This window comes from Schistocerca serialis, chromosome 1, assembly GCF_023864345.2.
Source record: "Schistocerca serialis cubense isolate TAMUIC-IGC-003099 chromosome 1, iqSchSeri2.2, whole genome shotgun sequence".
Lineage (NCBI taxonomy): Eukaryota > Metazoa > Arthropoda > Insecta > Orthoptera > Acrididae > Schistocerca > Schistocerca serialis.
Window position 1 is genome coordinate 258,288,542 of NC_064638.1, and position 72,089 is coordinate 258,360,630.

Sequence of the window (72,089 nt, forward strand, 5' to 3'; positions counted from 1 at the left end):
ATAAATCACCTCGCCGAGTGTGATTTTAGAATGCGCTTGCGGTGCGCGAAACGGGACGAATCAACAAGTGACGGTTGAACTCGTATGCGGACGCTGACCTGTGGCAATCGACAGGAGCGGCGCTCCTCGGTCTCGGCAGGAGAGGAAACCGGAGGAACAAAAAGCGAGGGCGAGGGCAGATGCCGTCCGCGGTAACGAGCTGTCATTAGCACCAGGTGGCCGCGGCGCAGTCATATTTCCGTGAGGTAAATAACGCCGCGCAGCTGACAGCGACTGATTCCCCGGCGGGCCCTCAAAGGAGCCCACCGAACCCCGCGCACTAAATATTAATGTTAACGACAGCCGCGCCGTGTAAAGCACTTACTCCCAATTATGTATGTGCTTTGCGTGCCGGCGGTCGCATGTTATTAAACATGCTCCGTTGTCCAGATACTGCCGCGCCGCACCGCCAAACTCCCTTCAAAGCTCTGCTCATCGTCGCCGGCGCTGTCCGACCAGATGGCTGTCAGGCCGCGCTGTAATTGTTGTTTAAACACAGGCCAGACAGTATTCCTCACTGAAAGCACAGACGTAAAAAACGACTGCGCGCCGCGACGTGCGACAGAGGCACGTATTAACTCCGGCAATAAAGCGCCGGCCGAGCTTCGTCGTTCCTCCAGTGCGCCAACGTCAACAACAGCTCTGGCAAAAGCACGCTTCTTTGCACGGCCCCCGCGAAACGAAACTGCATTCTGCATGTAACATCAAATGAATGGAGGAGCACTTACCGACACAGAGAAGCTCTATCAGAGGTGTACCCTTATCTTCTCCTATTTCAGACGAGGTTCATCCCGTTAGTCAAAGGAGAACTTATCATGCAATGAAGCGCCAAAGAATACATGCGTATTCAAAAACGGAGAAAGAAACAGGCAGAATACGGCGCTGCGATCGGCAACGCGTATATAATACAAAGTCTGGCACAGTTGTTAGAGAGCCGGCCGAAGTGGCCGTGCGGTTAAAGGCGCTGCAGTTTGGAACCGCAAGACCGCTACGGTCGCAGGTTCGAATCCTGCCTCGGGCATGGATGTTTGTGATGTCCTTAGGTTAGTTAGGTTTAACTAGTTCTAAGTTCTAGGGGACTAATGACCTCAGCAGTTGAGTCCCATAGTGCTCAGAGCCATTTGAACCATCTGAACAGTTGTTAGATCGGCTACTGCTGCTACAATGGCATGTTATCAAGAGTTAAGTGAGTTTGAACGTGGTGTTACAGTCGGCGCACGAACGATACAACGCAGCATCTCTGAGGTAGCGATGAAGTGGGGATTTTCCCATACGATCATTTCACGAGTGTATCGTGAATAACAGGAATCCGGTAAAACCGTTTCACAAGTATACCGTGAATCTCAGGAATACGGTAAAACGTCAAATCTACGACATCGCTGCAACCGGAAAAAGATCCTGCAAGAACGGGACCAACGACGACTGAAGAGAATGGTTCAACGTGATAGAAGTGCAACCCTTCGCAAATTGCTGCAGATTTCAAGGCTGGGCCATCAACAAGGGTCAGCGTGCGAACTATACAACGAAACATCATCAATATGGGTTTTTGGAGCCGAAGACGTGTACTCTTGATGACAGCACGACACAAAGCTATACGCCTCGCCTGGGCCCGCCAACACCAACACTGTACTGTTAATGGCTGGAAACATGTTGTCTGGTCGGACGAGACTTGCTTCAAGTTGTATCGAGCGGATGGACGTGTACGGATATGTAGACAACCTCATGAATCTATGGAACCTGCATATCAGCAGGGGACTCTTCAAGCTGGTGGAGGCTCTGGAGTGGTGTGGGGCGTGTGCAGTTGGAGTTAAATGGGACCCCTGATACGTCCAGATGCGACTCTGACAAGTGACACGTACGTAAGCATTCTGTCTGATCACCTGAACCATTCATGTGCACTTGGGCAATTCGAGCAGGACAATGCGACACCCAAACGTCCAGTATTGCTACAGAGTGGCTCCAGGAACGCTCTGAGTTTAAACACTTTCGCTGGTCGCCAAACTTCCCAGACATGAACACTATTGAGCAAATCTGGGAGGCCTTGCAACGTGCTGTTCAGAAGAGATTTCCATCCCATCCTAATCTTTCGAATTTATGGACAGCCCTGCAGGGCTCATGGTGCCAGTTCCCTGCAGCACTACTTCAGACATTAATCGAGTCCATGCCATATCCTGTTGCGGAACTTCTTCGTGCTCGCGGGGGCCCTACACGATATTAGGCAGATGTACCAGTTTCTTTGGCTCTTCGGTGTACGACGTGGAACCCAAGGCACGGTGCAACTTACGTGCTTTCTTTCTTTTTTTCTGTGAACAAAAAGAACTGCGAGAGCTGAAAGTCACGTCAAAAGCCACAAAATATCTGAAACTGTGACTCTAGAAGTCACTCATTCCACTTAAATCCAATAAGTACCTACATACAGAGTTAATGTAGTTAAATTTCTTATTGGGGTATGTTTTCGCTGGAGGCCATGGTGTTTAAGGGTCACTTTTGTAACTTTTTCTTAAATAATTCGAGAAATATGGCCTCTAGCAAAAACTTATCCCAGTACAAAATTTAACTATATTAAATTTCCTTCAAAAAGGCTTGTTCATTTGTTCTATAGGACCAACAGTTTTCACGCAGCGAGCGATAGAAGATGAAAATCTTGCACGTGGTATTTGAAAGCGTTGCAAGTTGTATAGAACCCACAGGTAAGAGTAGCTGAATCATCATGGTATTGCAGGGTAGGTTGTGCTGAGAAATAATTGTCAAGATTCGATACGCTGCGTCGTTTTCAACTTAATTAGCATTGAAATTAGCCAGTCAGATAGTCGCGCGCGTAAATTCAAGCGGCCCGCCAGAGACGGTGTCGCCAAACGTGTCCTCGGTTTGGTTTCCTAAAACCGAGAAAGAGAGCTGTGGTGTCACCGCCAGACACCACACTTGCTAGGTGGTAGTTTTAAATCGGCCGCGGTCCTTTAGTACATGTCGGACCCGCGTGTCGCCACTGTGTGATCGCAGACCGAGCGCCACCACAAGGCAGGTCTCGAGATACGGACTAGCACTCGCCCCAGTTGTACGGACGACATTTCTAGCGACTACACTGACGAAGCATCGCTCATTAGCCGAGCAGATAGTTAGAACAGCCTTCAGCTAAGTCCATGGCTACGACCTAGCAAGGCGCCATTAGCCTTATATAGCAATTGATAATTATCGTCTAAAGCATGTCTCAACAAGAACGATGTATACAACAAGGATGGATTAAAGTTAAGTATTCCAAAAGCAACGTACTTTTCTTTATAGCATTCATTGAGCGTCCTGTTTCAGACTTCCCGATATTCTGCGTGAGCTTATAGCGTGCATATCGGCCCTCTCAAAATAACACTGTGTCGGCACTTCTGTCGACACATCAAGAGCGATACAGAAATTAGGTGTGGGTCGGTGGTAAGGATAGAGCCCGAGAAACGAGCTACGGTCTAGTATCCGGGCTCCGATTCCCCGTCTGTTGAGTCGTTGAATTCCGACGGTGCCTTAGTACTGCCAGTGCTGGTTCCCATGCCTTGCTTAGCTGAAGTCCCGTGTCTACGTCTCCCTGTAGTTCTTGCTGTGTCTCGTGTCAAGACAGTGTCCAGCCACAGCAGAATTTTCTGGCTGACCCAGTCTGGCGTGAAGTCTTTGTTCAGCGCATCTATCCTTAACAAGGCGACACGTCTGGCCAGAGTATGTCTTCCTACAATGGCATATGACTTTAGGTACTTTATTTATCAATCATTTCCTTAGAACTACGTTGTCTGTAACAGAACCCAGCATCGTTTGCGCCCGCGCTAGATGGCGGAAGACACATTTTATGTGATGTTTCTTGAGCAGCCTGCCGATCTTGAAGGACACGCTACCAACATAGTTGTTCGCAAGCACACTTCGCCGCTGTTAATACATGATAGCCGCAACATGTAACCCACGTAAATCCACATGACTACGCATGAATAGTCTCGAATTGTAACTCGGTAAGTTGCAGAAAATAACATTAAAGAAAGCAGTGGTAACAGTTTATCAGATCTCGAAAACTTTCCAGTATCCCCTCACATCTCAAGTAAAATTTGGACAAGATTACACTTGGAAGTTCATCGCTTTTGGAGCGAAGTAACTGTTTGATTTGTTTGTTCATTCGGAAGAATGAAGGAAAAGGAAGCGCTTCAATTATTGTCTCTCACTAACTGAATAGCACTGGAATAAGGGTTATAAATCAAATCACCCCCTAGTTAACAATGTTATATCCAAAATACGAAAAAGGAAACAGAAATGTCATACATGAGAACTTGCAGGAAATGAAAGGCAAACCCTATCGGCAATGCAGCGCACAGAAACGTTTTGGGTCACTTATAAACTCACCTGTAAGAGAGAATGATAAATAGTGGCAATACCACATCCACAATTTTCGCAGGTAAACCAGCATCTTAAAAAAACTGCGAAACTGGTCCATCAATTAACAGCGAGATATGGTATTATATCAGCAGAGGAAGGTAACAACGTTATGTGTCTGCCACTTTTCACCCAGCTGACAGCCATATGGCAGGCAAACGCGAAATGGTGCCATATGTTACTTTGCTGACGTACGGGTGAGACGTCATCCTTCAGAATCTTGCTTTATTTGTCGGTGGTAATGCGAGCCTCCTTGTTTTCCTCTTATTCCAGCATAGCACAATTTTCAGGAAGCCTACGTCATATGTTGCAGTCTTTACAATTATGTTATTCTCCTAATGCTTTCATCGGTTATTTTTCCAACACCGACTAACAGGGGTCGATCAGGACGACGCTTGATTTTGGAACCGATACGATTTTTTCACCAAAATAACAAAAAAATACAAAACTCACTTACTGCGTTTATCGTACACCCTTAATATTGTATTATGTATTTTTAAATAAAAACCTTGCACCCACAGCACATTACACGACACCGACGGAAGGCATTCGGAGAATGCGAGGGCGGTTGGTGTGGGTATTGAATATCTGTGGATTTATTTAACGATTGTCATTTTTTATTTGTAGTTCACTGTTGCAGCTTGATTTACATATTGTCATTTGGAGATAGTGAGTGGAGCTGTGGACACTAGAAAATGTAGTGTCAAATGAAGAAATCGGAACACTTCCGACATGTTCTTCTGTTCGAGTTCAATAGAGGGATGACAGCCAGAAACATTTGTGCTGTGTATGGGGGAAATGCCATTGGACACTATCACGAGATTGGTTTTCTCGTTTTAAGGAGGGTCTTTTAACATTAGTGACGCTCCACATTCGGGAATACCTTCGGGGTACGATGAAGATCGCTTAAACGCATTAATCCACAATATCACGTCAGTGTACGCGAGAACTGTCAAATGTGATGAACTGTGGTCGTCCCATCAACGCGTGGCAATGAGGAAGATTCAGAAGTTGGATGTATGGCTACCGAATGCTCTAAGCAAAATCACAAAACTCGGCTGGTGGTCATATGTGTGCTTGCTCGTCATCAATTGGATCGTGAACAACACCGATCATTCCTACCATGTATCGTTACTGACGACGAAGAATAGTGTCTTTATGTTAGAAGAAAAGGAAAGTTTGAGCTCAAACGAAGCAGCACACCCACAAAAGATAATGCTACGCATCTGGTGGAACAGCGACGGTGTCGTGTAATATGAACTGGTTCCCCGAGGAGTACCTATCACTGCTCACATTCATTGTCAACAACTGAAACGTCTTGCAGACACAGTCCAAGAACAACGCCCACTATGATCGTGTGACCTGACGCTATTCCACGATAATATCCGCCGCATTCTGCTAGACTGACAAAAACTATATGCAGGAGTTGGGTTGGAAAGCGATAGACCCCTAGATCTTCACCTTTTCCGGTCTCTGTAAACAACTTTGAAGGGATTTTAGATGGTTCAGATGGTTCTGAGCACTATGCCACTTAACATCTGAGGTCATCAGTCCCCTAGAACTTAGAACTACTTAAACCTAACTAACCTAGGGACAACACACACATCCATGCCCGACGCAGGATTCGAACCTGCGACCGTAGCGGTCGCGCGGTTCCAGACTGAAGTGCCTAGAACCGCTCGGTCACACCGGCCGGCTTCAAGGGATTTCCTTTCCGGATGAAAATGTGCTCCAAACATGGCTTCGCCTCAGAACCACGTGATTTGTGCTGTGGTGGAATGGAAAAGTTGCTCCAGCGTAGGCAGACTGTTGTAAATAGTGAAGGAGAATATGTTATTGACGACTAACGTCTCTCTTACGCGTATCTGTTGTGTCTGTTAAACATACGGAAAAAAAGCCATGACCTTACGCATCAATCCAAGGATGGTAACGTGCTAAGTTGCTGCAAGAGAGAGAACCAGAATGAAGTGATAAAGCGAATCATGCCCCTCTTATTTACAAATGACTGTCGTAATTCACATCAGCGATTGCTGTATTAATTTGGTAGCAACATCTTAGGTTCACTTTGATAACAAAATTCGAAATATTTACTTACAGTGAGCTCGAGAGCATTACGGAAAATGCAGATCAAAAGACAGACGTAACAAGAGACGCGTTGTGCATCACGGAGAGGTTTGTCGTTAAGATTCCGAGTGCGTGCCTTCCAAGAAGCGACAGGAGACTAATCCTCGGGTATAGATTCCCCGAAATGGCCACGACGGGAGAATTAGCGCTTTTTTTACTGCCGTCTTTTCAAGTAATAATCGTGAATGGATCAGGATTCGTGGTGGGGTGTTGAACAGAGGGGGGGGGGGGGGGGGGGGGGCAAAAGTACCCTCCGCCACACACCGTAACGAGGTTTGCGGATTGCAGCCAGCGCTAGTGGATCTGATGTTTGACGGAGCTCCTTGGCGCGGTGTGGGTGTGTGGAGTGAGCAGCAGAGAGGCCGTCGCGGTCCGCAGTTAACGTAGCAGCCTCAGAGGTCAGCGGCGATGCGGCGATAGCCTTCGGGGTCAGACCGGCCGGTCCCAAACCGCCGGCGGTCGCCGCGTTCCCACCTGTTCCCTCCAAGTCTCGCGCACGCTCTATGCAGACACTGCGGCAACCCTTTCGGATCCACTAGCTTCCTCTAGCCGTTGCGGTGTGCAAGTAAGAAGGCACGTGAAACTTCCTGGCAGATTAAAACTGTGTGCCGGACCGAGACTCGAACTCGGGATCTTTGCCTTTCGCGGGCAAGTGCTCTACGATCTGAGCTACCCAAGCACGACTCACGCCCAGTCCTCACAGCAAAGGTCCCGAGTTTGAGTCTCGGTCCGGCACACAGTTTTAATCTGCCAGGAAGTTTCATATCAGCGCACACTCCGCTGCAGAGTGGAAATCTCATCCTGGAAACATCCCCTACGCTGTGGCTAAGCCATGTCTCCGCAATATCCTTTCTTTCAGGAGTGCTAGTTCTGCAACGTTCGCAGGAGAGCTTCTGTAAAGTTCGGAAGGTAGGAGACGAGGTACTGGCAGAAGTAAAGCTGTGAAGTCGGGGCGTGAGTCGTGCTTGGGTAGCTCAGATGGTAGAGCACTTGCCCGCGAAAGGAAAAGGTCCCGAGTTCGAGTTTCGGTCCGGCACACAGTTTTAATCTGCCAGGAAGTTTCATATCAGCGCACACTCCAGAGTGGAAATCTCATTCAAGAAGGCACGTGCTTGATGCGTTCTACGTAGACGGGCGGAACACACTTTGCAGCGTTAACAGTCCCCTCAGTCTCCGCCCCACGCCACGCGCTCCAGCCTTCGACTACACTGGCATAGCTGGGCAACGTTATCAAAAAGTTAACTCCACTAATCATTAATCCGCTACTAAAAAAGACAACTTCGTTAAACGTCAAAGCGCTACTTCACAGATTTATCGGAAGTTAACCATCAATCTTTAACTCGTTTTCTACTCGTTGGTCCGCACTAGCTTGAGACGCGGCGCTGCCAATTGCTGCAATGCCGAAAGATTCCCCAATGATTCTCTGTTGTATTCTTTCAACCCGACTGTTGCTACAGGCTCCACTGTCGATATCTGAGTGCCCAAGATTGATTTTTCCTTTGCCGGCCTTGTGACCAAGCGGTTCTAGGCGCTTTAGTCCGGAACCGCGCGACTGCTACGGTCGCAGGTTCGAATCCTGCCTCGGGTATGGATGTGTGTGATGTCCTTAGGTTAGGTAGGTTTAAATAGTTGTAAGTTCTATGGGACTGATGACCTCAGATGTTAAGTGCCATAGTGCTCAGAGCCATTTGAAACATTTTTGATTTTTTCTTTTGACTATCCTTGACCAGTCCCTGGCTTCAATGTTTCTTCACTGTTTCTTTCTCCGCGATTCAAGTGCAGTCCTTACGCTTTGTTTCAAATTGTTAAGGCTCGAGGTGTGAGCTTTAATTGTTGAACTTTTTTTGCAAGCACAGTTTGCTATCGAAAAGTATTTGTTCTCCCGATATGAATACAAAATTAACTAGTTACTTAATGCGGCCACAGATTTTCGTCGGTTGTAGAGTCCGAATAAACGATTTAGTTTCCACAGTCAACAAACAAAAACTAGTACTCAACGCGAACGCAGTTAACAAGTGACAATAAACAGACGACACCTTCTTATTCTCGCTCGCACTCGATTATTTATGTCAATCGTACATTCCCCGGTGTAGCCACACACCTACTTTACTTGAACTTGTCCGAAAACTATTTCTGCGGGCGACAAGGAGTCATTTTTGTCATAAATAATAGGTAACTAATTTACGATTAATGGGTCGTACGATTAACGGACTAACAGTCTTGTGTCCAGATATCTTCACTGGTAACCGGCAGCGCTGGTAAGTGCTACGTCCGACCACTGTTTCTGGTTCTGACTCTCTCTAGAACTACTTACGTGCTTGCAAAACTATCGCTGTCGCCTCTTCTACATCTGCACTTCGCAATCCACCTTACGGTACATGGCGGAGGGTACTTTCTGTACCATTGTCAATTTCCCCCCTTCTCTGTACCAGTCTGATTGGTTCGAGGGAAGAAAGATTGTTGGAGCTAATTCGAATTCTCTGATTTTATTTCCATGGATATCCCCCGAGATATACGCAGGAAGAAGCAATATAGCGACGTGAGCTCTCGGAACTTCAGCACTAAACCACACTGCAATGCAATAATCAAGTACGAGGTATGTTCAGAAAGTAAGTGTACTAGATTTTTATATTTTTCAGGCAAAAATGTACACACATCAACAACCGTTTTGCATCAGCCCGGTTCCCAGAACTCCTGAAGACAGACGTTGACTGTGGACGTCATATCACAGACACAGTCCCTTTGACTGTTCGCAGATGGGTCCGACGGCCGATCAGTTCCAGTCATTCGGCCAGGAAGGAGGTTCACGGCTCGTGTTGCCTGTAGTTCAACCATGCCTAGACGGTCAATACCGCGGTTCGATCGCGGCCGCATTGTTACTTTGTGTCAGGAAGGCTAGCACAGGGTTACATTGATGTTTTAAGCACCTTCTTGCTTCCCACAGTTGAAGAGCAATTCGGGGATGGCGATTGCATCTTTCAACAAGATCGAGCAGCTGTTCATAATGCACGGCCTTTGCTGGAGTGGTCACACGACAATAGCATCCCTTTAATGGACTGGCCTGCACAGAGTCCTGACCTGAATCCTAACTGTGGGATGTTTTGGAACGCCAACCTCGTGCCAGGCCTCACCGACCGACATCGATACCTCTTCTCAGTGCAGCACTCCGCGAAGAATGGGCTGCCATTCTCCACGAAACCTTCCAGCACCTGATTGAACGTATCGCTGCGAGAGTGGAAGCTGTTATAAAGGCTAAGGGTGGGCCAACACCATACTGAATTCCAGCATTACTGATGGAGGGCGCCACGAACTTGTAAGTCATTTTCAGCCACGTGTCCGGATACTGTTGGTCACATAGTGTATTTTATTGTTATTAATTTTAAATCATAGGCAACTGTGCTACGTCGAAAGTAAAAGTGGCAGCAAATTATGTTTGCTGGAGAGGGGAGGGGAGAAAGAAACTGTGAGCCCTACCCAGAACCCAACCCTGTATCCGAGCCTATAATAAGCGACAGCAAGGAACAGTGCATAATGTGCCGCTGCTGCCAATAGAGGCATTTAGCGTTGATCTTCACTTAGTGTTGGTATGGCGAGGGTAATTATCCATTGCAGTGTTTATGGGGACATGAAATGAGCACAAGTATTATGTTAAGACAATGTGTTCCTTCACTTCCAGAAGACGTTCGATACAGTCCCGCACTGCTGTCTAACGAACAAAATACGAGCGTAGGTAAAGTCAGGCCAGCTGTGTCACTGGACGCAAGAGTTCCTAGAAACCAGAACATAGCGCGTCATTCTCAATGGAGAGAAATATTCACACGCAACAAGGGAGTATTATAGGACCATGTACTTTACACCAAACACGTATACATCCCTAATGGTTACTCGTCAGGCGAATAATTGTATAACTCCACTGAGGTAACTACTACATCTGAAGTTTAACCAAAGTTGTCGGCACATCCACACGTGCTGCCGTTTCTAGAATCTTTGCGTCACCACGATTGGCAGAGCTAGCTGCCGGTCGAACCCCACCGCATAAACGCAATCTAACGACCCACCGGTGGGCGGTACTACAGAATGGTTATGAAAACTCGGACCGTGATAGCGACTGCGCTAAACGGGGTGCCTAGCTCTAGGCTGAGGCGGCACTGCCATTGCTGCTAAGACCGAAACTGCCTTGCCACGGATTGATCGAATAGCCAGGTCGAACATACTGAAGTCTTTGGACTGAAGGCGCATGTGAAACTGTCGTCGGACCAGTTGAGAGACTTTCTATTTTATGCACAGCATCGAAAAAAACTTATTTTTACGAGGATTCCGTGAAGTTCTTGCTGATAACTGGCTGACAAAGCAAGTTTAGCTTCCATTGCCCACGGAAACATAAACAAAAAAAGAAAACAACATAGTATAAAATATTTTCTGCGTGACGTTCCTTGCTGTCAACAAAAATGAATGTATCTTGAATGAGCTCACGTTATAGTTGCATCAATATGTTATTTATCAAGAATCGCCTATGTTTCGTTATGAAATCAATATCAGCAACCAGACACGGAAACATCCAGGGTCAACCAGTTTCTGCATAAGACGTCATGGTTCGTCTCAGCCATATTACAACGAAAAGCAGAACACCTGTCAAGTAAGTACGCTCAGTCATTAGCTTGGTACGAATTACCGAACACACGGAACAAATTAGAAATGATTAATTTTAATGAAAGTTAAGGCTTCGGCGTGTATAAGCAGCGTAATAATAACAGCGGGAGAAATTAATACTTTATTTTCCCTCCTTTTCTACGCTTTCTTAACATTTTACTGCTCTCATATTTGTTAATCGTCTAAAAGTGAAATTAAAAAAAAAACGTTTATGCACCTGTAGACTTCCAACAATGGTTTTTTTAGTCAAAATGCTGTTAAGTGAAAAAATCGACTTAAAACTCGTAACGCGAGAACTAGTATTATTTCCTTTTACGCACGGAATCAGACGATTATCACAAAAAATCTTTAAAAAATTCAAAGAAAGCTCATTTACTAAAAACCAGAAAAAGCTTAAAAATACTGAATAATAAAAAGTTAAATACTTAAACATTTTCAATTAGTTAAATGGTGTGACCCGAGAAAAAAACTATTTCAAATATGTTTTCTATGTAGTCACAGAATATAACACAATTTTCCTAATACCTAAATAGTTCGGTTAAGGTTTGGATACCTTCAGACTGTTACTGATTACGACAAGCTATAAAGCAACAACAAAAATATTAGCTCTTGTATTGTTGTTCAGGAGGCTGTATATAGACGATGGTTTAGTTTCTTACAGAATAACAATCGCTACCACTAGTTTCATTTTTCTTTATTTTTTGCACGAAGCGTTCCGGAAAATAATTCCTATTATCAAGTGTGTTCACCGTGTACTACGACAACGTTAAGCGTGATGTTTGCAATGCGAGCGGCTGCTTTATTCTGGTAACATTACTGTATTGTGAAAACGCGAAATTTTGTAAATGCTGTGGCCGTGCGGTTAAAGGCGCTGCAGTCTGGAACCGCAAGACCGCTACGGTCGCAGGTTCGAATCCTGCCTCGGGCATGGATGTTTGTGATGTTCTTAGGTTAGTTAGGTTTAACTAGTTCTAAGTTCTAGGGGACTAATGACCTCAGCAGTTGAGTCCCATAGTGCTCAGAGCCATTTGAACCATTTTTTTGTAAATGCTAATATATAGTTAACGGCGAATTACGCAATAATTTCTGGTTCCGGATTGTTTGTCGTCTTCTTATGTAGAAGCACACACACACATCCTGCACTATTTACGCAAACGACAGGTTCTACACAAAGGGACAGCAAGAAATACGTAAGTAAGATTTAGTATCAAACTTGTACAGAAGGATACATCAGTAATCACAAAATTACGAGTGTTTCTGTTACGGTAAAGTCATCAGAATAACGCAGCAGCTCAGAACACACACTTAAGGCCACAAGGGGCATTATATATGGAAAACGCACTTGATAATGGGAATTATTTCCCGAAACGCGTCGTGCAGAAAACAATGGAAAATCGGACCTGACAGTTGCAAATGTTATTTTATAAGAAACAAAACCATTTTTACAGCCGCAAGCTTTCGCTACAATTTCTAATATAGAATATATTACAGATTAGAGGCATTCTCTGAAATACGATTAGAGTCCAGATTTGTTAGTTCCAGTACTTGAAAAAGGTTATAAATGTACACCAGTAACAGATAATAAACAAATGAGATAGATGACCATTTTTAAACATAACATTTTCAGTGAAAAGTTATTAAAAAGGGTATTAACTATTTACCAACAGATCTTGGTAGTTGTTCCTACCAGTTGAGAATTCTGCAAATAGGTACAGCAAACTCATAATAAGAAACTATAGAAAGACTTTTAAAAATTCTACTTCAGCCAAGCCCGAATTATCGGTTCGTTATTTGAAACATAAACTGCGTTACAAGAAGAAGCAGATTTTAGTTTTGGAAGCAGAATTCTTCGCAGATCTCCCGGGAGAAGGTGAAGTGTCGAGTGCTATCGTTAGAGACCCGCGGACGGTCGTAAAACGGCCAAAGTATTTCCGCGAACCGGTTGCCGCGCACACGGCACACGGTAAGGCGAGGTATGCCGATGAGCGGAGGGGCGGATAATTCCAGCAGTTCGGCCGCCCTTCTAACCTATAGTCTCTCGCAGGCAAGGCACAAAATTGCCCGGGTGACTTTTTACACCGAGGTAACCCCACAATCTCGGACCATCATAAAAATATTTGATGGTTCATCACACGCCGGAAAAGCGAAAAAAAGGCACTCGCTGCCAACCGGCGCAACTGCCAATTTGTCATAATCGAGGCGGATATTATATATCAAAAAGGCAGCGCGGACGAATGCCCGCGCAATTGGTCCAATGTGTAATAGACGTGAGTTCTGGTAATTGGACAGTTCTCGGTTTTGCTATCCAGGGGAAGGCATGTCGCCTTCGTTTTTCCCTAATATTGTCTTGATCGATAGTTCATTAACGGAGAAATTGATATGGCAGCGCGCGGCCGGCCGGCCGAGCCCTCAAGGTCGCCATGATGGCAGTTGGCGATAGCTGGCGCGTCCTCATGCGAGCCGCCATCTTACCGCCTCCATTGTCTCGGCAGCCACCCGCGCGGCGCGCAAACCAGCACCTCCTCCGGTATGCGCCACTGTGGTTAGGGACCTTTCGATAATACTGACATCGATACCACACTCTAACAAAACAGTCTCGTTTTTGTTACCCGTGGTGATTGCAGCGCCCCAAGCGGCTAGCAAACGACACTTCTGAATATGTTTACTATAGGGTGTGCATTCAGTGTCATAAAAATCTTTGATGAATAATATACTTTCCCTTAATAACAAAAAATTGCTAATAAACACCAGAAGACCTGATCTGCAGAAAGACGTCGTATGTCTACCCAATAAAGCAGAGTTCTCTACGCTTTCAGCGAAATCAGTGAATGTGACACGTGGGAAACCTACACGGGATGTAATACCCACATTATTTAACGTGTCAGATAAGCCATCACAACTGTAGCTTAAGGAGAAAACCACGCAGACGTAATAATAAATCGTCAAAAGTAGTAAAGAGGAAATCAGTTCCGCAATTTTTGCTAAACCTGAGCCACAAACGGTAAAAAACCTTCAAAACATTCGCTTATGAAACAAAAGTAATTATATTTACAAAAATATTCGTGTATTAGAAAGTCGAGTGAAGTGTAAGAGTGGGCGGATCATTAGACTCTTAAGACCTCTAGTGTCAAGGAAAGTGCCTATGATAACAACAACAGACACCAACAGGAATGTGTGTTTGTCATACATGAAATATGTGTTTATATTGTCTTGCTTTCAGTGAAATAATCTACAAATATAAACATACCGAGCGAGGTGGCAAAGTGGTTAGCACATTGGACTCGCATTCGGGAGGACGACGGTTGAAACTCGCATCCGGCCATCCTGCTAGACGTTTTCCGTGATTTCCCTAAATCGCTTGACGCAAATGCCAGGATAGTTGCTTTGAAAGGGTACGGCCGACTTCCTTCCCCATCCTTCCCTAATCCAATGGGACCGATGACCTCGCTGTTTGGTCCCCACTCCCAAATGAACCAAACAACCAACCTATACACTTATTCGAATTTTTTGTTCATGAGTAATTTGTAGCTTATGTCAATGAATCAGTGTGATTCGGATTTTTTTAGGTGTATTTCGCAATATTTCATGTCTCTTGGTAATTTACTAACGCATGCAACGCAAAACATAACAACTGTTTCGTTATTTAAGTAAAAAATAATTAAAAACAAACACTATCCTTAAGACGCATGTGTTTGTCTGATTTCTCGTCGCTTGCCGTGCTTGTGTCGCTCGAGCGATCAAACGGCGAGTACTTTCGCAACAGTGTGTGTCATGTCTGTATGTATGAGACTACGCCGATATTTTTGTGCCTCGAATCTTGATGGGACAACAAAAGCCTTCAGCTACTAGCGTAATGTGAATTCTAACTATTTAGTACACACCGTGACTCTTACTAACTTTTAAACAACGTGATGCGACGTAGATTACGCTGAGACAAGTAATTTAATATATGACACGTGATGTCACAAATATCGGGAAATACCCCAAAAGTGGATGAGAAATGTTGAACATGTGACGTCACCAGATGACGTAAGTCGCCGCATATGCAGCGATTGGGCTCGTCTATACTACACTCGCCAGTAAGGGGCAGTTTTACACATCGCTCCGATAGGTTAATCTGTTTTCGAACATCTTTTGTAAATGTGATCTATTGTAAACGTAGACTTTACGAAATTGTAGACTCCATTGCAACCAATAAAAAGTTGTCCTTACTTTGTGTTCATTTCGTTTCGTCCCTTCTTTTTTGTTTCAAGATTTTATTTGGTAAAGAACATGTAGGTCATTTACTGGTAGTGATGCAGTTCTGAAGTTTATACTTATTTACTTGTGATGCAATATGAGAGGCTTTTGTTGTGCTGTACTTCGCAATTAACCAGCGGAGGCCGCGAGACCGGTATATAAAATACTGAATGCTACCTCAAAGTAAACACACAGTTGTCTAACGCAATGCAAAAAAATACTGTCTGCCAGACGCAGGACTCGAACCCTCATCCCCACGCACTAAAGTCGCGCATGTGCACCCAGAACTACACGAAAGTGAATACTTGGGTTGTGATGATCAGGTGTGACAGACCGACAGGCTCAACCGCATCTGGTGACGTCACATATTCAACATCTGTCATCAATTTTCGGGGTATTCCCTGGCATTTATGACCCCATATGTCTTATATTAAATAACTGTCTCAGTTTCAACTACGTCGCTTTGGTTTTTTTCAAACGTGTATAAGAACAACCTTGTATAGCAGACACGCCTTCACACACCATGTGCAGTCGATAAGCAACATACCACAATTCAGCAGCTTGCATCAGTGATGTTTCTTATCTGCCCATTACATTAGTAAAATAGTTCAAGTACTGATTGTATCCTCAAGTTGCGTCATGCAGAAACAGCATAATTCCAATAATTCATCTTACAGTCAAGTACGTCCTTTTGTGGTAAAAATTTAAAAATATTTAATGATGCAGTCAACGCCCAACGATACCGTTGGTATCGAAACAGTGGTTCCGATATTACTGCCGTAGTGAAAAAATGTTGGACACTGGCATCGATGTAAAGTGCCGTATTCCTTCTAGGACGAAGAAGGAGGACATAAAATGCAGACTAGTACAGATAACGACGGCAATTCTGGCCAAACGAAATCTTCTAGTATCACATACTGGTCTTAATTTGACGGCGAAATCTCGGAGAATGTACGTTTGGAGCATCGTATGGTAGCGAGTCATGGGCTGTCGGAAAACTGGGACAGAACAGTAATGAAGCGTTTGAGATGTAGTGCTACAGAATGATATAGAAAATTAGGTGTAATGATAAGATATAAAGAACGAGTGAGGCTCTCCGTAGAACTGGCGAAGTGAGGATCATGTGGTGACAGGGAGAAGGGACAGGATGGCAGGGCATGAGTTAATACATCAGGGAATAATTTCCGTGCTACTAGAAGGTAAAAACTCTATGGGAAGACATAGATCGGAATACAAACAAAAAAAAGCGAAATGATCGTATGGCATTACTTGTGTGGTAGCCTAGCGCAAGTCTGTTTAATGGGCGCCATTTAGGGCGACTTTCGCGTCGATGATGATGAAATGATGATGAGGACACCGCAACAATCTGTGCCCGAACGAAGAAAATCTCCGAACCCGCAGGGAAACGAACTCGGGACCCCTCCCACGATAGTCAGCCGTTCTCATCACTCAACTACGGATGCGTACTACTTACAACAAATTACTGAGAACATTGGTTGCAGATGCTACTCTGACGGGAAGAGGTGGCGTAGGAGAGAAGTTGGTGGCTGGCCGCATCAAACCAGTCAGAAGACTTATGAAAAAAAAAAAAAAAAATCAGCACGCAGGACGCCGATATAAGCGTTGGAATGTGCTCGTCATTGTTACAATCCAATCCAAGTACATCTATACAGCACATTTGTATTCGACAAGCCACTGGATGGTATGTGACGGAAGCTGCCATAGTTCTTTTATATTCTTGCTGGTGCATTCGCGGAAGGCACAGGAAAAATACGAGTAAAATGATCGGTACACTTCTGTAAGAGACCGAACTACTCTCGTGGTCATCAGTCAAAATGTATGTTACAGTAATTAATTTTTCTTTTTTTTTTTGCCTCTTTTTGGAACCAAAACCATCGCAGTCTTGGGAGTAACGACGTATGCGATGCACAATGCCTAATGTAAAATGAAGCAGTCATCAATACGAAGATTGTTTTGAATACCACAGTGGTTTACCAGGCATAGGTCCTGTTGAAGATGGTATGAGGTTGCCTTTTTCCGACCTTTGACCTAACTTATCCATCCAGTTGTAGGGGGACCTACCCTTTAACGCAGATTCCCGAACCACTGTATTCCTAGGATTGACCGGGGCACTTTACCACTGAGCCTCCGAAATACGTTGAGGGGTAGATCTCTCTTTCTCACTTGAAATAACGAAAATGTTCAGTGACAGATAATAAAAACTTGTATATGTTAATAACGACGTATTTTAGAGTATTTTTAACTATGGTAAGCGGTGTAAAGTTCGGGTAATGAGTTGTCCAGCACTATACATTAATTATGATGTATAATTTAAAAATAACTATCTTCTACTGAAACATGGATCGTTTTGTCATCTGTGCGCCCATTAAAAGGTGTAGATGAACCGTGATCAGAAGAGTGAATCATATGAGAAAGCTGGTGCAGGTGTCCATTGGCCATGATTCGAACGCGACCTTAACAGGCCCTGTAATGATCACTGTGGTGCACAATGCCATTACAACTGAATTAAAATGGAAGCGTGCACTCTTGCACAGAACAATGGTGCATCTCATAGTCACTCTCCATGTGAGAGTATTGAAAATGTGCTCAACATATCTGCCCGACTTGAACAAAGGGGGCAACGAGGTAACTCAGTGGCAAGACGCAGCACTCAAATTCGGAAGAACTACGGTTCAGATCCCCGTCCTCCCATCCAGAAGTACGTTCACCGTCGATTGACCAAATCTCTTATGGCAAATGCCGGGACTGTTTCTCTGAATATGTCATGACCTATCGCCTTCGCCCCTATTATCTTCAGCATCGTTACTAATGACCTAATTGTCGACGGGATGCTAAAGCCTAAAGGTTCTTCCTTCCAATCATTTAGTCGAGGGCACTGACAAAATTGCAAGAATCAGTTTTCGATGCAGATTAAAAATATGCAAGAGGAGATTATGACCATCATTCATGTTTACATGAAAATATAAGTTAAATAACGAAAAACACAGCCATTTTCCTAACACATCAACCCAGAATAATCTGAAAAGTGCATTTTCCGGTCCTGAAATAGAGCCACAATCTTGGAAAACTCTCATATCGGGTTTTCGGTCGCTTCTAGATGAAAACGGTAACTTAATTTCTACATGGCTACAAATTTTGCCTCTATTGTTCACAGCTAAAAAATGGTAAGGGATTAAATCCATCATTGATTTGAAAATCATAATCCTTACATAAAACAGCTAAAATGTCTGATTCGTGCGAGATAACAGGATAGTTGCGGCAAGTGCGAAGCCGTTGCTGTAACACGCTGTACACCAAACAGTGACGGATGTAACATACTAAAGAGTCAACTGAATACCGGACCCATTTTCTTCGACTGATTAGTCTACCCTTGGGTTATGATAAATTTTCCTTATTTCCTATTGTTTAATCTATATTTATGCTTGGTTATCACATGAAACTGCTGAGACTATCCTTGAAATGAGGGTGGCAGCCTGTTGTACCTCTTCCATTTACCACCACACATTGTGAATATAACATGATATTATTACCTTTAGTACATAAGTGGCACCGAAAGACAGATGCATGAGCTATACCAGAAAGACAGGGTTTTGTCTGGCGGCGAGAGTCGGTAGTTTAATGCAGAGATATTTCAATGTTGGCACTGTCTTTGGGTGCAAGGAAGGCAAGTAAGGTAGTAATTAATAAATCTTACTTAACCGCTTAGGTTGTACCTATTTACTGAAATTACCTACAGTAGAAACGTTTCGCAGAGCTACAGAGTACACGTCAGTTGCACACTTTTCGAATGTTGAATGTAACAGTGATTTTACGTTTATGTCTTTTCGATATAAGAAAACAAAGAGCATTCACTATTCAATGCGTAAAACTGCTGCTGAGTTATTTTCTGTCGTCTGAAAACCCTCCGCCCCAATTTAAATTGATGTTGACGGGCCGTTAATCTCTGACCTTCGGTTGAACGAGGTTTTCACGATTCAAAAATTAAAGTCTAAGATTATAATAGGATGCTAGTTAGACATATTCACGAAGCTAATGTTGGTAGATTAAGCATTTCAACAACTAAAATAATAAAAAAGCTTTCTGGAAAAAATATCGTGGTTTATATTGAAATTAAAATGTTAATTAAAAAGTATTGGTAATTCTTCAGTGTCAGGCTAAATACCCGCTGTAATAAAAGTGAGTATATGGAACGGGATTTTTCTTAACTTTTTCTACAGCACCCTTAACCGGAAGGAGAAGGCAGCGGACGTGAATGCGCACTTTGCATGACAAAATTAGAGTCCTTTCTTTCTTCCCGCAATCAGCAAAATCTGCAATTTATCACTGCCGAAGTCACAAAACTGGAACGACAATATTTCAAGCACAACGTGAAATATGCTAGTGGTTTTAATTACAAAGTGACCGCTATCTGGCAACTACCCACCGTCAACTAAGAATGATGGATATCACTCACGATTGTTTTCTCAAGTAATTGCTTTCGCTTTCCCTGTTTCGAACGCTCACTAAATGGCAAGGTCGCATAGCTACATTTTTTTTCGAGTATTCTTTCTCTAGTGCAAGTTACCGGAAAACATTTTCCTCCAGTGGGCAGAGCTAACTGTACCCGAATTCTCAAGTAAACAGCGTTGTTAGTCTTTTGCCTCTTTTGCTTCTTTTATCCAGCTCTTCTTTACTTCACAGGTCTCTGGTAGATCACACAAACATCCGTTGGAAATCTTTTTTCTTTCTTTTGTTGCTAGAACTAACATATTCTATTGTCACGCACGCCACCGAACTCTGCCATTCAAGCTTTCTTTTATTCGTTTTCCTTTGCATTCGCATTTTATTATTATATTGTTGCTCTTCTTTCCTAAACCATCGCTAATGGCTGCAAGTGCATTTGCATACCTGCATTGAATACGAAAAAAGAGCACAACAGATATCTTAAGCGACTTCCGAAAATGGAAGCAGTCTTACTTGTACTACACACAAAAGTCACAGGCACCTACAGGAATAGGAGATATGTCATTGCAATAATCAGTCTTATAAAAGCGTACACTACAGGAAAGGAGGTTCAACTCAGCAGCAATAGCGCACTATCGATAAATCTAGAAGCCACTCAACTATAGGACTGTGGTCCGTAAATCAGTAAGTAGAAAGAGGTGGGAAGATGAAAATCCCCGAATATTTTCACTATTAATTCTAATATTGTTCGAACCATTTGTAATTTATTAAAAACATCACGTATCACAAGAAAACTAATTTTTCTTATCAAAAGCCAATTACATAAAAATTACCATGGTAAGTAACGTCACAAAACAATTCAATATCATTGGAATGTTGTTAGCAATAAAAAGAGTCACAGAAAAAGGCGACGCAGATAATCGTGTTCAGAAGGTTTTACTCTCTGACACACGTCTGAATTTGGTATAATTTTTGACAGCATTAATACCACATTGCAATTAAGACACCTTCATTAATTATAGCTCAATGGTCATGGTCAGTCGTAGATTTGTGTGCACAAGAAACACCGGTACTCTAGGCAAAAATCCGCGTGTGATTACACAAATACAGAGCCCAGGCTTGGACAAAATTAAAACTGGCATGGCGTAATGCCTTCTACATCGAAACCGGTTGTGAGCTGAGATCGATACAAACAGGTTTCAGCGACATATGCGAAGTGCTTTTACTAGAAACGCCAACAAGTCGGGAAATGCGCCCAGGAAGCGGACGAATAAATAACTGAGGTGCACAAAAACGGAAATCTCTACAAAATACGTTTACGTATAACGTCCTGCCGTACGTGAGATGAAACCGAAAAGAATACAATGTTTCGGCACGTTGCAGGAGAAAGTGGTAATTTAAAACAAACAATAAAAAAAACTACACTAGAAAAAAAAACTACAGTAGAACTGTACCGTTTGTGGTCCTCCTCTTTTTAATTTTCTTTATTTCTACGAAGACATCTTTTTCGGCGTCTGTCTTCAACCTTCTGTCTCTCATTTAGTTTTTACCATACTAAACAAAGAGAAAGATTCCATCAGTAACAGGAAAAAATAGCTGCAATCTTGCCAACTAATGAGAAAGAATGAGGCATTTGATTGTCTCCTACAGCTGTGAAGTTACTTCTCGTTTCTGCATAAAACGAAAAATTTTTCACTCTACAAAATACGCCGTGTCCATAATTTTCCACTAGCAGTGCTATCGACGTTTTCAGAGTTTTTGGCATTCTGACTGCATCATGTTCAAAAAAATGGTTCAAATGGCTCTGAGCACTATGGGACTTAACTACTGTGGTCATCAGTCCCCTAGAACTTAGAACTACTTAAACCTAACTAACCTAAGGACATCACACACATCCATGCCCGAGGCAGGATTCGAACCTGCGACCGTAGCAGTCGCGCGGTTCCGGACTGCGCGCCTAGAACCGCTAGACCACCGCGGCCGGCCCTGCATCATGTGTCTGAATAAGATGCCCACAGACTGCGTGTTTCAAATCTTGGAGCTTAACGTTTTCAGTAATTAATTTATGTTAATCTGCACCATTGTGTGTGTCGCATATTTAAATATCTCATTTATTTCTTTATTTCGATGTCACGGGAATACATTCTTATCTGGCACACAGAGCACAAGAACAAACACAATGCCATCACTTCACACTTTGTCAGTTCTGTGCATGTAAACAACTGTATGAGAGAGTATGAAGTGATGGTGTAGTGATCTGTGTGCTAAATAAGGATATCAGACACACAAATAAATATATCGTTGAGATGAATTTCCGGCCTAAACTTCGCACTGGAGTTTTTTTTGTTTAATATTCCACGATCGTCGGTCTTAGAAATGTGTTTTTACTTCCGTTACGTACTTCGGGGCGAAAGTTCCATCGGCAAGGTTTCCAAGATTCACTCGAAGTTTTTTATCGTAACCTGGTGAAGAAGTGCCACGTGCATACTGCGAGAACCTGCTTCACTGCTTCTGTAAAACCATGACGATGGAGCTTTCACTCCGAAATAACGGTTCGGGAATAAAAATCTGAAAAACCGAAATAAAGACAATCGACAGTTATTCATAAAATATATATATCTTTCAATGTCTGTGTGCCACAGAAAACCGTTACGGTTTTGTTAAAAAAAAAAAATTTGGTTCGAGAGCATCAGAATTAAAGATTACGGAAAGAGCCTAAAATTCCAAAATAAAATTATTACTATTGAAAAATAAGAGGTATGTCCAAAAAGTAACGAGTATTCTTAATTCAACGTATTGTATTAGTCCGATTCGCGAGATTTTTTCGTGTTCGTTTTGGGTAAGCATGTAAAAAGTGTTTGTACAGTGGTAGCGATATCGGATATTTAGTCTGTTGTCAGGTATCGATCCCAGCAGGGGTATGGTCCACTTCTTAACATGACATGGCTCTTATCACACGCACTTAAACCGCGTGAGTCTGAGGAAGACACCCACAACCACATGTGGGGAAGAAGGCTATCCAGAACACATCGTCTTTTTCTGCGGATGATACGCCAACATCAGACACACAGTATAGTTAAACCTCAACAGTATTCAAGGCATCACACACGCAATGCTAAGACGCGAAGACCAATGGACCATGTTAACACAATCACTGACTATATATCTAAAGCGACCTATAGAGAGTATATGTCCGAGCCAGACAACAAGTCTATATGCAAAGACAGGAAGGAATCCACAAGCTGGAAAATAGCACTGATTCTGACATGGAATCAGGTGATAACACTGATCCCGACGTGACCGTAAATCAAAATGAAGAAATACCGTAAATAATCAACACAGCAGCCAAAAAATTTAGAGTAGATGTTTGATTTAGATGAAGAGCTGTGATTGGCATCGGTTGCTTGATGGACAATTCAAAGACACTCACCGTCATACACACTTGGTGAAGACGTTCTTCAGCTATCATCTTTCATATCATCTGTTCTCATTCTTCCTAAAAATATGTTTATGGTTTATAATTCGATTTTCCAAAATTTAGTAAATTTCATAAATGTTTATTACCTTTTATCTATCCTTCTTAAATGTAAGAGTCTTGTTTATTTTAGAGAAAATTTTCCGAATTTATGACTTGTCTTACCGTTATAATATGTCGTAACCTGTTCTCTGTCTTCATAAATTCCTATCTTCCATTCATAAATCGCTAATTTTAAGATTTTAGTTTTTTAATTACTTTTAAATTTATAACTATTTAAAGTTGCAATATCACTAATCCTTTTCAAAAATAAGAAATAACGAAATAAATAACACATTCTGTACATGTACAATTTCGTATTGTGTAAGTGCGACCTGTATTTGCAGGTCATTCGTAAACGGCAGCAAATAAATAAATAATAAATATCAAGAAGGTTACGTATGTTTTAACAGTATCGCTGATTTATTTTGTATAAAAAATCGGAATATTTACGTAACATTTTACTATGATTAAGAAATAAAGCGCAGAATGTTTTATAAATATTTCTTCTACGAACAAAAATAAGGCTTCGCGTGGATAAGCGTTTCGAACAAGGCAGTAAAGTGGTTGAATATGACGAGTGCCTTCGGCCCCTCAACATATACCGACTGAAGAAATTGTGGAAAAAGTGAAAGAAATGGCGACCTACCGCCAGGTAACAGTTCAAGAAGTAGCTACTGATGCTGACATATCAACTGGCTCACAGCGTGAAATTCTTTCGAATGTTTAGGGTTTGAACTGTGTGACCGCACTACTTGTTACATATTTGTAGAATTCAGAACAAAAACAGCGGCGGATACAAGTTGCTCAGACTCGCTAGCTGAATTTAACAACGGTGCAGCACTAATGAAACACGTCATAGCCGGTGATGAAACATAAGTTTACGGATATGACGTCGAAACTAAGGTTCAGTCGTCCCAATGGAAGCATTCCATCTAGCCATGCAGGAAACAAGCTGGACAAATGCGGTCAAATGCCAACGTTGTGCTGACTGTGTTCTACGACTTTACCTGTGTAGCGCATTGTGAGTTCTTGCCACAAGGTCGAACTATGAGTAAGGAGTTCTACTTACAAGTTCAACGCTTGAAGCGGTACGAAAAACAAAATCGCCAGAATTTGTGACAAAATAAAAGTCGTGGTTTTCGCGCTTTGGTTATAATGTACCTGTTCGCACTTCGTCGCTTATTCGTGAATTTGCGGCCAAAGACAAGGCTACACATTCTCCATAACCAGCAGACACGGCCCCATGAGAATTTTTTCTTCCCAAAACTGAAGTATATCTTACAGGGCCATCGTTTTAAAAGTACAGATGAGATTAAAAACGCATCGCTGAGAGAGCTAACAAGTATTCCAAGGAACGATTTCAAGACGTGATTCGGAGATTTGAAAACACGCTGGCATAAGTGAATCATATTGAATGAGAACTGCTTTGAAGGCGGATAACACTAATGTAGGGGAATATATCAAATTCTTTTAAAAACACAAAAATTCTCTATTTTATATCCTTTTTTATCCACCGTGTTGCGAAGCAGCTTAAATCATATGAAAATGGCAAGCCTCCGGTCCAGATTGTTTTGATAGACTAATGCGGAGAACTGCTATGAAATAGTAGTGAAGCAGCTTAAATCACTCAATAAAACCACGTCTTCCGGTCCGTATAGTATACCAGTTAGGTTCCTTTCACAGTATGGTGAGGCAATAGGTCCATACTTAACACTCATATTCAGCCGCTCGCTGGATGAAAGATCCGCAACCCAGGACTGGAAAGCTGAACAGGTCACACCAATATTCAAGAAGGCAATAGGAGGAAGCCACGAAATTACAGGTCCATAGCATTAACGTCGATATGCGACAGAAATTTGAAACATATACTGTATTCGAACATTATGAATTGCCTCAAAGAGAACGGTCTATTAACACGTAGTCAACAAGGACTTAGTAAACATCGTTCTTGTGAAACACAACTAGTTCTCATGAAGTAATGGGTGCTGTTGAGAGGGGACGTCAAATTGATTCCATATTTTTAGATTTTAAGAAGGCTTTTGACAGAGTACCTCGCAAGCGACTTGCAATCAAAATGCGCGCCTATGGGGTATCGTTACAGTTGTGAGACTGGATTCGTGATTTCCTGTAAGAAAAGCGACAGTACGTAGTAATCGATGGAAAATCATCGACTAAGACGTAATATCCGGCGTTCCCCGAGGAAGTGTTACAGGTTCTCTTCTGTTCCTGATCTACATGAACACTTAGGAGGCAATCTGAGTAGCTCTCTTGGGTTGTTTGCAGATCATTCTAACAAAAAAAGAAAAAAAATGGTTCAAATGGCTCTGAGCACTGTGGGACTTAACATCTGAGGTCATCAGCCCCCTAGACTTAAAACTACTTAAACCTAACTAACCTAAGGACATCACACACATTCATGCCCGAGGCAGGATTCGAACCTGTGAACGTAGCAGCAGAACTGCTCGGCCACAACGGTCGGCTGCTAATATTTAACGTGATATAAAGTCATAACGTGATAAAAGAATTGCAAAATGATTTAGACATATATCGGTAAGGTGCGAATAGTGTCAATTGACTCTCAGTAATGGGAAGTGTTAAGTGATCTATATGGCTACTAAAAGGAATACGCCAAATTTCAGTTACACGATAAATCACACAAATCTGAAGGCTGTAAACTCGACTAAATATTTAGGGATTACTATTGCAAATAACTTAAATCGGAACGATCACGTTATTAATGTTGTGGTGAAAGCAAACCAAAGACTGCGATTTACTGGCAGAACACTTAGAAAATGTGACAGGTCTACTAAAGAGACTGCTTGCACTAGGCTTGTACGCCCTGTTCTGGAGTATTGCTGTGAGGTGTGGGATCCATACTAGATACGATTGGCGGAGGACATCGAAACAGTTTGAAGGAAGGCAGCTCTTTTGCAATATCGTGAAGAAGGGAGAGAGTACCACGGGTATGATACGCGAATTGGGTGGCAATCAGCTGCAGCAGGACCTTCTCGCTCATGAAATTTCACTGAATCTTCTCATTATGAGTGTATTGAAGGGCGATCTGTTTTAATTGTTAAAAACCATTCAAAAGCCAAGATCGTACGAACTGTTTTTATTCAAGACAACCGATTTCAACAGTCTCAGCTGTCATCTTCAGGTGTTAAACATTTTTCTGCAGTAAAACACGTTCATTTTACGCTGGAAAAGATCTTGTACATGAGGTGCAGCGTATGATGAACATGTTTTACTACAAAAAAGAATGTTTAAGACCTGAAGATGACAGCTAAGACTGTTGAAATCAGTTGTCTTGAACACAAAAAAGCATTTTGTGCGATCTTAGCTTTTGAATGGTTTTTAACGTGAAATTTCAATCACCAAATTTGATCTCAAGTTCAAATGGTTCAAATAGCTCTGAGCACTATGGGACTTAACATCTGGGACTGCTGACCTTCGCTGTTTAGTCCCCCTTAAACATCCCAACAACAACAACTTAACAAAAAAAAAAAAAAATGGCTCGGAGCACTATGGGACTTAACATCTGTGGTTATCAGTCCCCTAGAACTTAGAACTACTTAAACCTAACTAACCTAAGGACATCACACACATCCATGACCAAGGCAGGATTCGAACCTGCGACCGTAGCGGTCACGCGGTTTCAGACTGAAGCGCCTAGAACCACACGGCCACACCGGCTGGCTGTTCTCAAGTGCGAAAATATGTTATTGGTGCCCACGTACGTAGGGAGAGATGATCATGATAATACAATAACAGAAATCAGAGCTCGCAAGAAAAGAAAGTTTTTCCGGCCGGACTGGCCGAGCGGTTCTAGACGCCACAGTCTGGAACCGCGTGACCACTACAGTCGCAGGTTCGAATCCTGCCTCGGGCATGGATGTGTGTGATGCCCTTAAGTTAGTTAGGTTTAAGTATTTCTAAGTTCTAGGGGACTGATGACTTCAGAAGTTAAGTCCCATAGCGCTCAGAGCCATTGGTGCGTGGAACAATAGAGCAAGAGCTTGAAGGTGGTTCGATGAGCACACTTCCAGGCACTGTGAACTGCAGAGTAATCATGTAGATGTAGCACTCACCCCGTATACTTGATCAACGATGATATATTTAGCGTAGAAGCTTGTCATTATTCTGACAGATACGATGTGTCGTGACCAATGAAAGAACAGTGTTTGGGTGCAGCGCGGGCACCTGTGCGTGCCCCACAAATAGACCCACTTTATGAATGGGGGTTGGCGGCTTGCGGGTCGGCGGCCCTTGACTTCCCCGGCTGTGGGGCAGCGTGCGCGCTACGGCTGCGCTACGCCTCGGAGGGAATCGCTCGCCCCGTAGGCGAGGGCGGAGGGTAAAGGCGGCAGGGGAAAAAAGAAAAATATAAAAGGAAGGCCGCGGCGCGGCGCTGAGGAGGCGAAAGCCTGTTGAATGGCCCCGCGCTAGTACGGCCACGCCGGGGCGCGCGCGCTCCTCCGCTATGCGGCAGCGAGCCTAGTGCGCGAAGCGGGCGCCGAGCGCCTTGCTCCCTCCCTCCTCCCCCACCTTCTCACTCCCTCGCCGTTCTCCACTCACGACACCTCCGTCCGGGGTTTGATACTTCAATCAACATTCTCACAGTAGTGCAGGATTTTGTAACTAAAAGTTGCTACAGTCCGATCGAAATCATTTGACACTTGACACTACAAGCGCTGGAGCTGCTTTCCTCCTATCAGAGCACTCACTGTCACTGCGAACCTCTCGCCGTTGGTAAATTGCCACAACAGTTGGTCAGTTCACCTTGCCCGGCTCCCTTTCTTCCTTTCTTGATGTGCTTGGATCCCGAATCCTGAGTCTGGCCTTTTGTTTCGTATTTCATCACATATGATAACCACACCGAAAACAACACACACACACACACACACCACACACACACACATATATATATATATATATATATATATATATATATATATATATATATATATATATATATATATAGCGTGTTACAAAAAAGTACGGCCATACTTTCAGGAAACACTCCTCACACACAAATAAAGAAAAGATGTTATGTGGACATGTGTCCGGAAACGCTTAACTTCCATGTTAGAGCTCATTTTAGTTTCGTCCACCTACGCTCAGTGGAGCACGTTATCATGATTTCATACGGTATACTCTACCTGTGCTGCTAGAACATCTGCCTTTACAAGTACGACACAACATGTGGTTCATGCACGACGGAGCTCCTGCACATTTCGGTCGAGGTGTTCGTACGCTTCTCAACAACAGATTCGGTGACCAATGGATTGGTAGAGGCGGACCAATTCCATGGCCTCCACGCTCTCCTGACCTCAACCCTCTTGACTTTCATTTATGGGGGCATTTGAAAGCTCTTGTCTACGCAACCCCGGTACCAAATGTAGACACTCTTCGTGCTCGCACTGTGGACGGCTGTGATACAATACGCCATTCTCCAGGACTGTATCAGCGCATCAGGGATTCCATGCGACTGAGGGTGGATGCATGTATCCTCGCTAACGGAGGACGTTTTGAACATTTCCTGTAACAAAGTGTTTGGAGTCACGCTGGTACGTTCTGTTGCTGTGTGTTTCCATTCCATGATTAATGTGATTTGAAGAGAAGTAATAAAATGAGCTCTAACATGGAAAGTAAGCGTTTCCGGACACATGTCCACATAACATATTTTCTTTCTTTGTGTGTGAGGAATGTTTCCTGAAAGTTTGGCCGTACCTTTTTGTAACACCCTATATATATATATATATATATATATATATATATATATATATATATGTGGTGTCACCGCCAGACACCACACTTGCTAGGTGGTAGCTTAAATCGGCCGCGGTCCATGTAGTACATGTCGGACCCGCGTGTCGCCACTGTAATCGCAGACCTAGCGCCACCACCAAGGCAGGTCTCGTGATACGAGAGAGCACTCGCCCCCAGTTGTACGAGAACCTAGCTACAGCCCCAGTTGTACGAGAACCTAGCTACCGACCAGATGTACGAAGCCTTTCTCTCTCATTAGCCGAGAGACAGAATAGCCATCAGCTAAGTTAATGGCTATGAACTAGCAAGGCGCCATTTGTATCAGTGCCTATAGCTTACGAGTATTCAAGAGAGATGTATTCCAAGGACTAAATAAAAGATAAGTAATAAGCATCTACATACTTTTCTTCTTATTCATTTATAAGTTCTCATGTTCCAGACTTCACGCCCGTCTGCTTTAGCCGTGCGTGCCCTATCGGCTACAGCGTTAGTGTAGCTTGCATTTTCAGCCATCTAAACTTCACGGTGTCGGCCCAGCTACCGACACAACAATATATATATATATATATATATATATATATATATATATATATATATATATATATAATACAGACGCGTTTCATAGACAGCACTAACCAAACACTACTGCATCCTTTCGCACAAGACGCGATTCAGTGTCACGTAAGTCCGCCCCTGGTAGCTGAGTGGTCAGCGTGACGGAATGTCATACCTAACGGCCCGGGTTCGATTCCCGGCTGGGTCGGAGATTTTATCCGCTCAGGGAGTGTGTGTTGTGTTGTCCTTATCATCATCATTTCATCCCCATCGACACGCACGACGGCGAAGTGGCGTCAACTCGAAAGATTTGCACCAGGCGAATGGTCTACCCGCCTGGAGGCCCTAGCCACACGGCATTTCCAGCGTCACATATAAAGTTATAATAATCAAAGAGATCGGCTTACTTCAGATAAGCTTCGCACTACATTACGTGAAGCTGCATATTTGAAGGCTGCAATTCACAGTTACTACTGGGGCGTCATAGTCGTAAAAGATGGTGTTGGATGATGATGGTTTGGATTGTGGGGCGCTCAACTGCGCGGTTATCAGCGCCCGTGCCGGCCGCGGTGGCCGTGCGATTCTGGGCGCTTCAGTCCGGAACCGCGTGACTGCTACGGTCGCAGGTTCGAATCCTGCATCGGGCATGGATGTGTGTGATGTCCTTAGGTTAGTTAGGTTTAAGTAGTTCTAAGTTCTAGGGGACTGATGACCTCAGATGTTGAGTCCCATAGTGCTGAGAGCCATTTGAACCATTTTTCAATCAGCGCCCGTACAAATTCCCAACTCAACTTTTGCTCAGTCAAATCTCACCACTTGCATGAGTGATGATGAAATGATGAGGACAACACAAAGACCCAGTCATCTCGAGGCAGGTGAAAATCCCTGACCCCGCCGGGGTCGTAAATGCAACAACCTGACACAGCATACTGCCATAGAGCACTGGTTAGTGTATAAACCTGTAGAGAAGAAGGTCGCAGATTCGAAACTCTTTAAATAAACCTAAATCCTTTTATTTCTAAATCTAACAAAAAAACTTCCGTTATCAATTTTATTCGATTAATTGGTTTAAATTTATTTTTTTTATTTATAATATTTTGCCGCATCGTTCTTACATCGTATTGATGGTTCAAATGGCTCTGAGCACTATGGGACTCAACTGCTGTGGTCACAAGTCCCCTAGAACTTAGAACTACTTAAACCTAACTAACCTAGGGACAGCACACAACACCCAGCCATCACGAGGCAGAGAAAATCCCTGACCCCGCCGGGAATCGAACGCGGGAACCCGGGCGTGGGAAGCGAGAACGCTACCGCACGACCACGAGATGCGGGGACATCGTATTGACTTTGACTGTTTATAGATTGGTAACTCACGTGTAGCCAGTGTGAGGATAGTTTCCGGTAACCAATGACAGCGAGAAATTACAGTTTACTTTTAGCGAGGAAGGTCATACGTTTCTGTCTGGAGGTCGCTCTTGGAGATTAGCTTCAATCAGTGTGAACAAAGCGACCGTGATTTTAGTTCTGCCGCAGACTGTTCGCCACCGTTTGCGCATTGCACATCACGCTGTTAGTGTACGACATGAGTTTAAATTCAAGGTTACAAAACGCGTTGCCTGCCGCAATTCAGTCATTGGTCTCTTAGAATCAGCTGTCCACAGAGCATCTTGCATTTCCGTCACACATCGCGGTCCGCTGTTTCCAACACTACTCAGCGTTATACATTAACAGCATTTGTGAAGTGACCCGCTGTATAGGTGTGTCGCCTGTTGGCAAGCGATAGCCGGCAGCCGATGTGGCAACACTACAGCGGCAAGTGACAGACGTTAACTATAAAGTACTTTTAGTCGGATTAAAGTCATCAGCTTGGAACTGCAGTTTGCCCGTAAAAAAATGTATGACACTGAGTTTTATTTTCAACATTTCAGTACTAGTCTACAGAATTTAAAAATTTAAAAATTAATCTCCTCATTATCAGGTTTAAACTTTCGTTGATGGTTTAACACAATACCTCAAGCACTACAATTACAAATTGTGTGTATGCCTTGATGTAGCGTAATTCACGATGCGTAAATCACACATCCAGTATTTGAGAATGATAGCCTTAGCGACTTCCAATGAACTTTAAAAATAAATTTAAAAAACTTTTCGAAGCTTTTTCTCTCTGACTCCACACACAAAATAAAGAAAAGTTATAAAAGTTTGTCGCTTACTACCGGATTGTTATAATTACAGTGCAACTACTACAGAGGTCCAGTGTTGGCTGCAATTATCGTACGACAGCGAAACTAATTAGATATTCTGATGTGTTAATACGAAACAGATTTACGCTGGAAAAAATGTAGTCCCAACTTTGGCCACCAGGGGCAAATCTGGTGCTGTGAATGTCAGAAAGACGTATAGAAAATATGGTTTGATATGTAATGGGTTAGTGAGAAACGCATAATGTTGATTTTATTGTTAACCGCCGCTTACACAGTGTGTTCAATATCAACACGAGAGAAATCGACGAGATACTGAATAGCGCCAGATTTGCACCTGGTGGCCAGAATTGAAACCAATTTGTTTGGCGTAAATCGGTCCCGTATTATCTCATTGTGATATCTACCAAGTTTCGCTGCCACAGACCTCACTGGAACTCCGTGGGTAGTTTCCTTTTAATTGTAATCACCCGCTACATTTTCACTGTACATTAAAACTTTGGCATCAGGCATGACGTTTTACTTTATTACTTCTTCACTACTCCGTTCGCAACGGATTTTACAGATGGTATCCACATATACTACTTAACGCACAAGTAAAATTATATCATTGTACGACATGTAGTTCCTTAGATATGGCATCATAAATGTTGAGATGCGTCAAAAACTATTTAAGTATCTATAACCTTTCTTTTTAATAAAGAAGAAAGAAGCATAAAGAAATGGTCATTATATTACTAATTCAGCCAGCCGGAGAGGCCGAGCGGTTCTTGGTGCTACAGTCTGGAACCGCGCGACCGCTACGGCCACAGATTCGAATCCTGCCTCGGGCATGGATGTGTGTGAAGTCCTTAGTCCTTAGGTTAGTTAGATTTAAGTAGTTCTAAGTTCTAGGGGACTGATGACCTCAGAAGTTAGTCCCATAGTGCTCATAGCCATTTTTTTTTTTTACTAATTCAGCAAAGCAACATAATTAGGGTTTTGCATCTTCAGCCATAAATGTTTTACATGCTTAACGTGAAATATTTAACACATTCACTCATTTGTGAAGCAGTAAGACGTTTGCAGCTATTTTACTCAAGAAAGTTCCATTCTTTAAAGAATCGCGGTTTGGAGGGAGAGGAAGGAGGTGGGGAGGGGTTACTGGCTGGGAGAGAATAAAGAAAATCAGCCGTGCGCTTTCGAGTGAACCAGCACGGCATTCTCCTTTAGCGATTTAGAGAAATCAGGGAAAACTTACATACAAATTAGTGGGCTGGGATTTGAAGTGGCGTCCTCCCGAATACGAGTCGAGTTGTTTATCGCTGCTCCACCTGGCTCGAAGTGAACTGTTGGATGGACGTCACATTGCGTATAACAAGTAGAAAACATAGCTCTCCTTGAATTTGCTGTCTTCAAAAGAACTTTCGAAATAATTATAGCGATAATTCCGATGTCCTGGAACTTCTCCTGAATAGGTAATCAAATGAACATTGCAAACAGCGCACATATAAAGAAAAAAACGTAGCTCTAGTGTGTCACAATGAAACATACGTTAGGAAATAGGTGTATATGTCATTAAACGCTATGCGTGGGGAGGCAAAAATGCTTTAATGACGAGCAATTTCTGTCTTTTAAATTTCAAACCGATAAACCGTTTAAAAATAGGCACACCTCGAAAATTTATCGTCGTTTCGTATTAGGAAGGGAGTTTGTGTCAGTATCGTTCTCACATTCATGACGACCGAACGTAGCGAACTGTTCACACTCCGAGTGAGGCCTATGAGTGTCGAATTTATGGTTATTTTATTTATTTTTTATTTCTGTTATCGTACGATGCCTCGTACGCTGTTAAGGCATTGGTTCTGTTGCCGATTTCTGTTTCCCGACGCTAACAAAATGAATTATCTTTTCTTCACATATTTTTTGTATAAGTAAACCTAAAGTTTTAAAACAGTAGAAATCGTGAGATCACATCACCTCGACCATGGGTGAAAATTCATACTATCCTTAAAAACCGTACCCTTAATGTTTTAAGCAAAATATTGTTATACTTTAACCTATGCAGACCAGAACTGGGAGAGAGCTGTCAACCATGGCGTTACTTGCGTGTTTCATTTTCAAATATATGAGGCCAAAGAGCCAGTTGAATAGTAGAAACTCAGATGACAAGAGACACCATTTCATCAACAACACTTTGTGAAATCAAAAAGTACGTGGCTTTGCAGGTAATCAAGACTGTGATGGAGTACATGGTATCCAAGAACGTTGATGGAGGACATGGTATCCAAGAACGTGCAACAAATTAGCTAACGGGCAACCAAGCTGATACTTTTGCACGTGCATCTGTTTTACGTTTTGATGATTGCATATTAGAATCTCATTTGTTCAGGTCTTAATAACTTAAGTTTTCGGTGTATACTACCAACTTTATAAAGTATTTTTTCTGTAAAAATGTTTTATCATTTGTTAATATTGTTTGGATGATTAACCAGCCCAGCATTCGCTTGGACGAGTGATACCGCAAATAAACCATTGTCAGATTAGCAGGCGGAAACGACGAAAAGACTACCCACAGATTTCACCTGAAAAGAAAGACTGAATAATTCAGTCAATGTACAAAACTAGATCAGACTGAATCGACTGCTTTCGTTTGGTTGCTATTATGGGGTAGTTTCACCCGAAAGGCATTAAGTAATAACAATGCAACCCATACGTGAAACAACAACCGAAAGAGTCAATTGTTTTATAATGACTGACTGAATCGATTGTTTTCATTCGATAGTTCCCATCACAACCAGTTCCAGAAAGTATTTGTAGGGATAATATGGCACGCTCAATGTGCAGAGACCTTTCCGTCGTTTATGCCGAGTGTTTTCGAAAAACAATGGGCAATGCGAGAGAAGATAACGCGCAGGTGCGGCAACCTGGTTCACGCCGCTCAGTAGGTAATCCATCGCCTACTGTACTATAGCAAAGCACAGCGCAGGTGCCGATATGCCACTACTCGCGTGCCGTACGCTCCCGCCGACTAACTAATTTTTAGTCCACACGCTTTTACCGCTAATTAAATATCTCCCGAACAATTAGTCACGGAACACTTAGGAAATCGTTAATTTACGTCCAGGTATTAGTCTCCGCGAGGTCCCGGAACCAGAAGAAAGATGATAATGAAAGTTTAAGCACGCTACTGACGGCAGTAACAGAATCCCCGGCTGGAGCGCGGCGCGGCCGGCGGCAAAAAAATGAAAGAATAAAAAAACGAAGCGTGGCCCATCACCTGGCCGTGATGGCGTGAATACAGATTGAGACGGGGTCAGGACCTGACCCGCTCGCCGGGGAATAACCACACTGCCACAATGGATCAGTCTATTACCCTGACATAATGGAGGAAAACTCCTTCCTCGTAAAACGTGACCACGTCGCAACTGCCCTCTAAACGTTTCCCAAAAAAGTGCGCCCGCCAACGAAAATTCGGTCCCACGGGTGGCGCAAGACTCTGTGCGTGAAAGGAAACGTCTCTAAATGCGCCATATTTCTGTCACGCTAGAATGTAACGACGCACGGCAGCAGCTGCGCTCGCCATCCCTGCAAGGCCGCATGCGGGGTACAGCTTGATACTGGATAACGTTAAGAAAAAGAAGAGGAAAATTGCTAGGTATCTAAGATCGTAAGTTATGCTGTTATCCCATGACGGTGCAAGCATCTCCAACGGGTGTAATATATTTCAAACAACATTTACGTATAAAAATGAGGGAGATACAAGTGGCATCTAGAGTGTGTCTAATGACATACAAGAGATCTGACGAAATACCTAAAATGTGTGTACGACGCAGTGATCACTTTGCACTTTTTATTGATGAATTAAGTCAAAATTTTAATTTTTATTGCTTCACAGGTTACTACTTTCACCATATTACCCCGTATGTTGATATGTGATCAAGTATACTGTAACTACATGTGACGAAATACACTGCATCAGATGACGACCAATAAGACGATGAGATCACGGCAAATGCCGAAAATAGTAACGCAGGAAATACGTACAGATAAGATCTCGACTGAACTTATTAGTCAATAGACCCGAATAATAACAACTGCAATTTTATCACGTATACAGATACCAAAGCTACAAAAATGCTCTGAAGGCTGACTTGCGACATCGTTTTCATTTACTGTAGTACCAGTCTCCAATGGAAACACATGTACAGCGAGACACGGGCAAAAAAAAAACAGAAAAGATCATTCACAAGAATACGATTTGTATCTTCAGTATCAGCGTGTGATCAAGTATACCTCATTTCATAGTTACCGGTGAAATGGTGTTGTGGACATGACAAATTCCTTCTTATAAGGGGCGTTCTTTTTAAAAGATTGAGTTTATTCAGGATTCCAATAACACACTTTCTTCCCAATTCTTTTGGCCACAAAACCCTATTTTTCAACATAATCTCAGTTCAACGCGACGGCCTTACGTCACCTTATTGGGAGGGCTTGTATGCCTCCATGGTACCACTCTACTAGTTGACGTCGGAGCTAATGTCTTGCCGCACCAATTACCTCTCCATCAAGCATATAGTCCTTCCAGTGGAGTACGTCCTTTATTGGCCTTTTATGATTTTCTGTTAGGCCCCGAGGAACTTAAAGAGAGACGGCCAGAGTGGCCGAGTGGTTCTAGGCGCTACAATCTGGAACCGCGCGACCGCTACGGTCGCAGGTTCGAATCCTGCCTCGGGCATGGATGTGTGTGATGTCCTTAGGTTAGTTAGGTTTAAGTAGCTGTCGGCAAGACTCAGCGGAGCAGCGGCTCTGAGGAAGTCCAGCGCAGCCTGGACGAAACGTAAGGAGCAGAAAAGTTTTTGGACCACGACCTCACATCCCGAAAAGTATATCAACAGCTATGTCATCCGGTCGTGAAAGCCTTCATTCTAGGTTTAAGTAGTTCTAAGTTCTAACCGACATGACCTCAGAAGTTAAGTCCCATAGTGCTCAGAGCCATTTGAACCACTGTTTACAAACGGCTGTGCGAGTCAGTGTATACCATAAGACTTCTAGCAAAATAATGCAAAAGTACCTAACGAGCTGTTAGTTACAGAAGCGATTTTGAAAAGCAGAGGGTCTTTGAAGTTGAAGAGGAAACAAAAAATATCGTAAAAAAAATTAAAAATGGAGACTACACTGTTTCCGAGAAATATGGAAATACCTGACAGATCTGTTGCTTTTAAAGTAGGGAACATACTGGAGTAGGACAAAAATCGACCGCTGTGAAGATAGATGGCGGTCTTTTGTGGAGCCGGAGACGTCGAGAGGAAGGCAGCATGTACAGCTGCAGAAGGTTTCCCGTCCTAAGGAGGTGCTTCGAGAGCCTTTTCCCGACAGTGAGCCGCGCAAGGCTCTGACCGACAACCCCGGCCCGTCGTGGCAGCTCCCAACACGTGTTCGAAAAGCGATTCGAGGAGGAATCGACGACCTCGGCGATAGCGCGCCTCGGACGCCGCGGCCAGCCGTCGCGCTCGCGTCGCCGGCCGAAGACGTATTTGTTGGCGTCGGTGGACAGGTCGGATGCGCGTGCGGCCCATACGCAAGCGGCGCTGGCGCCAGGGAGGCGTGCGTGCCAATCAGACCCCCCACCCCGCCGGGCGGCGCCGGGGACGGCCTACCCAGTGGCGCCTCCTCCCGCACGCTTCCGCACCTCCCGTTCCAGCGCGCAAGTTCCTGATTCACAAAGGAATACCAACTCTGAAGTCCAATTCCTGCTTTTTCAGCACTGCAGTTTCCATGTCACGTTAGCACCTGATTTTAATTCCCGGCTTATACTTTATCATTGGACACTGCATTCCACGAGCCGTTCTACCTAACCCTTTGAGTATCAGTTGTCTCTGCCTGAAACTACGATTTCATCAATTTTTTTAAAGTACTAGTGATGTTAGCATGTGGTTGCAAGACAGAGACATCTAGTGGTACGCTGAGGTACTTCTACGAATGTAGTTCATTGTAGCAGTCACTTACGGCGTTTAAAGCAACAGTCGGCGCAGACATTGTGCTAAGTGACTGTAGGAAACTGTGACATTTTTACAGCAACCATCCTGAGGAGATCACTGACAATGAAAGTATATCTAATGTTACTGTATCGTTGGTCGGTCTGGTACACTGGTCAGCATGAATTTTCCTTGTAGGTGATTTTCCACGTTCACGTAGGTAAATGCAGGGATAGTTCCCATCTCCACATCTTAGAATACGGTAGACAAACAGTTAAAACACCAGAACACCCATTTCAAGAAATTATGTATATGATGGGAGGAGAGATTTCAGAAACATATTGTCATAAAATTTTCGAATGCTTCAATAGTCATCCAACTCTTCAAACCATTTCATCGCGAACTGCTTTACAATGAGTTTAGCAAAATCTCGTCTTTGTCTCCTCTACAGCAGTTGAATTCCATTGCTCCTTTCTTACCTTTGGCCAAGTGTGTTAGGTCGTTAGCATTGCTATCTGTTTCCTTCCAACTTTTAACAGTCTCCTGGTAATGTTGTTCTCTTCCTTTCCTACTCATTCCTAAAGAAAGTTAAATCACACGAACGACAAACAGCAATATTACCCCGTTCTCTCTTAATGTAATTTTTTTTTGTTTTGTTTTTTGTTTTGAAGTCTCCACATGTACTGTATAAAAGTTCCTAGCAGTTTTGTAGTGCCTACTGTTGTGATCCGCAATTTATTTTATATATTACTGCCAATTTTTGTTCTCGTGTTTATAATTTTTTTACCACCATTAAGTGAACTACGCAGTAATTGTCCCGCGACAGATTAGAAATGGTGACATTTAAAATGAGAAGAAAAGTTTAAAAAATAGCTGGAACGAAAGCGATAACGTGTAATGAAAAAAAGGAAAGTGACAATTTAAACGTCAATTTATGGAAGGCAAAGAAGTGAAATTATACTAACCAAGGAATCTGTAGTACACGACGTTTCCAGTCACAAATGTACTTATGTTAATAAATTCTATAAGGAAAGAAGATTGGGGCCTACCGTCTTGTCAATGACGTCGTCATAAAGGGAGGTGCACCAGCATGCAGCAGACAGCGTTAGGGAAGGCAAGTGAATGTGTCCTTTCGAAAGGAGTCATCTCTACAGCCCCTTTAAAACAATAAAGAAAACGTAGAAACGACAGAATCGGGATGGTCTTGATAGAGCTTATTTTTTTCATCCTTCACTGTCACGTGTGTGTACAAAATAAAAGTTTGTTACTCGAAAGTGAAGCAAAATACAAAAAATAGTATTCTACTTGAGGGTGGTGGTTGTGAAAATCCCACTATGTAATCCTTTATGCATTTCTTGCTTGCCATTGTTTTATAGCTACTGTAAACGTATTCTCTCTAAATACTAATTTTTCATACTGGACAGACCAGTTTAACGGTTTGAATTATCGCTGAGATGCTGCCTGGCATGCAATCCTTCAGGCGTAACAGAAGGCTCCCCCATTCTGGCATCGCCGTCACGTATCCTGAAATTACTTTCGCGAAGTCGAGTCGCATCTATCACCCATAAATCAGGCCCTCGCGGTCTGAATGACAACAACGGCAGAATTACAAAACCAGTGGATAGAACGTGAATACAGTTCTTCTCAAGTCCAAAACTACAATGGACTGGAATATTTCGGAGATCAATACTTCAAAGTATACTTAGTGTGCAGCACGGAGAGACATTTGTTGGAACGCAAAATAGAAATGGATTAAATACAAAGCTAAAATAATTCCATGGCTGACAGAAACATCGCCTTCACTTCAGATGCAGATCGTTAATAGGAAAGTTCCTTGCGTCTTTAGAAACCTTGCAAACCTTACATGGTTATGTTCTATCAAACTGTATAGTGCTGGAATGGGAAGCACAGACAAGTATTTCACCATAAATTATGCCTCTGTAAATTAGTCTACGCTACTCGTGACCCCAAAAGAGAGCCATGAGGTGTAGTATCGCTCTACCTGTCTTCAAACAATCAATCAAATTTCCGGGGAAACGCCTATGCGACGTAAGAACTGGACATCTATTCCAGGTATCTATCTCGAGTTAGCAATTTCATGTTGAAGGACTGTTCACAACTGGAACGTTGCTAATGATGTTAGTACATACAATTAACACACCATTCCCAACCTTTTTGGGCAATACGACTCTGCGCTGATTCTATAAATGTGATCTGTCAACCCCTCTCCAATATTCCTTTCCACATGAGTGTCCTTACCAGTGTCGAAAGGATTCTAATCGTTCGCATATGTATTGCGATATTTACACAGAAAATCGCAAAACAGGTACACATTACTAAAAGGGCCTTTTAAAATTTCCAAAATCTCCATCGGATACGGTACAAAATCCATCCAATCTTCATGTAGTTACCTTTTTGAAAATTAGAAATTAAATGGCTCTGAGCACTATGGGACTTAACAGCTGATGTCATCAGTCCCTTAGAATTTAGAACTACTTAAACCTAACTAACCTAAGGATATCACACACATCCATGCCCGAGGCAGGATTCGAACCTGCGACCGTAGCGGTCGCGCGGTTCCAGACTGAAGCGCCTAGAACCGCTCGGCCACTCCGGTCGGCACTGAGAAATTAATCTTGTTATTCCACAGAATGCTCCTTCTGGAAAAAACTGAAGCAGGGTGCGCCACGCAAGACTTCCCATTTAGCTTCTACACTGTAACGTTTCCTGTAGAAGAGTTCTCTTTCTGTTTCTGCATACAACCACCTCACTTCCAAGTATCTTGATCCCCACATTCTTCTTGTAATCTTCCATAGAGCTTAGTTCCCAAATGTGTCATAAGGCTATCGCAGCGATCCTCTAACTTCATTTCTGTCTTGGCCATTCTGCCGAAATCTTCCGGATTTCCCGAATAATTCAGGCGATATGGGTTTCAACACTGATGTTGTAGACGAGCGATACACACGCCATTGCCTAATTAATGATCTAGGATGTGATTAAACAGCTTCCTCCACCACATCTTTATTTATTTCGTCAATAATCCTCAAAAGTCGTCAGAAATGCATCTGCAGAGAGTGGATGAGAACTGAAGAGCTGGAGTATAGTGGAAGTGATCCGTAAGGCGTGTTCGAAACGCTAAACTGGAAGAATGGAAAGCAAAGATCTGATTTAAATTACTGTTCTAGCACACATATGTAACAAAGAAATCTGATAGCAACAATTTCTGATAATGATATCCTGACACATGCTGAGTCTTTAACGGGTAACCGGTCTGTTTATAGTCATCCAGTTTGGTCATTGGTTTCAGTCATATTGACAACTGCCCGAGTATTCACTGGCAGGTGCTGAAAGCAATAAAATTGAAATATTTTTTTTCCAAAATATGTACCCGTTTTGTATGTAATCGAGACAGTATATTCAAACACTGATTTTCACGTCAAACAAAGAACACGTTTAAGGCAAGAATTAAATAATCATGGCAGAATTAAACATTTAACCCACATGTTCTAGATTCCAGGCCAGCATTTCTTTTCCTCCTTTCACCTCTGGCAATGCTTCGCTAATGTCAACAATGCCATTATTAATTTGTTTGGTTCACAATTTAAACTGTAAGCACCACTTACAAATTGGTGGACTGGGGAAGGAAGAAGATGATTAGGCTTTAATTTCCCGTAACAGACGATGATCTTAGAGGAGGAAAACAAACTCAGATTGCGGAAGAAAATCAACCGTGACTTTCGCGAAGGAAGCATCTCGACATTAGCCTTAAACGACTTAGCCAAATTACGGAAAACGCAACTATGCGTGGATGGACGTAGATTAGCGCCGCCCTCAGTTTGAATAAAATCCCTTTGAATGTCAGGTCACGTCGTTATGAAACACTAAAATAACTGCACTAAACGTTTCGATCGTCTACGCAGTGGTCGTCTTCAGGGCGACATGACTATAGTTTATTTTAAGACCTTCACCAAATACCCCCGCCCCCCTCCCTCCGGTACACATTCAGTTCTTTAAAGATTCGAATTCCCATGAACAGCCAAAATGTAAAGAGCGATAAACTTTCTTTCTTTCATTACTTTTTCAGAGTTTCGAAAACGTTGGGAATTACGTGTAAAATTTGCTAGGTCTCTAAGTGGTTTCCTTCTCAAACACTGCATGAAGTGAGTTACACTGACTGAAATTTTAATACTTGTACCGGGTCAAGTGTGGACTATAATTATCGTATGGCAGCGACACTTGGTAGAAATGCTAAAACGTTAATGTGGACTCCGTTTACGCTGAAAAAAAAAAAAATCAGTTCCAATTTTGGCCACCAAGTGTAAATCTCGTTTCTTGTCTCCGGTGCTCATATCGAACAAACTGTGTAAGCGACAAGTAATAATAAAATCAATATTATACCTTTTCCACTTGACTTATGTGCTCACGCCCACTCCTAATCAATTGCGTTTAAAGTGTCATGTTTGCACCTGTTGGCCAAATTTGGAACTAATATTTTTTCGCGTAAATCTGTTCAGCATTAACGCATCAGAATATCTACCAAGTTTTGCTGCCATACGATATTTACAGCCGACACTGAATCTCTGTGAGTAGGTGCACTTTAATTATAACCACCTGCTACTTCACGTATTGTGATAAGCCTTTAACGTAAGATTATACCGCTTAACTAGTTGATTATGACATATTTTAAATTTTCTAGACTGGTCAATAATTACATGAATTACTCGAAATCAAATATTTCTTGCCCCTGGAAGCACTTAGATAGGCAGCCTTCAATTGGCCGTTTAGTAATAAAAAACGGATAATGACACGGGCTAACACGCAAACGTATTTTATTCAAATGTGTCGGTTGCACTGAGCGCAGCGCCACCTCGCTTTATATGCCAGGGGAAGGAAAGTGTGTACGCCTCCAGTTCGATCGTAACTAGTAAAGCACAGTGGCGTTAAACTATCTTATGGCATACGATCGCTTTATGTGAACGCTCGTAAGGGCGAAAAAAAAAAAAAGACAGCTCTTCCTCAGAACTCAAAGAGAGCACACTCCGAAAAGGCTACAGAATTTATGTCGAATTCGTCATTATCCCAGCGCGGCGTGCGTTGAGGGAAATCCGAACCGAAGCGGAACTGTTGCGGCGTCGCGTCCGCGCCGGCACAAAGCGACCGCCGATCGGAGGTGAGAAAGCTGGGCTAGAGTAAACCCGGATTTATTGCCTCAGTTCTGTACACCTGAAGGGCCCCTCTGACAATGGCGCCAAGGTGGGGACATATTTTGTGCCGCTTTGTGCCGCCGCGGTGAACTATGAGCTACAGATGTCGAGCACTATTTCACTGTCTTCCCTCCCCTCGCGCCGAATGCAGCTGTGTGTCAGCGGCGGAGATACGGCGCGAGCGACAGCCGAAGTCGCGTCGTCGCCGCGGAGAACCGCGAGCCAACTTCGAAAACTAGGGATGGACGCCACAGTTAAGTCAGACGGTTCCAGGTTCTATCTAGCAGAAGTGCTCCACGGCGGAAGTATAATAACGTCTGACATATATGCGAATTTCAGTGATGATGCAGGCGAATAAGTTGACTCAGTCTTTCTAGATGCGGAGTGAGTGTTCGACAGTGTGTTACAATCAAAGACACGATCTTAACGGTGTATCTTAGCACACACGTGATTTGTTCGATGACTGGCTGACTAACAGAACCCTGTAATCTACACTGGACGCCGCATGTTTTACATAAACAAAAATTATGTAAGCTGTGCAGCAAAAGAGCATACAGGAACAATCTTTTTACAGATCAGTGCAAAATCTCGCCTCTGCCCATGCCATCCTTATAAAGAATGTTGCACAAATCAAGTTACACACTTCTAGGGGTTGTAGAAGGGACTTAGCAGATCAAGTTTTGCGTAGGAACCCATGTCCGGCAACGTCATCCAACAGCGCTACACAGCGTCGAAGTTATAAGCGCCGGCGCAAGTAAATGTATATATACCGGGTGATCAAAAAGTCAGTATAAATTTGAAAACTGAATAAATCACGAAATAATGTAGATATAGAGGTACAAATTGACACACATGCTTGGAATGACATAGGGTTTTATTAGAACCGAAAAATACAAAAGTTCAAAAAATGTCCGACAGATGGCGCTACATCTGATCAGAATAGCAATAATTAGCATAACAAAGTAAGACAAAGCAAAGATGATGTTCTTTACAGGAAATGCTCAATATGTCCACCATCATTCCTCAACAATAGCTGTAGTCGAGGAATAATGTAAACAGCACTGTAAAGCATGTCCGGAGTTATGGTGAGGCATTGGCGTCGGATGCTGTCTTTCAGCATCACTAGAGATGTCGGTCGATCACGATACACTTGCGACTTCAGCTAACCCTAAAGCCAATAATCGCACGTACTGAGGTCTGGGGACCTGGGAGGCCAAGCATGACGAAAGTGGCGGCTGAGCACACGAGCATCACTACACGACGCGCGCAAGAGATCTTCCACGTGTCTAGCAATATGGGGTGGATCGCCATCCTGCATAAGCATCGTACGTTCCAGCCTGGCTGGGGATGATCCGATTCTGTAACATATCGGCGTACCTCTCACCCGTCACGGTAGCAGTCACTGACGTTTTGCTGTCCAGCGCCATCCGTCGTATATTTTGTGAACTTTGTTTTGTTTGGTTCTAATAAAACCCCATGTCATTCCAAGCATGTGTGTCAATTTTTACCTCTCTATCTACATTATTCCGTGATTTATTAAGTTTTCAAATTTATGCTGACTTTTTGATCACCCGGTATATAGGGTGACTCCGTGATGACGTTACAAACTTTCTAGGACGGTGGAAAAGGATAAATGTATCAATTTGAGGTACGAGTCCCTGTACCGGAAACGAACAATACAAAAGTTATAAGCGTAAACCGTTCTGATACCTCTGACAGTGGATTGTATCTGTCGGTACTGTTGTTACTAAGATTGTAGGGTAAGCAACTTCCAGACGTGGCACTATGGACCAAAACAAGAAAAAACGTCCAGTAAACATGGGCGCTAAGATGCGTACCTTAAGAGCTATGAGAACGTCTCCGGACATGGGTTCCTATATAAAACTTGGTGTAGTAAGTCCGCTCTACAAGCTCTGAAACTGTGTAACTTGAATTGTGAAACACAATGTAGATATAGTTGTAAGAACTCGGAAGACAATGGGGGAGGCATTCATTACAAGCGGGATACATGGGACTCAATAAAACCAAAAGAAAACAAAATATATGCTGCCGTGAAATCACGCAAGGAGAAAATGTCATCCTCAATAAGACTGGACAATTAACCTTTTGAGAGAGCTGAGCAACCTACATATCTGGGATCGAGAATCTAGTCAAATGGCTCGTCTTATGAAATTAAATAGAGATTAATAGCAGCCAAAAGAGTCTATTTTGCTAAAAAAAAGACCATTTTCCTCAATGATCTTACCTGGTATCTCCAAATTAACAATTTAAAAAATACGTATCGTACCAATGCTTACGTATTAACATCGGAACATACTGGAATGCTAGATATCTTTTAGAGAACGGTTCCACGAAGAATCATGATCCCAGGCTGTGAAAGAGAAAGATAGAGGATGAGGTACAATTATGAGGTGTACATTGTAACAGCTATTTCTTTTTTTCATTTATATTGTATTTTTTCAAGAGCGGATCGCTTGCGAAATGGAAACCATAAAGAAGATCAAAAATGTTTTATGTGCAACATGATCTTCCAACTACTTCTCTATATAATTGCCGCTCCAACTTAGACATTTTCAGAGCGTGCTATTAACTTTCCAATATCCTTGTAATAGAAGACAGCTGTCTGTGCTTTGCGCCAATTCCCTACGCTGTTCTGCTGTTGTTGCCTGTGCCAATATACTGTCATAGAAAGTAGTTAATGTTTCATGTGAGCACAGGGATGAAAACCAGAATGAGCCAAATCCGGGGTGTATTGTGAGTGACCAAGCACTTCCCATCGAAAACGCTGGTGGAACATTTTCACTGCCCCTGTAGAACGCGATCGCGAGTTACGTTATGTAGGCTGCATGAAATCAAGCTAACACCATCCACCCCCGGAAAGAAGAAATCGAATAACAGCACTTGACGGAAGATTCTATTGCTCTAGGCATCTTAATGTGCTCAATGTGTGCTTAAAACTGTAAAATGTGACGCATTCGACGGGCGTACTAGAGACAGCGCGCAACACACCCGCGCAAAGCTTCATCTGATTTTGACTATGGTTTTAACTTGACGAGCGATCGGAGCTTGAAAAAAAAAAAGTTCCCTTGGTACAATGCTACGAAGTTGTACCTATTAGAAGAATAGCGAAATCAGCCAGATTCAGATGGGCGGGGCACGTGGCAAAGATGAGTGATATGGAAATAACTAAAAGTATGTTAGATGAAAATCTAAGGCATCAGAGTGGACGGAGTCAACTAAGAACCAGCTGGACGGATGGATTCACAGAGGACCTGCAGAAAATAGGCTGTACAGGATGGAAAGCTGTAACGTTGGAGCATGATAACTGGTGGAGAGACTAACGTTCACAATGAACTGTACAACTATAGGAGAAGAATAATGTTTTCATGGCGTATACATTAACGATTTGTCGGACAGGATCAGCACCACAGCAAGCATGTTGTGTACGAAAAGTATAACCGTTGGACATCAAAAGGAAATGCAGAAAGATTTGCATAAAATTTTCACTTGCTGTAATAAATGGCAGCTGACTATAAATGTGTATAAATTCAAGAGATTGCCTATAACGAAGAGCAAGAATCCGATAGTGCCCGATTACAAGATGAGTGGTGAAAAACTTGAGCACGTCATATATTGTATATAGTGGCAATGCTAAGAAGCGATATGAGATGGGCCTATTACGAAATATCGGTAGTAAATAAGGAGAATGTAAGACTTAGACTCGTCGCATGGGAAAATACAATGCTCCTGTGCAAAATATCTATTCCAAGACGTTAGTGCGATTAACTATTGAGTATTACTCCAACGTATGGAGGCCTTATGAGGTAGGTATGACAACAGACATAGAATTAATTCAAGCACGTGGTGGTAGGATTGTTTCAAGTCGGTGCAGCCCAGACGAAAGCCACCGCCGTATTTCTCAGTATTACAAAAGAAATGTCTTAATTACAGTCTAGGGGTGTTCCGTTGGACAAGAACTACTGAAATTCGCCAACTATTGCAAGAGAAATACCTCTAAAGATAATAAAAAAAAACGGAGCACAGAGACTATCGAGAAAACTAGACGGTACCAGGCACAATATCTGACAACTCGAAACTACTACAAGGTCAATAGTTCCTAGGAGATGGTACAGGTACAAAGTGCCCAGACCAATAGCAACAAATGGCATCTAAGATAATATCAAAGTAAAACAGACTCTTCATGCAACCCTACAATAGGTAAACCTAAACAATACAGAGTGGTCAATGACCCACCTGTGTGACCAAACTACCTTTGAAACTACAAATAAAGATAAAACACGCCTCCGCCCATCAGCCTAGCCTCATATATTTCGCGTAGGGGGCTTGACGACAACATTAAGAGAGACTGTCTTCAGGTTGCAATTTACTGACACGAGACTGTCAATGTGCAGAATTATTTAGCAATCGAAGACCGCAGTTAGCCCGGGCAATCGCTGCCTCCCCGCGACTACATCCTTGGATTCGTCCGCTGCGGGCAGTAGGAAGCACTAGTGAAGTTTCGTGCAGAATGCAGGGGAATTAGAGAAGCGTGCTCTTGGGCTATGCAGATTAGCCCTAGACAGTAGGCGGAGGCTCACGACGTCTGGGGTCGCGCGTCAATGAACCGCGGAAAGGTGATGGCCGGCACCAAAGATCATTCATCCTCAGCATCCGGCTCAAGAAATTTTATTATTTCCCCAGTCCTCGCAACAGTGAAAACAACAACTGTGTCCAATCTTCATACATATATCTTTTCAACTGGCGAAATATGCGACTATTAGCGCTACATTCCGCAGATTTCCCCTCTCCAGCCCCTTCTTCTGGAGTTGCAGAGGAACGTCTCAATCGGTGCAGGAACACATGACATTTTGCAGACCGTGAACATGTAATAAGATAATTGGCGATGAGCACAGTTGCCACAAACCAATTATGACGATAATATAAAATTTGTTCATAAGTTTTTGTGGCTGGTTGCGGTACAGTAATATTTAAGTTAACTACGGCCATGGAGTTCAACAAAATTCACCGGGAATAAGATAATTGTTTTTCCACTAGAGCGACGAGGAGCAATAAAAGGAAATAGCTATTTTTACTAACACTCAAGCATGTTTCAAAGATTTGCAATCTCATCTGAATTTCTACATGACAGGTGACATCAACAAATGTATTTCCAACGGAAGTTATTCGTCTGGCAAATAAAAAAATTGAAGCGAGTTACTGAGCTACTTCGCTATCTCCTCACGTCCAACGTGTACGAAACAAAGTGAGCAGAAAACTATGTTTCATCATCACCGAGAAGGGAAGGATGCACCCATCCCGCTAGCAATTTTGCCCATTTTCCACACGATTGCTCACTTAGATGACATAAATGCTGCTCTACTGCGATCCGCTTCTCAAGCGTTTTCCAGAAATCGAAATTTCACCAACCTGTTAAATACCGTATGGTAGCACCAGCCATCGGGAAGAGACTTTAGCATTACTAGCTAAGGAGACAGACCAGAATTCTGCGTGTACTGAGTCCAACTCCCGTACTTTTTTTCTTTTTTTCCCCTAATCTTCTACCAGAGTCTTGTATCACTATAACGAATCTGGTTTTTTTTTCGGAAAGGAGCAATAATAATGATAACGACAATCACAGGTGACGTACACTGAGGCTAGAAAAGTCATGGGATATCTCCTAATATCGTGTTGGACTTCTTTTTGCCTGGCATAGTGCAGCAACTCGACGGTAGATTAACTTCTCATAGTTGGGATTCACAGTCATATAATATCGGATCTTGTGGGACTCCCACAGTCAAAAGGCTGCATTTTGACGACGACATGTACTCATGTCAGATAGTTTTATATTCTGACAGAATGTAACTGCGCAGTGCTACTTGAAAATGGCCATAAGGCCGAAATTGCAATAGTAACAATAAATATTTTATACAGTCAACGGCGACTATGGTGTCTTTTAAGAGAAACTCGACGTTACATGGACTCAACAAGTCTCTGAAAGTCCCCTGCGGAGATACTGAGCCATGCTGCCTCTATAGGCGTCTATAACTGCGAAAGTGTTACCGGTACATGATTTTGTACACAAACTCACCTCTCGATTACGTCCCATGTCAGCCGATCTGGGTGGCCAGATCTTTCTCCCGAACTGTGCAGAACAAACCAACTGCGAACAGTTGTTTCCAATCTTGTTTGGAAAGATGAAGTCCGTGAATGGTTGCAAATGGTCTCCAAGTAGCCGAACATGACTACAGGGTTATTACAAATGATTGAAGCGATTTCACAGCTCTACAATAACTTTATTATTTGAGATATTTTCACAATGCTTTGCACACACATACAAAAATTCAAAAAGTTTTTTAGGCGTTCACAAATGTTCGATATGTGCCCCTTTAGTGATTCGGCAGACATCAAGCCGATAATCAAGTTCCTCCCACACTCGGCGCAGCATGTCCCCATCAATGAGTTCGAAAACATCGTTGATGCGAGCTCGCAGTTCTGGCACGTTTCTTGGTAGAGGAGGTTTAAACACTGAATCTTTCACATAACCCCACAGAAAGAAATCGCATGGGGTTAAGTCGGGAGAGCGTGGAGGCCATGACATGAATTGCTGTTCATGATCTCCACCACGACAGATCCATCGGTTTTCCAATCTCCTGTTTAAGAAATGCCGAACATCATGATGGAAGTGCAGTGGAGCACCATCCTGTTGAAAGATGAAGTCGGCGCTGTCGGTCTCCGTTGTGGCATGAGCCAATTTTCCAGCATGTTCAGATGCACGTGTCCTGTAACGTTTTTTTCGCAGAAGAAAAAGGGACCGTAAATTTTAAACTGTGAGATTGCACAAAACATGTTAACTTTTGGTGAATTGCGAATTTGCTGCATGAATGCGTGAGGATTCTCTACCGCCCAGATTCGCACATTGTGTCTATTCACTTCACCATTAACAAAAAATGTTACTTCATCACTGAAAACAAGTTTCGCACTGAACGCATCCTCTTCCATGAGCTGTTGCAACCGCGCCGAAAATTCAAAGCGTTTGACTTTGTGATCAGGTGTCAGGGCTTGTAGCAATTGTAAACGGTAAGGCTTCTGCTTTAGCCTTTTCCGTAAGATTTTCCAAACCGTCGGCTGTGGTACGTTTAGCTAAATGCTTGCTTTATTCGTCGATTTCCGCGGGCTACGCATGAAACTTGCTCGCACGCGTTCAACCGTTTGTTCGCTCACTGCAGGCCGCCCCGTTGATTTCCCCTTACAGAGGCATCCAGAAGCTTTAAACTGCGCATACCATCGCCGAATGGAGTTAGCAGTTGGTGGATCTTTGTTGAACTTCGTCCTGAAGTGTCGTTGCACTGTTATGACTGACTGATGTGAGTGCATTGCAAGCACGACATACGCTTTCTCGGCTCCTGTCGCCATTTTGTCTCACTGCGCTCTCGACCGCTCTGGCGGCAGAAACCTGAAGTGCGGCTTCAGCCGAACAAAACTTAATGAGTTTTTCTACGTATCTGTAGTGGTCGTGACCATATGCCAATGAATGGAGCTACAGTGAATTTATGAAATCGCTTCAATCATTTGTAATAGCCTTGTATTTCCAGTCAATTATCCATCTAAACATAGCTCACACCATTATGGAGCCAGCACCAGCTTGCACAGTGACTTGTTCACAACGCGGATACCTGGCTTTGTGGGGTCTGCACTGCACTCGAACCCTACCATCAGCTCTTACCAACTGAAGTCGGGACTCTTCTGACCGGACCACGGTTTTCCAGTGGTCTAGGGTCCAACCGACATGGGCACGTGCCCATGAGAGGCGCTGCAGGCGGTGACGTCCTCTTAGCAAAGGCATTCGCATCGGTCGTCTGCTGCCATAGCTCATAACCCCAAATTTCACCGCGCTTTCCTGATACCTTCGTCGAACGTCCCACATTGATTCCTGCAGTTAGTTCACGCAGTGTTGCTTGTCTGTTAGCACTAACTGCTCTACGCAAACGCCACTACTTTCGACCGTTAAGTGAAGGCCGTCGGCAATTGTGTCGTGCTCGTAATGAAAGGTTATGCCTGAAACTTAGTATTCTCGGCACATTCTTGACATTGTGGGTCTCGGATATTGAAGTCCTCAACAATTTCCGAAATGGAATGTCGCATTCGTCTATCTGCAACTACCATTCCGCGTTCGAAGTCTGTTCTCGTCGTGCAGCCGTAATCACGCCGGAAACTTTTTCATGTGAATCACCTGAGTATAAATGACAGCTTTGCCAATGAACTGCCATTTTATACCTCGTGTGTGAGGTAGTACCCCATCCGTGTATGTGCATGTCGGTATCCGACGACTTGCTCATCTCAGTGTATGTTCACTTCTGGCCATTAAAATTTCTACACCATGAAGATGACGTGCTACAGACGCAAAATTTAACCGACAGGAAGAAGATGCTGTAATACGCAAATGATTAGCTTTTCAGAGCATTCACACAAGGTTGGCGCCGGTGGCAACACCTACAATGTGCTGACATGAGGAAAGTTTCCAACCGATTTCTCATGCACAAACAGCAGTTGACCGGCGTTGCCTGGTGAAACGTTGTTGTGATGCCTCGTGTAAGGAGGAGAAATGCGTACCATCACGTTTCCGACTTTGATAAAGGTCGGATTGTAACCTATCGCGATTGTGGTTTATCGTATCGCGACATTGCTGCTCGCGTTGGTCGAGATCCAATGAATATGGAATCGGTGGGTTCAGGAGGGTAATACGTAACGCCGTGCTGGATCCAAACGGCCTCGTATCACTAGCAGTCGAGATGACAGGCATCTTATCTGCATGGGTGTAACGAATCGTTCAGCGCCGGCCGGTGTGGCCGTGCGGTTCTAGGCGTTGCAGTCTGGAGCCGCGAGACCGCTACGGTCGCAGGTTCGAATCCTGCCTCGGGCATGGATGTGTGTGATGTCCTTAGGTTAGTTAGGTTTAACTAGTTCTAAGTTCTAGGGGACTAATGACCTTAGAAGTTGAGTCCCATAGTGCTCAGAGCCATTTGAACCATTTGATCGTTCAGCAACGTCCCGATCCCTGAGTCAACTGATGGGGACGTTTGCAAGACAACAATAATCCGCACGAACAGTTCGACGACGTTTGCAGCAGCATGCACTATCAGCTGGGAGACCATGGCTGCGGTATCCTTGACGCTGCATCACAGACAGGAGCGCCTGCGACGGTGTACTCAACGACGAACCTGGGTGCACGAATGGCAAAATGTCATTTTTTCGGATGAATCCAGATTCTGTTTACAGCATCCGTGTTCGGCGACATCGAGGTGAACGCACATTGGAAGCGTGTATTCGTCATCGCCATACTGGCGTATCACCCGGCGTGATGGTATGGGGTGCCATTGGTTACACGTCTCGGTCACCTCTTGTTCGCATTGACGGAACTCTGAACAGTGGACGCTACATTTCAGATGTGTTACGACCCGTGGCTCTACCCTTCATTCGATCCCTGCGAAACCCTACACATCAGCAGGATAATGCACGACCGATGTTGCAGGTTGGTTCAAATGGCTCTGAATACTATGCGACTTAACTTCTGAGGTCATCAGTCGCCTAGAACTTAGAACTTATTAAACCTAACTAACCTAAGGACATCACACACAATCATGCCCAAGTCAGGACTCGAACCTGAGACCGTAGCGGTCGCTCGGTTTCAGACTGTAGCGCCTAGAACCGCACGGCCACTCCGGCCGGCTGTTGCAGGTCCTGTATGGACCTTTCTGGATAGAGAACATGTTCGACTACTGCCCTGGCCAGCACATTCTCCAGATCTCTCACCAACTGAAAACGTCTCGTCAATGGTGGCCGAGCAACTGGCTCGTCACAATACGCCAGTCACTACACTTGATGAACTGTGGTATCGTGTTGAAGCTGCATGGGCAGCTGTACCTGTAAACGCTATCCAAGCTCTGTTTGAGTGAATGCCCAGGCGTATCAAGGCCGTTATTACGGCCAGAGGTGGTTGTTTTGGGTACTGATTTCTCAGGATCTATGCACTCAAATTGTGTGAAAATGTAATCACATGTCAGTTCTAGTATAATATATTTGTCCAATGAATACCCGTTTATAATCTGCATTTCTTCATGGTGTAGCAATTTTAATGGCCAGTAGTGTACTACGATCGTGAAAAAGATGTTGGATGTAAGCTTTCCTTGTACGTTTCTAACGGTGCCATGGGAAGTCTGTAAGAGAAATTTTGGTTCGCTTCCTTTAGGGAGCCAAGTTCCCTGTTTCGGCTTTCTAGGAAACTGGCCTGGGACCTCCCTCGCTGGGTGGTCTGGACTCAGCGGTCCAGCCCCTTCAATGGCGCGAAACAGCGCAACGCTGGAAAACGGCGCGCTGCACTAACAAAAGGGAGACAGTGTGTCCACTTGACTCGGGCTCGCACCATTGTCACCCTGGGCCGCCGTTCCCCCCGCCTCGCAGTAAATTAGTCTGGCCGTTGTTTGAGCGACGCGTCGCGGCGCGGGAGCCGATGGCGCCGGGGGACGCCGCGCCGCTGCAGACGACATTTCTTTCCTCGGGCTTAAAAAGAACCTGGCCGTAATAATTCTTACTAAGTATAATGGCCGCCGGCTGACAGTGACGCGGGTGAAACGCGGGCTGCAGTGACAGAAGGACAGCTGTCCCGGCGTGAGGGGTGCGGGGGCGTGATGGATAGGACAGCACCGCCGAGCCGCGCCGTGCCACGTCTGGCGTCGGAGACAGACACCACCTACCGGGGTAGGCGGGCGGCGGGGGCGGGCGGGCAGCGCAAACTCTCGCACCGCCGTTTCAGACGTGGCCTCACGCACCAGCCAGCCCCCGCTCCTATTTCAACGATCCGTATACAGACGCTACCATTAATTCTTCTAATAATTTCCGAGTGTGCAGCCGGAGATTCGACAAATTCGGCATAAATACCGCGACTGCACCTGGGCTCTTCAGTAGTTGTGTTCTCACCTGACGGTGGCCGGACGTCTCTGGGCCGAAATATCGTGGCAGAATGTCGACGGGATCCGGCTCCACACCCGAAATTATTAGAAGAAGAAATACGCCGGGAAAATTTCAGAAGCTACCATTAATATTCGGTCAGCTGCTGTTTTCAATAGTTTCCGATGTCAACTGAGCAATTACACGTCAGTAGAGACACATGTTTTTCCTAATGACGATGATGATGAGGTTTCATACTCCGAGGAGCGTAGGGGACGATGCGGGAGACCGCACCGCCGACAAGGCAAGGTCCTAGTGGAGGTGCTTTGCCATTGCCTTCCTCCGACCGTAATGGGGATGAATGATGATGAAGGCGACACAACAACACCCAGTCATCTCGAGGCAGGAAAAATCCCTGACACCATCGGGAATCGAACCCGGGACCCCGTGCGCGGGAAGCGAGAACGCTATTCCTAGTGCGAAATTTCAAAAACTTCTGCTCAAAATGCGAAACTATTTATCTTTAAGCAAAATAGCGGAATAATCGACGAAATTGTGTGGAATTACATCATGTGAAGTTAACGCCGGAAATTCGATTCGAGTTATGGCAATTAAATCTGAATATCGATGTCAATCGGTTCTTCACCACACCGATATTAGAGAACAAGAGATCATTAATTCATGTTCTACAATCTAAGATTAGTGACCTTTCAAAGAGCTTTACATTACTAGAGGATACAATTTTTCAGTTTATTTATTTATTTTTTGAGACAACCTCGGATAAACTTAGTAAACAGCTACATTTAAGATGGTTCAGATGGCTCTGAGCACTATGGGACGTAACTTCTAAGGTCATCAGTCCCCTAGAACTTAGAACTACTTAAACTTAACTAACCTAAGGACATCACATACATCCATGCCCGAGGCAGGATTCGAACCTGCGACCGTAGCGGTCGCGCGGGTCCAGACTGTAGCGCCTAGAATCGCTCGGTCACACCGGCCGGCAGACGGTGCAACCAACAAAGTATTGGCTTTGCACCTGCGACGACGATGGAGACAATCATCGAAAGCTTAAGATGTTATCCTTGTTTGATGCGACAACTTAACCGAGAACTTTTTATCCAAGGACCCAGTCGCGAAAGACGTCATTTCCATATATTATGTGAGACGCGCGCATCGCTGAAACCTTATCACATGATGAAAACTATTATTTAAATTTCAGTCAGAGGTTTCTCTAATACTGATACAATCTTATTTACTTTCCAAACACAATTTAGTTTTCTAGAAAACTCTCAGCACGTCAAGCACTCTGCCTTCCTTAAACTGGTTTCACATCTTCGTCTATCTCACAGCGTTATAACTGCATATTTAAACGCGTGGAGAGCTACCTCAAAAGAGTCTTCGGAGTGGAGGCCACATCTGAAAATACACAAACTTTGTTTTCTCGTATTGTAACGCTGAAACCACAATTTAAATTAAGCAAAATCTGACAAATTGTCAAAAAAGAGTGCAGTCGGGAAACATATACTACTGTAAGCATATGTTTCAGTAGGATGCAAGACTTCCAAAAAGAAAACAAACGTTACTTCATATCACTATTACTGCAGCACAAATGGCTTATTTCTGTTTCTTTCTTGCAACGTCGAAACTAGTAAACAATATTCATTAGAACTGAAGAGAGTTACGCCCGCAGTGACGGAAATGAATTCTGCGGACTTAGGAGGAACGGCCAGGGAATTCCCAGCCACAAAGTTGGCAGCGCAAGGCACGTTGTAGTTTTACGGCGCGCTGGAAGAACTGCCTCCGTGCGACACTTTATCCCTCCTCCCTGCCCCCCCCCCCCCACATCCCCCTACAACCCAAGCCAATATAAACGATCGCCGCGGGCGAGTAACGTAGACTTCCCCCCCGCCGTAGACTTCCCCCCCCCCCCCCCCCTCCAAGTCGTATCCCTCTCCACCGCAATGTCGAGGATCAGAGATGTGAGCGTCGAATGTCCTATACGCGGTCACAAAAGGCTCCTCAATGACGATGCATTAATGAAAGGAAAAAAATACCGATAACAATATTTTATTTTCAGTGATGCAGATTGTTACAATAGTCTACATCCTCTCACATCCAACCATTCGTGTCCAATCACCATTTTAATCGTAGGGGCATTGTGGCAGTTACAGTCATGGTACACACATCCACGGAAATACTGAAAATAACACTGCTATACTAAGGGGAGGGGGGGGGGGACAGAATGGTACATTGTTACTTAACAACCGTAAGTTTTATTGTTGCATATTTTATTCAGTATAAGATTTCAGTAGAAGCCGACCTCGGGGGGCTTGAATTTGGATTCCGGAGAAATATAGATACATGCGAGACAATACTGACCCTAGGACTTACCTCAGAACATAGGTTAAGGAAAGGCAAACCTACGTTTATACTATTTATTGACTTAGAGAAAGCTATGTTGACTGGAATTCTCTATTTGAAATAATGAAGTTACAAAAGGTAAAATACAGGCAGTGAAAGTCTCGTTACTACTTGTAAAAAAATAAAATGAAAATAAAAAACTGACAGCAACTAAAGAGGGGCATGATAGGGAAGCAGTGGTTGAGAAGAGAGTGAGACAGGATTTCAGCCTATCACCAATGTTATAGTCTATACGTTGAGCAAGCAGTACAGGAAACCAAAGAAAAATTTGGAGTAGGAATTAACGTTCAGCGAGAAGACATAAAAACTTCGAGGTTTGCCGATGACATTGTAATTCTTCCAGAGACTGCAAAAGGTTCGGAAGGGCAATTGAACGGAATAGACAGTATTTTCAAAGGTGTAAGATAAATATCAACAAAAGCACAACAAGAAAAATGGAATGAAGTCGAATTAAATCAGGTGATGCAGAGCAAATCAGTTTAGAAAATGAGGCACTTAAAGTAAAGATGAGTTTTGGTATTTGGGCAGTAAAATAACTGATGATGGCAAAAGTCTGGGAATGGCAAGAAAAGCGTTTCTGTAAAAGAGAAGTCTGTTATCATCGAATATAGAGTTAAGTGTTAGGAAGTCTTTTCGGAAAGCATTTGAGTGGAATATAGGCATGTATGGAACTGAAACGCAGACGATAAATAATGAGGAGGTGCTGAATAGCATTGTGGAGAAAAGAAAATTGTGGCACAACCTGACTAGAAAAAGAGATCGGTTGGTAGGACACATTCTGAGACGTCAAAGGATCAGCAGAGAAATGTGGGGGTAAAAAATCGTAGAGGAAGAGCAAGAGATGAATACAGTAAGCAGATTCAGAAGGATGTAGGCTGCAGTAGTTATTTGGATATGAAGAGACTCGCACAGGATAGAGCGACATGGAAAGTTGCATCCAAACCAATGTTTGGACTGAACCTCACAACAACAACATTTTATTCAAAGGAGATCATAATTTACAGTTTAGGCATTAGTTAATTACAATTATAAGGTCTCCAATGACATGTCACATACAGAATAAGTACAAAATGCCGTATTAAACCGTGCACTACAGTATGAAATTGGCGGGACCTGCGAATTTGTACCAACTGCAATCGTAAATTTTACGACGGTTTAGTACCGCAGGGTTATGAACGTTTTCAAAATCTTAAAGTTTCTACAATCTCTACCTGTTTCAGTCAGCTGTTGAAAGTCGTGTCTGTAGTTTTGCAGAATGTTGGAATGTTCTCATTTTCCTGAAGAAGCGAAACATAATTTACTTCTTAGATCTGTAACTGTACTGGCAGCAAAAATCGTCGTATTTGCACAGTCTTGGCAACACATCGACACAGTAACTGCTTAAAAGCGTATGGACAGCGCAGCACTTAATACGAAAGTTGATGTTGATTTTTCGTGGCAACTCTGTCTAGGTGCCGGATGGTTTTCAAAAGAATGTTCGAGGTAAAATAATTCATGCGTAGGCAAACGGCAGTACCGCCAAAGCTTTGCCGTGAAAGCTTAGCTTCATCTGCAGAAACTGCAAAACTATGACAGTGTCCCAGGAGCTTAACCACACATACATTTTCAATTCCTTCCTATGTTCTAAACATAGCTGCATGTCTTAGACGGTAGTGCTGTGCAGGGGCGCATCGTCCTTGATTTTCGGCGGAGTGCCAGTACATAACGATATAATGAACTGCTCGTCCACTACCACTCTGATGAATACATTTACATTATTTTACGCTTTTATTTTTCGAAAAGCACAATGTATCCCGATACTTTGGTTTGTGCTGTTGTATTTCTACAATTTTGTAGAGGACAGATACGTTGGGATAACTGAAACAGAATACCGTCGAGAACAACAGGTTTTCTCAGCTGTATCCTTCCTTGTCACTCACAAGCAGCGAGAAGACGCCACACTGAAAAATGCAAGCGAATGCTGCAGCGTCGCAGCTGCGCTCAAGTTATTTTAGGACACAAAGGTCCATATTACTCGGAAATGCTATAAAATGTGATGGATGTGAAGAATCTCAACGGTTGCCGGCAAGTGGCTCCTTTGCTGAGGAATAGCTCTCACATCCTGTGTTCCTCGTTCTCCACGTCGTCTCGCGTCTCCGTCTCTTCAAGGGTGGCAAGTCGTTCCTGCGGCAGGCACTCGAGGTGGGGGTGGAGGTGAAGGACGGAGTACTCGCTGAGTCATCGTACAAAGTCCTTTTCTCCACCCGGAAATTTCATAAGCGTAGGGTTTCGGCCGAATTCGCAAATCTGGAACGTACTAAACGCAGCTGGTGCATGCTAAGCGTCCCACATGAATTACTACCGCCTTTGGTTGCATTTTAAGCACTCAACCATTGTCATTTAGAATATAGCTAACAATTTCAATGACATTTTTTGTGCCATTCTATTGCACATAAAGGACAGAAGAGCCACATATGAGTGGACGTACAAAAGCCTCCATCGATATAGTGTACTGGCGAAATCCCTACACGGTCATTCACATTGTTTTCCATCTTTTCTTCAAATCATTTATGGCCAAAAATGACCTTCGAATAGGTCACACGTATCGTCCAGTCCTGCTCGAATGGCCAAACCGTCGATGAGATTTCAAATACTAATTTGCTGTTTTTGTTTGTACGAAATGCCTTAACTGGACCTGCTTAAGACAATGAATTGTGCTGTTGTAAACGTGCGACAAATACGTAATCCTTCGGCGATGTCACTTCTTGAAGGACGATTTTTCCTTCGACTATTGGTCTTATTTCAGATACGTAATGGAATATCGCTGAAATTCAGGGTGGTCCGAAACAGTCTGAAAAGCTTATAAGGGTGCTGCAGGGTATATTTTGCTGAGAAACAACAGTTAACAAAAAACTTCGATATGTTGCGCCTTTTCCGAGTTAATGAACATTGAAGTTAGCCACTCAACTGCTGCGTGCGCAGAATTCAAACGGCCCACCAGAGACGGTGTAGCCAAACATGTCCTTCACAGGTTCTCTTAAAGCGAACAAGATGCCGATACAAAAACTGAAGGTGGGACGGTAGCAAGCGTCGAACCCGAGCCAAAAGCTGAGCAGTCTACGAGAAAAACTGCCACTAAATTTATCTGGCGGTCCGCTTGAATGTGCACACTAAAGGGCCTGATTGGATAACTACAGTGCTAGTGAACTCGGAAACGGCGCAACTTATCTAACTTTTTTCTCAACGGTTATTTCTCCGCACAGCCTATCCTGCAAAACCCTTGCCGGCCGCGGTGGTCTAGCGGTTCTGGCGCTGCAGTCCGGAACCGCAGGACTGCTACGGTCGCAGGTTCGAATCCTGCCTCGGGCATGGGTGTGTGTGATGCCCATAGGTTAGTTAGGTTTAAGTAGTTCTAAGTTCTAGGGGACTTATGACCTAAGATGTTGAGTCCCATAGTGCTCAGAGCCATTTTGCAAAACCCTTACAAGCTTGTCAAACTGTTTCTGACCACTTTGGATATCAAGTAACAGCGAGGGAATTAGATTAGGAAACGAGACACTCTAAGCAGTAGATGAGTTCTGCTATTTTGGCATCACAGTAACTGATGGTGGGCGCAACAGTGAGGGTATAAAATGTGGACGGGAGATATCAATAAAAGTATTCCTGAAACAAAGGAACTTATTAACCTCTACATCAATTTAAGTTTTCTGAAGTCTTTTCTGAAGATCTTGAGTGTAACCAGGTGCGAAAGGGACATGTGGACGACAAGCATCTCAGACAAGAAGAGAATAGAAGCTTTTTAAATGTGGTGCTGTTGAAGATTGCTGAAGATAATATGGGTAGATCGAGTAACAAATGAGAAGGTACTCAACCAGACTGGCGTAAAAAGAAGTTTATGGCGCAGCTTGACCGTAAAGACGCATCGGATGATACTACACATCCTGAGGCGAGAAGGTATTGTCAGTTAGTTAATGGAAGAAAGTGTGAGAGGCAAAAATTGGAGACCAAGGATTTGATACAGCAAACAGGTTCAAATGGGTGTAGGTTGCGGTACTTATGCGCAGAAGCAGAGGCATGCACAGGACAGACTAGTGGAGAGCTTCATCAAACCAGTTGTCTAGCTGACGACCATAACAGCAACAGTAAACCTGGAAAAGGTGGAAAACCAGTGACAAAGTTTGTAACCGGCCTGGAGACGTACTGAGGTAAACTAGCGGTTAAGGCGACTGCTCACCAAAGCAAGAAACCCGGGTTAGAGTTCCAGTCTAGCACACATCTGCAATTGTCAATTTGCAATTTCGACGTAGGGTGATTTTCAGGTGAAAGATTTAGTGCCTACGCACAAATAAAAAAATTTAAAAATTGTGTGGCACACAGAAAAACATTACGTGTCATAGTGAACACGGTTCAAACAGCAGAATCCAACAACATTACCGCAGCAACTTTACAAATCTCATCAAGCTGCTTTCGTGAGATTTGTTAAGTTGGATTCTCCTGCTCCAGTTGTGTTGACTGTGTGTTTACCTGAAGTCGTACGTGGGCGAGACACCAGCAGAAACTGGAGGGTCCCACAACACAGCATTTGCGAGTTGTTTAAGTGATAAGACTTTTACTGTTTGTTCTCTTACTTTCTTTGGAACACCATTTCAAGTTCGCTTTCCAAATATTTCATTATTATGCTACGGTAATTAACCGCATTGCATGCTGTAGCACACAACAGTAATTACCATTGAATTATAATGAAATACTTGAAAATGGGTATAGAATCGGAATTGTACCAATGCGCAATAGGTAATAAAAGGTCGAAAGGCGAAAGTACTATCATTCAGAGAATTCTATAAGACTGTGGCTCTCAAAAATGGGAAAATCATATTCGAGCGAATGTCGTAAAATTTTTTGCACCATCACAATCCTCAATAGTTTCTATGAGCTTAAGTTGTTGTTATAAAGCGTAAGTTGTTTTAAGTCCGCAAAAAACTAAATATTGATTTCCTACCATTCGTATCAAATTATTCAGTGTTGGAGCCGATATCGTTAGTATAATTTTGACCTTGTATATTAATTCAGATTTACGTAATACTAGCTCAAGTGTCCAGTGTTTCCCGGGATGTTTAATGTCTGCCACACAAAGCGATTGGCCGTATGTCCTGTCCGCCCAAATGTTCATTAGAGGAGCTACGAAGTAAGTCGGCCAAGAAATTTTAGAGACTTTTGGTTCAAAATGGCTCTGAGCACTATGGGACTTAACTACTGAGGTCATCAGTCCCCTAGAACTTAGAACTACTTAAACCTAACTAACCTAAGGACATCACACACATCCATGCCCGAGGCAGGATTCGAACCTGCGACCTTAGCGGTCACGCGGTTCCAAACTGAAGCGCTTAGAACCGCACGGCCACACCGGCCGGCTGAGACTTTTGGTAACAATCTTTCCTCTTTATATATTACACACACATATGTCATACGTCAGATTACGTAATCTTATGCAGACAGTGTTCTTCCTCTTTTCTTGAAGGTAACGTGCAAAATTTCATCAAGACTGGAATAAAATTGCAGATTTGTATGAATTACAAACAAACAAACAAATGGGCGCTCTCACCGCCATATCATTATGTGATGAGTATGTGGAAGGTAGTTGGTTAGTAGCAAGTAGAATGACTACTTTCGTAATGTATATTTCCGGAATTTTAATTTTGAGAATAATCCTTTCTGTGCCGCTCAGCACCATAGTCTAGTCCTAGCCTACACCATAAGAATCCGCTGAGCGCAATAGTGAGACATTAAAACAGTGAACGGCGCAGCTCTTCTTTGAACGTTGCGTGAATCTCTCTAAATAGGAGATGGCGCTCTTCGCGCAGTGTAATCGAAATACCTACCGCTTTTCTGTGCGTCCTCTGCTATTAGGCCGCATCTGTTGATGGCAGTGGTGGGAGGAATTGGGCTAGGGTGGGGGGGAGGGGAGGGGGGGGGGAGGTGCCATGTGGGAAGGACGCCGCCAAGGACGAGTGAAAAGAGCACTGCGGGTAGAGTAGTCGGAGGGGGGGGAGGGGAGGAGCTGTGGCACTGCTGGATGCGGAGAGACGGAGAGGAGGCGTCGGTTTCAAACACATCACGTAAAGAAGACGACAACGATAGTGGCCATCTAATAAATCCTGGTTAGAATGGGAGTGAAGCGGCCGTGGCCGCGGCCGGGGTAGGAGGCCAGATAAACAGAGCGAGAGGGCTGCGCCGATAAGGGCTGCCCCAGACCAGGCGGGGCAGGGCGAAGCAGCGAAGGCAGGCGAGGACCACCGCTAAAAACCTCCACGGGAATTGACGGCCGCTGCGTCGCGTCGCGGTACCTAGCCTAGGCGCCCCGCACCAGAAATGCACGCCTTTATTCCTGGAACGTATCCAAAAGATCACGCGCGCGTCACGGTCTCTCTCTCTCTCTCTTACACACACACACACACACACACACACACACACACACTCAAGCGCATGAGAACAACAACAAGAAAACTGGCTAAAAGAGGAAGCAACTCGAGGTCCGCCTTCCGTAAATTAAGCGGAGAGCGCAGATGACTCTTTCGACATAGCCCGTAAGGAAGTGCACTATGTTTCTTAATTTTCTCAACATACATAAGCGAAATATCAGACACGCCCAGTACCACACAGATAGTTAGCTGCTAACTAAAAGACAGTATGGCCACTGGACGACTTTAGGAAATTGCTGTATTGAAAGGCAGGTCGACTTAAATGTTGATCTTTTCGTTATGGTATCTCATCAAAAGTCTGATGCAGCTCTCCACGCTAGTCTATGCTGTGGAAGCCTTTTCATATCTGCATAACTACTGCAACCCACATCCACTCGAACATGCTTCCTGTAATCAAGTCTTCGTCTCCCCACGCAATTTTCAGTCTCACACTCTTCGCTTCATCACATAATTAACTATTCTTTGAGGCATCAGAATTTGTCCCATCAACCTGTAACTTTTTTTCATTCACATTAAGCCATACTGCTCTTTCAAGAAATGTTCAAATATGTGTGAAATCTTATGGGACTTAACTGCTAAGGTCATCAGTCCCCAAGCTTACACACTACTTAACCTAAACACACATTCCCATGCCTGAGGGAGGACTGGAACCTCTGCCGGGACCAGCCACACAGTCCATGACTGGAGCGCCTCAGACCGCTCGGCTAATCCCGAGCGGCATACGGCTCTTTACTTCCCAATTTGTTGCCGTATTCCTTCATTAGTTACCCAACTATCCAACTAGTCTACAGCATACCTGTAACACTACATTTCAAAAGAACGTCCTCTATTCACGTCTGTACTTATAACAGACCACATTTAAGCATATGCATATATGAAAAAGGATGTGTGCACGTATGTGTGTTTCCAGCATTTTCTCCAAGACCATTGGACTGATTCCAACCAGATTTGGTGCACACAATACTTATTATCTGGGAAGAAGTACTGTGAGCTAAGAGTGTCAGAATGTTTTCCAGGAGGAATACGTGTGATTGGAATGGGTGAGGAGGGAGAGTGGGGAGGATAGTGAGAATGGGAGGATGAGACGGACAAAGAAAAGGGAAGGAAGAGGATGTGTAAGAGGCAGGTGGAAGATGGAGAGGCGTGATGGTCAGGTGGAAAAGGAAGAGGAGGGAGAAGAAAGGGGATGGGGTGGTGGGGGAGATGGACAGAGAGAAGGGAGTATGAGATGGACAGAGAGACATGGAGGAGAAGATGGGTAGAGAGAAGTGGAAAGAAGGAAATGGGAAGAGAGATGGAGGAGGATGAAAGAGGGGATAGTGAGATGGACAGAGAGATGGGGAGGAGGAGATGGGCAGAGAGATGTGGAAAGAAGGAGATGGAAAGAGATGGAGGAGGAGGAGATGGATGAGAGAGGGGAGGGTGAGATGGACAGAGAGACGGAGAGGAGGAGAAGGGCAGAGAGATTTGGAAAGAAGGAGGCGGAAAGAGAGATGGAGGAGGAGGAGATGGAAATAGAGAAGAGGGAGGAGTAGATGTGTGTTATAGGTCTTGTTCGTGTCCATATGCAAAGATGTGAGTAAAAGGTGAGTTTCCATTTAAACCTATACTCCATGCTGACTCTTTCAAAAAACACTTTACATTTATATTCGAAAATGCACATGCGTCAGAAATGTTAACACATTATATCATATTCACATACTAAACACATGAAAATGGCCTTCGCCGCCAAAATCAGTTGACTTTGTGTGGCAGGTATAGCCAAAAAAAGGATCAATGACTTTGCCTTACAACTTTGTACAGGCTGTGCAGTCCACAAGGAAGAAAATAATTCAGATATCACTTGCATAGATGTGGTCAGCTGCTTCGGCATCACAGAAACAGGCAGGAGTAATAATGTTTTTAGTGATTTCGTAGCCCATCGAATGTCCTGTACTCAGTCGGCAGAAAAATAATGGAAGAAGAGAAAAATAAAAGAGAGAAAAAGACAAGCGGAAAGCAGAGACATGTTAATGGCAAGATTAGTAACGTCATTGAGAGGAAATAGAGCTTAGCATTTTCTTTCTGGCTGAAGTTACACAAAAAGGTACAACAAGAAAGCGTAGCAAATCTGCACCAGTTGACATATTAGCGTGCCCATTATTTCCTCAAGAGGCCATAGAAACGATCTTTTCTGTAGGCAATCGAAACGATTGTGCCGGAGCTCAGGTGTGTCGCCCAGTAATGACCTAGTCCTTGTGTTGTTTCCGGGTAAAGTAGAGCGCACACCACCTTTTTTTTTTTTTTTTTTTTTTTTTTTTTTAATCTGAGCTACTCGATGCGAGTGAAAGCACTGCAGCTCCTAAACCGTATCGTTATGGCTCAAGCGGCGGGCATAACAATGGAAGGATAAATCAGGTCATAAAACACGTACAGACGTCATGTCGCCGGCCGGTGGTGGGACGTCGGCGCTGCGCTGACGGAGAAGTAGGCCGCCGTCGCATAGCTCATCGGGATCAGGCACGCGCGCGCTGAGTCATTGCGCGGCTCTATTCCTAGCGCAGGTTCTTAATTACGGGCATTCGTTAGGGCGTCGGTGCGCCTTGTTATTGTGTTTATGTAACGGCGCGGGCGATCGCGGGGCGCTGTGCTGGGACGCTGCCAGGCGTAGCTTGTCCCCCGCCTTTGACACCGGCCGCCGCGACGCCGCCAGCCGTCCATCAGTGTCCGCGGACTCAGAGCCGCTCTGTGCGCCGCGCCCGAGCTGCGGTAGAGCCGCCGCACACAGACAACCGAGCGTTATGTGCTCCCTGCCCTGTGCGCACCTGCCCAGACGTCGCCCGACAGATCCGTCGAGAAACGTCAGTTGTCTAACACATCTAAATTTTCGCAATTGGGTTCGTACTCAGATAGCATTTTTAAGCGAGTTTAATAAGTCACAGCTGCAAAATACTGACGCGAATTCTCTACAGACGAGTGGAAAAACTGGTAGAAGTCGACCTCGGGGAAGATCAGTTTGGATTCCGTAGAAATACTGGAACACGTGAGGCAATGACCTTAAGGCTTATCTTAGAAAAAAAGATTAATAAAAGGCAAACCTACGTTTCTAGCATTTGTAGACTTAGAGAAAGCTTTTGACAGTGTTGACTGGAATACTCTCTTTCAAATTCAGAAGGTGGCAGGGGTAAAATACAGGGAGCGAAAGGCTTTTTACAATTTGTATAGAAACCAAATGGCAGTTGTAAGAGTCGAGGGGTATGAAAGGGAAGCAGTGGTTGGGAAGGGAGTGAGATAGGGTTGTAGCCTCTCCCCGATACTATTCAATCTGTATATTGCTCAAGCAGTAAAGGAAACGAAAGCAAAGGTCGGAGTAGGTATTGAAATCCATGGAGAAGAAATAAAAACTTTGAGATTGTTAAGGCTTTCGTGGCCACTTGTTGACAAACTGCCTATTGGCTTCTGTCTCGGGTTCTTCGGCCGACGTTCATCTAACGATTTTTCTGACGTTTCGCCAGCACGAGTGGCTGGCATTGTCAAAGCTTCACCCTCCGTTGCCGGTGGTGAACTGGCAATGGAGGGTCAAGCTTTGACAATGCCAGCCACTCGTGCTGGCGAAACGTCAGAAAAATCGTTAGATAAACGTCGGCCGAAGAAGCCGAGACAGAAGCCAATAGGCAGTTTGTCAAAAACTTTGAGGTTCGCCGATGACATTGTAATTCTATCAGAGACAACAAAGGCCTTGGAAGAGCAGTTGAACGGAATGGACAGTGTCTTCAAAAGGAGGATATAAGATGAAAATCAACAAAATCAAAACGAGGATAATGGAATGTAGTCGAATTAAGTCGGGTGATGCTGAGGGAATTAGATTAGGAATTGAGACGCTTAAAGTAGTAAAGGAGTTTTGCTATTTGGGGAGCAAAATAACTGATGATGGTCGAAGTAGAGAGGATATGAAATGTCGACTGGCAATGACAAGGAAAGCGTTTCTGAAGAAGAGAAATTTGCTAACATCGAGTATACATTTAAGTGTCAGGAAGTCGTTTCTGAAAGTTTTAGTATGGAGTGTAGTCATGTATGGAAGTGAAACATGGACGATAAATAGTAGCACATGTTCTAATTTAGCATTGGAGGGCAGCGTGGAGGGTAAAAATCGTATAGGGAGACCAGGAGATGAATACACTAAGCAGATTCAGAAGGATGTAAGTTGCAGTAAGTACTGGGAGATGAAGAAGCTTGCACAGGATAGAGTAGCATGGAGAGCTGCATCAAACCAGTCTCAGGACTGAAGACCACAACAACAACAACAAGCGACTGCAAAACTATAAGGAGCAATCAAAAAGTTTCTGTTCGAAGACCGTACAGGCCGGTATCGGTACGGCAATCGGGCAAAATCGCCGTGAGCTGTAAGACAATCAGCGTACAGATGCACCACGCCGAAGTACCCATTTTGTGTTGTCACTTATTGAAACCACCCCATAGACTTCCGGAAGGCGTTCGATACAGTTCCGTACTGTCGCCTGATAAACAAAGTAAGAGCCTACGGAATATCAGACCAGCTGTGTGTGTGGATTGAAGAGTTTTTAGCAAACAGAACACAGCATGTTGTTATTAATGGAGAGACGACTACAGACGTTAAAGTAAACTCTGGCGTGCCACAGGGGAGTATTATGGGACCATTGCTTTTCACAATATATATAAATGACCTAGTAGATAGTCTCGGAAGTTCCATGCGGCTTTCCGCGGATGATGCTGTAGTATACAGAGAAGTTGCAGCATTAGAAAATTGTAGCGAAATGCAGGAAGATCTGCAGCGGATAGGCACTTGGTGCAGGGAGTGGCAACTGACCCTTAACATAGAAAAATGTAATGTATTGCGAATACATAGAAAGAAGGATCCTTTATTGTATGATTATATGATAGCGGAACAAACACTGGTAGCAGTTACTTCTGTAAAATATCTGGGAGTATGTATATGGAACGATTTGAAGTGGAATGATCATATAAAATTAATTGTTGGTAAGGCGGGTGCGAGGTTGAGATTCATTGGGAGAGTCCATAGAAAATGTAGTCCATCAACAAAGGACGTGGCTTACAAAACACTCGTTCGACCTATACTTGAGTATTGCTCATCAGTGTGGGATCCGTACCAGATCGGGTTGACTGAGGAGGTAGAAAAGATCCAAAGAAGAGCGGCGCGTTTCGTCATAGGGTTACTTGGTACGCGTGATAGCGTTACGGAGATGGTTAACTAACTCAAGTGGCAGACTCTGCAAGAGAGGCGCTCTGCATCGCGGTGTAGCTTGCTGTCCAGATTTCGAGAGGGTGCGTTTCTGGATGAGGTATCGGATATATTGCTTCCCCCTACTTATACCTCCCGAGGAAATCACGAATGTAAAATTAGAGAGATTCGAGGGCGCACGGAGGCTTTCCGGCAGTCGTTCTTCCCGCGAACCATACGCGACTGGAACAGGAAAGGGAGGTAATGACAGTGGCACGTAAAGTGCCCTCCGCCACACACGGTTGTGTGGCTTGCGGAGTATAAATGTAGATGTAGATGTAGATAGGCATCGTAGCAACGGAATTGCAAGTTTCCGTCTGACTCTGGCAGCCGTCCCGCGGGATCTGGTGGACACAATGGTGCACGCCCAATGAGCCACACCTATAATGACTCCGTACGGGCGTCCTCTGCCGCCGTGGTATAGGATGGTCGGCAGCAGCGACACCATCCACTCGCTCTTGAAGCCTCTTCACTAAGGGACGCTACGCTGATGCCGCGTAATACCTCATCCGTCTTGACACTGACAGCTGACTTTCTTGCTGCAATATTTCTAATGAGTCGTCGATTCCAGAATGAGATTTTCACTCTGCAGCGGAGTGTGCGCTGATATGAAACTTCCTGGAAGATTAAAACTGTGTGCCGGGCCGAGACTCGAACTCGGGACCTTTGCCTTTCGCGGGCAAGTGCTCTACCAACTGAGATACCCAAGCACGATTCACGCCCCGTCCTCACAGCTTTACTTCTGGCAGTACCTCGTCTCCTACCTTCCAAACTTTACAGAAGCTCTCCTGCGAACCTTGCAGAACTAGGACTCCTGAAAGAAAGGCTTGCAGGAGAGCTTCTGTAAAGTTTGGAAAGTAGGAGACGAGGTACTGGCAGAAGTAAAGCTGTGAGGACGGGGCGTGAGTCGTGCTTGGGTAGCTCAGTTGATAGAGCACTTGCCCGCGAAAGGAAAAGGTCCCGAGTTCGAGTCTCGAATCTTCGATTGTTTGGAAAAATGCCGGTTAAGTAAATCTTCTGTGCACTGTGATTTCTTTGCAAATCATTTCTGCTACTGTACAGCTTTCCAGCGATGACTGTTACTACACCACTACTTAGCCCACCTCTCCTTACTGTTGTGTACGAAGTGATACACAATGTGTTTGGTAAAACATCGTGTCCTGCTGTGTGAAGAAGTCCGTAAATGTTACTGCACATTCTTGTCAGACAGGAATCGTCGACCCTTCAAGGCTCTTTTTAAGGGACTCAAAGCTTCATAATCGCAGGGGAAGAGATCTGAACTATAGGTAGGTTCTCGAGTATGTTCTACTTGAGTAGTTGTTGTCCGTAATGGATGAGGCGGCCTGCATCGAATCGCGACCAGCAGGACACTTGGGGTACTATTCCACAGTTTTGGCTTCAGGCACACATGTTCTCAAATGGTTCAAATGGCTCTGAGCATTATGGGACTTAACATCTTAGGTCATCAGTCCCCTAGAACTTAGAACTACTTAAACTTAACTAACCTAAGGACATCACACACATCCATGCCCGAGGCAGGATTCGAACCTGCGACCGTAGCAGTCCCGCGGTTCCGGACTGCAGCGCCTAGAACCGCACGGCCACCGCGGCCGGCACACGTTCTCCACACACATTCTTCATTCTACAATGCATGTCTACCAGAGTTTGTTGTTCTGCAGCCAATAAAAGAAGAACATTTACCACACACACATCAGAGAGACACAAATGCTACACTAATCCCTTGATTCAATGTCGCTGCTTATATACCCGCAGATTGTGGTATCGATAACTACGATGCCAAGCCGTAGGTACACGTTCTTAGGTTGGCACTACGACACCGACACCGACGACAGCGCCCTCTAGCCAGCGCTGTGCAGCTCTACGAGCGCCGCTGCGGATTCTACCCATTTGATTCCGAGCCGACGACCAAGCAACTTTGATTCTACTTCATAGGAGGCTAGTCATTACAGACTTTGTTACTTCAGTTACTTCAATGATAGTTTGTCCAACTACTAGCAGCTGTTAGCACTGATACCTGTACGGCCGCCGCGCGGGATTAGCCGAGAGGTCTTAGGCGCTGCAGTCATGGACTGTGAGGCTGGTCTCGGCGGAGGTTCGAGTCCTCCCTCGGGCATGGATGTGTGTGTTTGTCCTTAGGATAATTTAGGTTAAGTAGTGTGTAAGCTTAGGGACTGATGACCTTAGCAATTAAGCCCCTTAAGATTTCACACACATTTGAACATTTTGAGCAACTACGTGCTCATCTCAGCCAAAGTTAAGCAGCCATTATGCAATCATAATTTTGACCACAGTAAGATTGTAAAATCTACAAGCAGTACCGAAGTACTTCACCTATTCCTGCTCCTATTCGCTTCCTACATCCGGCCTACCTTTCAGTTTACAGGAGCACACCCACCCGCCGCCTATCCGGGCGGGATACAAAACAGATGAGTCGCGCTATGTTGCATATACGCTACAGCAATGCGCTCAGACCAAAACTTTTCGAACACTTCTTATATTTCCTCGTACAATCCACTATTGCAGCCGGCCGGGGTGGCTGAGCGGTTCTAGACACTACAGTCTGGAACAGCGCGACCCCTACGGTCGCAGGTTCGAATCCTGCTTCGGGCATGGATGTGTGATGTCCTTAGGTTAGTTAGGTGTAAGTAGTTCTAAGTTCTAGGGGACTGATAACCTTATAAATTAAGTGCCATAGTGCTCAGAGCCATTTGAACCACTGTTGCAAGATCCAGCCCAATGGCCACAAGAAGTGGACAACTGGGAGAATTTCACTTCACTACATGTCACTGCTTTAATGTGTGAATCTTAATTTTCACTGTACCCCATTCGATTATTACTACATGGCCAAAATTTTAATAGTGGATTTTTTAAAAAAGTATTATTTATCCATGTTGACCTTGTTCAACTCCTTGACCATTATTCACGTAAGGATTGTTCGTACATGAAGCAAACAGTTAAAAAGTTTTATTTCATTTATCATCCATCAAGGATTCTTATGAATAAATAGTTTTACAGTGAAAGCTTTCAATGATTTTCGTTAAAAAAACACTTAGTTTCCTACATTTAGCTGTCCCACAAAAAAAATTGAAAAATCGTACTCTGGCATTTGGGAATCAGGAAGCTGTCTAGTAGAAATTTCTACCACTCATAATTGTGCGATTACTCTTTCGAAGCCGACAAACTTGGCGAGGCTCAGCTATGGAAATGTAACACTCGATGACAGCAGATTGTGTAGCGTTCATCTTTTATGTGATACTTAAAGCAGAGAGAAAGTGCACATATCGGGGTCTCCTCCCAAACCCCTAGATCTGCTTCAACCAAATTTGGTTGCCAACAGCCAGCCTCACAAGTATCAGCAGGGTGGGTTTATAACCTCCTAGCTCCAATACGGACAGAGACAAGGGCAAAATGTGTTTTTCCCACCTCTGGCATATAGGCAGTCCTGCACAACAGACATGTTGCGTAGTAGTAGTATTTGCCTGCCTTCTCGACCTGCTTTGAAGGGCAGGCTACAGTCAGCGGCAAAAAAATTGGAAATTTGTGGTAAGGCTTTATGGGACCAAACTGCTGAGGTCATCGGTCCCTAAGCTTACGCACTACTTAATCTAATTTACACTATGGGAAACACACACCACACACACACACACACACACACACACACACACACACACACACACACACGCCCAAGGGAGGACTAGAACCTCCGACGAGGGGGGAGCTGCACTGACAGTGACTAGACGCCCTAGATCTCGCGGCTACCCTGAGCGGCCCATCAGGAGCAAACAACAATTTTCGAGCCCCTGCTCTGCAGGCTGCCCTGCACAACAGATGTGTTGTGGGAGTACCACTGGCCTGCTTTATAGATCTG